Source organism: Microchirus variegatus, assembly GCF_963457635.1.
Source record: "Microchirus variegatus genome assembly, chromosome: 4".
Lineage (NCBI taxonomy): Eukaryota > Metazoa > Chordata > Actinopteri > Pleuronectiformes > Soleidae > Microchirus > Microchirus variegatus.
In genome coordinates, this window is record NC_139805.1 from 19,086,465 (window position 1) to 19,153,177 (window position 66,713).

The 66,713-nt window shown below is 41.3% G+C and overlaps 2 protein-coding genes across 3 annotated transcripts; one reads left to right on the forward strand and one right to left on the reverse strand.

The window, feature by feature from the left end:
* Window positions 1-9,915: 9,915 nt before the first annotated feature.
* Window positions 9,916-40,054, reverse strand: plpp3 (phospholipid phosphatase 3). 2 transcript variants are annotated; one of them, XM_083888727.1, is made up of 7 exons: window positions 39,597-40,054; window positions 24,652-24,809; window positions 21,927-22,019; window positions 21,250-21,437; window positions 21,060-21,117; window positions 16,459-16,635; window positions 9,916-10,487 (listed from the first exon to the last, which is right to left on the reverse strand). In XM_083888727.1, exons 1-7 carry the CDS (start codon window positions 39,733-39,735, stop codon window positions 10,359-10,361), a joined length of 942 nt encoding a protein of 313 aa, XP_083744853.1. In that variant the 5' UTR covers window positions 39,736-40,054; the 3' UTR covers window positions 9,916-10,358. The 2 variants fall into 2 exon arrangements, with proteins under 2 accessions (XP_083744853.1, XP_083744854.1); XM_083888728.1 differs by lacking the exon at window positions 24,652-24,809 and adding an exon at window positions 25,213-25,367.
* A 7,452-nt stretch (window positions 40,055-47,506) lies between these two features.
* Window positions 47,507-60,591, forward strand: prkaa2 (protein kinase, AMP-activated, alpha 2 catalytic subunit). The gene is made up of 10 exons (XM_083887904.1): window positions 47,507-47,650; window positions 48,920-49,061; window positions 50,366-50,459; window positions 51,154-51,298; window positions 52,349-52,436; window positions 55,338-55,562; window positions 55,699-55,861; window positions 56,007-56,345; window positions 56,422-56,548; window positions 57,415-60,591. The coding sequence occupies exons 1-10, from the start codon at window positions 47,551-47,553 to the stop codon at window positions 57,663-57,665; spliced, it is 1,674 nt and encodes a 557-aa protein (XP_083744030.1). The 5' UTR covers window positions 47,507-47,550; the 3' UTR covers window positions 57,666-60,591.
* The last annotated feature ends 6,122 nt before the right edge of the window (window positions 60,592-66,713 follow it).

Here is a 66,713-nt window from a genome sequence, read left to right on the forward strand (position 1 = left end):
TGTTTAAATTTTGGCCTCTGGTGGATCAAATTTGACCAATACTAAAAAAGATACCTAAACATTCTCCTAAATGCCAACTAAAAATTGTCTCTCTTCAGCCGGTGTTTCCCTGGGACTGAAGATGACAACAATCACAATCAAGACCCAAAGAGCAAAAATGTGCATACTGCTAAATCACAGAAAGTAAGTAGATTTTGATATACAATAATGAAATACATTTAGAATCATTATCTATAATATATTACAGTAACTTATTGTGGAAGTAATGTATCTGGGACACAGTTCACTGTGAACATACATGCATGTATTGGCTGCAAAAGTAATGTAACCATTGTGTTATTATGGGCAGATTAAATGAACTGTATTACCCAGAATGCATTGGGCCTCACACTCAGTAGATGTTATGTATGTCTGTTGAAAGTTGCTCTAGTAAAGTTTGAGTAAAACCCACACTAGATGAGCGAGAGTATTGTTTAAAAGCCCACTCAAAAGGATTATTCATTTTTTCAACACCCATTTTATTGAATTGCGAAAAAATTACATTACGGTGAAATTCTGTAGCTTTAGCTGTGAGAGCTAAATATTTTTGATTTTCCAGAGGAAGATCAATACCCAGTCGATACCGCAAGAGTACTGAAGTTCGACACCCAACTCAATCTCCACCCAGTCTCTGAGAATCACTGAACACGGAGGAAGAGACACACGGAGACAAACTGACAGACAGCAGATAGTAGACAGAGACCAGAGAAGAAGAGCTGGGTCACAGCAGGGAGCTGAGACAGAAAGATGACCCCTGTCAGATGGAAGGACTGCCCTCTCTGTGTCCTCTGCAGCAGGAGCAGCAGCAGTCATAAACAACTTCTCTTCTTTTTAAACCTCTCTTCTCACAGAGCGCTGTGCTACCTGTTAATCTCTGACCTCCAACTCATGACCCCCAGCATCCTAACCTCTGACTTCTCACCTCTCTAAGTCACGGTCAGCCTTCTTCAGTTTTTCTCAGCGTTGTAGATAATTAATGTTTATGAGTCGGTTTTGATTTAGGAATTTCTGCTTTCTTTCTCAAACAAGACACTCCTGCGTGATTGCCTGGAAATGAACAACACAATTTAACAAGAAGAAAAGGGGTTGAGAGGGGGGGGGGCTATGCTGTTGACGCTTCCATCGGTAATCTCAGCCAAAGATTGAAACCAGATGTTGGAATGACGAGAAGAGGGACGCAAAAGGAAGAGGAGTTAAAGGAGTTACGTTAAAGGTAGATGAGGGGTGAGGGGGGGGAATAACAATGTGTAACCCCCGAGTGCCCTGGTTTAAGTCTTGAATGCCACTCAGGTCTTTCTGTGAAGGGAGCTGAGGGAGAATGATCTGTCACACCTCGTAAATCTGCACATTTTCCTGCCTTAATAACTCTGAAGTTCCAAAACATGAAACTTTAGATCCTTTGAAGAGGTGACACCACACAACCATCTGATGTTTGCCCTCCTTTTTTCAAAAGCTATTTTGTCCCACCTTTCCTTTTAACAGCCTTCATCCTTTTTAACTCTGCCCTTTCTTCCCCGCAGTCCTGCATCACCTCATAAATGCAGAAAGCCAACGCGTGAGCATCTGCCGCTCTGCTGTGGTGAGTATATCCTTGTGCTTGTAATTATATACGGATCGAGATACGTAGCGTGACGTTATACTGCGGGTGCTGAGGAAACACCGGCTGCAAGGTAGCGGCGATTTTCTGTCGCTCCAATCAACTGTCGTGGGTCTAGCTCTTCCTGTAACATACCATACACTCGGTGGTAACGCACCATAAGAGGTCTGCTTCTTCTGCCAGTTTGTTGAATGCAGAAGTTGACAAATGTTCAACTCTCCAAGCGTCCAACCACATCCTGTTATGCAAATATCCCAGCGCAGGTGCAAGCCAGTCAAATCATTAGCTCAGCAGAACACAGAGCTCAAATAGCTCTTGGACAAGCTTGTTTTCCTTGTCACCAATTGTTATTTGTCATACAATGGTGGACATGGTGGACATTGCATGCTCTTAGCAACATTAGCACCACTTGCTACATAGGTAACCATGACAGACACTGCTCTACTAACCTCTTAAGTACACCTGTTCATTGTCTTAATACACGTATCTTATTAGCCAATCACACGGCAGCAAGTCAATGCATTTAAGTAATAAGAATTCCAAACCGAGCTTCAAACTGACACAGAAAGGTTATTAACTTCTGCCAAGGAGGTATATGTTTTATTTGTCTGTTAGCAACATTACTCAAAAAGTCAAGCAAGACAGATTTGGATGAAATTTTCAGGAAATGTCCGCAATGGGACCAGGAACAAGTGATTACATTTTGGGGGTGATCCGTAGACGCTATCACTGGTTCGGAGTTGGGGGCTGAGATGCCTTTAGCATTCACAACAACAGATCTGAAAAGGAGAATACATCCAGTAAGAAAAGTACCCAGATTTGTACTTTTCTTGCCTTTTCCGTGTGTCCGTCTCTTCCTCTCTACTTGTATGATGGTCTACAGTTGTGCTTGTTTGTGGGTGTGTGTGTTTTGATGGTTCCTAAGAGCTGATTGGTCCTACACAGAAGCTTTCAGTACAAGAGGATTGTCCCAGTGGACTCTCCTTAAACCACTCACAGATAGATTGCCAGCAGACTATTGTTCCAGCACAAATGGAGCAATTAACAACATCCTGTTTGTCCCAGGAAGAAACAGTCTGTTCTTAGTTTAAACCATTTAAACTGTTTCAGTTATTATGGTCTCATTCATTTACAACAATAACCAGCACATTACAGTGTTAATCAGTTTGACAGTAATAACGTTATATGCTGTATTTTAAATCTTATTACTTGAACACAGAAGATGACAGAGCCAACTTTCACAAAGCACGTGTCCTTGAAAAGTGAATGAAACGTACTTGTTTTCGCAGATTGTCAGCGTGTCAGTGGTTTTGTTGTCAGGGGCAGCAGATTTTCCCTGTCATTTAGGAGTGAAGCTCGCTGGTATGTGAAGGCGATACAGACATCTCGGTGAAGCAATAAAACGTTAATTGACAGCTATTGTTCAGGCTTTCAACAGGGTCATTATCATTGTTGCTCTCCAGGCCTCAGAAAGACAACAAACAAGCATCTGGATGAGGGCAGTTTATAACGCTGTGCCACACCTCAGCTCCTTTAGCCGTGCATGCTCAGTGGAAATCTCCTACGGGGGGTTTGAACAAGTGTCTGACTCACTTTCTTTCAAAGTGTGTTGAATCTGCATAGATGAGGGGGAACAAATGTGTTGGAGGAGCAGTTAGAGATTAAAGAGTTGTGGTGGGAGACGTTTACTGGAACGCAAAGTGTGAGAATCGTTTTGTTGAATGCTTTGTTGCTGGGTCATAGACTGGAGTTTAACACGCATACATGTACAGTAAGTGTGTGGGAATGACACCACAAAAGCATTGAAATTTGGTACTCAACTGCCAATTCGCTGGTGATGACTGACAGCACTCTTAGAAATAAAAGTGCAAAGTAGAACCATATAAGGTTCTTCGGCTTGTCCTCATAGGAGAACCCTTTCTGGCTCCAGGTAGAACCCTTTTGGAGGGTTCCACCAAGAACCCTTTTAAAATCCTTTATTCAGGAAAGGGGTTTTAAAGGGTTCTCTGGATCAAAACGGTTACCAAGAACCCTTGAAAAACCTTTCTTCGGGAAAGGGTTTTTCAGAAGCAAATGGTTCCAGGTAGAACCTCAGCCCTTGTTGAAGGACCCTTTTGGAACCCTTATTTCTAAGCGTGTGCAAAAAGAACCACTGTATGAATGTGTGAGTGGGGGTTCAAAGTATTAAGCACTGTGAGTTGTCATATGGTCCAGAAAAGCACTGTATTGATACATAAGAAAACCCATATCTATCAATCTGTCCATCCATCCACCATGTCTGTAAGGTTTTATAGTAAAAAAAAAAACTATACTGTCATCATCATCAACCACACAGTCCTTAAATTACTCAGTTTGACTGCTAACGTGACCCCGGTGTGTACGTGTGCATGCACGTTACAGAAAAATACTTTTGGCCAGAGACACTGCAAGACCGTTTGAAGACGCTGTTAAGCAGATGAGGCTGAGCTTGAGTCCGACATGTGAGGCCATCCATCACAGAAATGTTTCCACAGAGATTTGAGGACGGCTGTTTGCTCAGGTCAGAATGGAGTCATGCACACACTGTACATAAACACGCATATATCTACTGTATGTACATAAACCTGGGCCTGATTTTAGACGATGATGGATGAGCTTCGTTTGATGCTAAATCACATTTCCTCATATCTCAACATAATTCTGAACTTACAAAAACCTGGCACAAGGCTACAGTTTCCCTGTATCGCTCCCAGGTCCCCCCCCCGCAGAGAGAGCAAAACCGATACCAGAACTGAGTCATGCACTTCATAATCAGTAATCCCTCCTTTACCGTGAACAGTCAAATTACAGCATTTGACCTGGAAACGCGTATATTCCAGTAAATTCCTCAGAGTGAACATCACTGCTTTACGAGCGCGATGGGCCAAACGTCTGGAACAGGTATTGGGCTCGCCGTCGGCGAAGCAGTTACATGGTCCCTGAGTGCTGAGCTCAGATTTGGCCTCCAGCAGGAGGACGTAATAGATTCATAAATGATGCGCACAGACACACAAACATGGACGGCCAGTAAATCAGGCAGTGAGCCCTGAACCACTACGTGATGGATTGAGCTGATTTCTGTCTCTGGTAATTATGTTGTGGCTGAGTGCTGTTGGATGATTTGCATGTATGTGTGTGTGTGTGTTTGTTTTGTTTTTCTGTGCATGTGGGCCCAATATGTGTTTAAAAGGGTTTAAATGCAGTGTTGCGTGAGCAGGTGGAGCATGTGGCCAATTTAAGCAGCTTTGGCTGTAAGACAGAAATTCTTCTCTAGAGGAAAAAGAAAAATAAGAAGAAAGAGCGAGAGATGCTTGCCTGATTCCATTTTGTCCACACAGAGGATCACAGAGGCCCGCGTCTCAGTCGTCTAACCCCATTTCCTCCTCACGTCTCACTGCCCTCCTTCATCCTCTGCACCCTTTCTTCTTCTTCTTCTTCTTCTCCTCTGCCAGGCTTCTTCTGCTCTAAAGGAAGCAGACGACTGAATCCCAGGAGAAATCCTCTCCCTGTACTCAGTTTACTTGTCTGAATGCATCAGTGAAGACGATGAGTGTAGGTGCAAGTGTGTGTTTGTGCGTTCAGCTCTTCCTCTCGGGGTTTCTGTATTAACCGTGACATTTGCCGCAATGATTTCCATCTCAGTGCAAAAAATGAAAATAAACCCATAAAACCTTCCTTTTTTTTTTTGCATGTCCAGTAAAAAGTTCAGAGCAACCAAATCCCTTTGCTCCTTTTCTGACCTGTCCATTTCTCCACATGACGGAGAGGAGGTCGACAGAAGGAGGAGATGCATTTTCCATGCAGTCACTGTATGAGTGAGACTTTCTATCAAAGCCTATCAAAGTGGAAGAGAAATATTTCCAATAAGTTTGCAAATGAAGCTAAAGCCTTAAGCAAAAAAACCTAATTCAGAGAAATTGGTAAAGAAATTGTAAACATTTTAGGACCTGCTGGGGAAATATAAGGATGAAAGGGAAAAACATGGTAGGTGGACACAGGGACCATTTAATGTGAAGATGACATAATCACCTGTTGCCCCCACATAAAGCCAACATCTGCGAAATGTATTAAATGTCTATCCCTCACTCACGCCAACCACTTTTTATTTTTTCTTCCCCATCCAGCTCACCACCCGTGAGCAGACACTATGTCACTCATGGATGTAAAGTGTGCGTTTTATTGCGATATCAATAAAGTTACATTCAAAAGACCAAAGGTTGTCAAACCAGGCGTCACGCAGGTCTATTTTAGATTAATTAATGTGCATCAGGACACTTCTTATCACGTTTTATAAAAATTGAAACACTAAACTATCATACTAAAGTGTAGAGACATGCTTCAAGTCTTACATCTAACATGAGAATCACTAATACAAATGAATACTAGAGGTTTTATCATAACTCTCAGGATTTGTACAATTTCCTGTTGCAATTCAAATCATAGATGTTGAGATATACTTCGGTCTGAATGTCTGTCCTCTGAAATAAAACTAAACATTTGCCATTTTAATTGATCACTTTTATTAAACCTGCTACATATTCAACACAAACATGTTCATTTCTTATGATCTTTAATTCAGATCTTAAGAAATAAGTTAATCAATTATCCTGCAATTCATTTCTGATAAATGATTAAACTGAAGAGCAGTAACATGACATTAATCCAACTTATTAATCCTCATCCTGCCCACACACATACGTATATGCATTCAAAATCTGTCCTAATAGATTTATTCAGTGTCTTCTTTTCATAAATTTAAAGGCTGTTCCATCATCCGTCCACTTCAATCAACCATCGGTCATTCACCCCTCCACATTTGCTATCTTTTGCTTGGAGAAAAAAAATGAAATCATAGATTACAATGGGGCATATATGTTTTTTTAAGCTCTCGTTCTTTACACACAGTGTCCTGTAGGAGGATCATATTATGTTGATACAGCTCTTATACGCGCCGAAAAAAAAACCCTTGCAAAACAGACACTGACGTACTGTAAACACTCGACTGCTGGGAATCTCAGCTCCCATTTCCCTCTCCATCCTCTGGCTCTCCTCTGTCCATGCAGCTCTCTTCTGTGCTTCTCTAAAGCTGCAGCTGCAGCTCCATTTCCTGGACGGTGCTGCGGAGAAAAAGGCCCTCAGAGCTCCTGGCCTCCTGACAGCTCTCATGGAGGTGCCACCCACACCTTAACCCACCTCCATCTCTCGCTCTCTCTCTCTCGCAAGCCAAACCTGAGCAAACCTACAGAAGCGGCCCTGTTATGCACTGATGCTTTTTATATCATGTGTGCCAGTCTGTTATTCAGCCTTGTTTTGGATCACCAGCTGAGAGCCACTCAAACCACTTTTACACATTCTACATCACGGCAACGGAGTTAAATATAAACTGAAAAATACTATTTTACACGGTCACATTCTGGCCTCTGCATTATTTACTATGACCACGTTATTGCATTCGACACGGCAGTTGTTTTCCCGAGTATGATATCCACCTATATTGTATGTCGTTGTGCAGAACATGGCATGCAGACATGTGTTATCAATCTGTGAAGCCCTCTTCTCTGAGAGGCCAAGTTTTCCACAGCAATTATACTGGAATCTCTAACAAAGTCCAGCAGAGCAGAACAGGGTTAGCTTACCAGCTGACAAATGACTTTGTTTCCCACATTTAACAGCATCAAAAAAATCGCTTAATAGGCCTTATTACTCAATAATTTTCTGTTGTTATATTTGTTAAATACATCAGCGTGTCTCCTGAAAATACAAACAGTTTCAAACACCAAGAAAAGCAGACCTTTGTAACATGACCACCATGTTCGCGTTTATCCAAGGGGGGGTTTTCGAATAGAATTTATAGGACCAATTTCTGAGCCGTAGCAGGGTGATGTAATTTCCACCAACTTGTATTAAAATGTCATCATCAGCATCACACTTACAAGGTTTTCTGAAGTGCCAGTGATGCTTTTTAATCTTTTGCACATGTTTGGAAAGAAAAGATCAAAGGAAACTCGCGGTAATAATGTAGTGGACATGATGTGATGGTGAGGGACACTCACCCGGCCCACTCAAAGAAAGGTACAGTAGTATATAATATAATGTGCCTTGGCCTCCTCGTGACGGCCTGGTGCCAGCTCTGCTCTGCTCCGCTGCCAAACAAGACCACAACATGGGCCTCTCTCTCTCTCTGCCTCAGCAGCAGGCGCTTTACTATTACAGCTATGCATGGCTGACCCCAGGCCTACCAGCTGTTCACAGGCACCGTAAATCTCTGCTTAGTGCAGCTGACCTCAGACCAGCTTTACTGTCACTGTCAATAAAAGACTGTACTTTACAGGACACTTAGGGGGTAACATGTATGCTACTTAAGCGATAACATCAGTCAAATCATTCCCTTCAATGATTGCCTCTTACTCATTTTGTTCGTCCTAGTGAAACGAGGGAGTTTCTTTCTTTCTAATAGCTGCTGTTTTGGTTGTTTTTTGTAGTCAGTCTCTCTGAAATGTAGTGGTCAGTAGTAAATAGTCAACCAATGACTTTTATTTACTGTAACAGGGAGCAAAAAAGGATAAAACATGAAAGCTGTGTTCATAATGAGCTTTTTTATTTAAAAGCACATGTATTACAGCTTAGTAAAACTTTGCAGAAAAGAAAAACAGCATTGCTACTGTTTCTTTTTGCACAAAAGCACAGGACAATACAAAAATACTAATATTGAATTTTAATACACAATTGTGGATGTACTTTATTTGTTTTTTTTGAATGCATATTACGAATGTAACTATAACACTCTACAATAGTTTAGTTACCTAGATACAAAAATCTGTCAATCGATGCTTTTTAAGCAGCATTTTCATAGAGAACACAGGTCTGTAATCATAGTGGATATATCTAAACATGTTAAACAAAATATTTTACAAGTTAATTTTAGTAATCTATACATTATTTATATATTTATAAAAAAAAAAATAGAGGAGAGAGAGTCAAAAAACGGCTTTGTGAAATGATAGGACGGACTATACGGCGAGAAAGATGTGCAACATGGCGGAGTGTCGTTTTGGAGGAGGATTTTTGAGAAGCCTGAAAGTAAACAAGGGCTTGTGGTTGTGGTTCTGTACAACTGATAGTGATTATACACGACATGGCTATAAACATACAAGGTTAAAGATGTCTTTTGTTTTTGTTTTTTTTCAGTTTTTCTTTTTCGCAGAGAATAAAAATATTAATTCCACAGTTTTTTTAACACATTCACCTGCTCTCTCACTCTCTGACACACACACACACACACAAGTACACACACACGGCACAGCTGACAGTGTGTGCGCTTCATTTGACACAGTTCTTTTCACAGGGCGCAGCGCTCATACATATTTAAACACACAATGTCCATGCACAAGTGTAACAGGTTACACACACACACACACACACACACACAAATAAACATCTATTGCCAATGAGTGATTGGGTGAGTGAGAAGCCTCTCCCCGCCTGCAGAAAGAGGCCCAATCATCCCGAAACAATGTGCCAGCTTAGCTGTAAATCATCACCCTCTGCCAAGGCAACAGACCACACCCCCCTTTCACTCTGCCCCATCCATTCTCTAACCCGTGAAGGAAGATAAACAGACAGGCCCCAGCACCAGAGACTGGCATGGCACAGCCACGCCTCCTACACAGGTGCTGAGAGGGTTGTGGGATCTGTCTCCCTCCCTGCTTTACTACATCTAACCCTCAAGAAATGCAACAATCCCGGGTTTCAGCTGCACTGACCGTCCTCTACAAAGAAAAAAAACCTGACGTGCTGAATCTGGAGAGAGAAGACACCCAAAGACCTGCTCTGAAATATGTTAAAAAAGGCCTTAAAACACAAGTGTATGACGCTTGCAGTGGCCTAAAGGACGAGTGTGTACTGTTATTGAAGCCACGCTGTGCTAACTTTATCTGGATATGAATTGTGAGATGATCGATCCAAGCTCAGGTTCTAGGGGTCAGTGTGTCTGTCTCTCGTGGACATCAGCATCATCAAACTCTCTTTCAGTCGGACATCACAGGCAGCGAGTGGTGATAATGGACAACAGACGTTAAAACAGTGCTATAAGTTATACTTCTCTATAATGTAAATATGTCTATGCTGCTAATTATTGCAGTAATATTCCTTCCCGTAGCTAAGGAAGTTGTTGTCCTATGTCGTGATCCAAGGCCACAGAGAGTTCAGAGAGGAGGCATCACTGAGACTCCCTCCCTCCCTATAGGCAGGGGTTTGTCTTGTTTTTTTTTTTCTTCTTCATTTTTACTATTTTCTTCACAAGGGTTTTTTTTTTTATTTCCCTTTGTGTGGTTCCATCTCTGTCAAACCTCCACACCCTCAACTCTGCCTGTCAAGTAATCAAATCATGGATTCATTTTGTCGTCTACCTTCCAATTGGTTTATGTTTGTGCTCAAAACGATGGGCTCAAATGTTGATTAGTAGTTAACATAATAGTCAATTTAAAAAAAAAAAAAAAAAAGTGAGAGTGGTCTCTGCTGTGCAATTCTCAAATCTGACACCCTAAGCCCACAAAGGCGACTGGCAAAAGGGAGGAGGGGGGAGAGGAGGAGGATGCCATTTGAGAAGCTACAGTCTCTCGTCGCTACATTCTACTGTCCGATGGGAGGATGAGCAGCACTGTGATCGGCTCCTCGGTTCGCAGGGGAAGAGACGTGGCTTCTCTCACACCATGTTGTGGTGGTTGTTCCTCTCGATGATGTCGGACGAAGGCAGCAGCTCCTTCTTGATCGGGGAGGGTGGGGGCGTGGCCGGCTTCACCTGGGGCGTGAACAGATCTGACACGTAGAAGACCTGACGCGGAAAAAAACAGAGGGGGAGAGCGCGGTCAGGAAACAGTCACAGTGTAGTATAACATGTTTGTGGATGCAGAACTTCACCACAGCGGGGGGGGGGGGGGGGGGCAAACAGTCTGAACAAATGTGATCAGACGCTGTTATGTTCTCTCTGTTTATGGCAGATATAACAGTGCACATGTGTGAAATCTAATCACAATTGGACTATAAATGTATACTAAGTGCTCGTCGCGCCATCATTGGAGAACCACCAAAAAAAGTCTGAATTGTGGTTGTCTAGTGTGCCAGAAAGAGTTCCTTGGAAAACCAGAGTGGCAAAAAAAGGAGCTCAAGCCCATATGGTAAAGGTCAAGCAGGTGGTTGCTCACTCTGCAGACGAGCTTTAGTTACTTTAATTTAATTTCAAAGCGAAGCGAAGGTCGACGTGCAGCAGAGTGACATGTGGCCTTTTCCTGGCAGATTGAAAACCATACGCGCCGCCATATTCTAGACCATCTGTAAGTGTTCCAGCGTTCATGAATTGAGGCCCAGCAGGAGGGCGGCGCAGTAGCTCTTATGTGAGCAGGGTTGAATTACTTTGCAAGTCTGTCATGTGACACTTTTTATAATCTCCAATTTGTGGTCTTAGTGCAGCGTACACGTTTGTGGTGTGCCCATCTAATCGTGTTTTAAACAACGCCAAAGTGTGAATTCCCCTTTGACGTCACGATGAGGTCAGTCTGCCAGTCTTTGTAATGAATGAAGGAAAGTGAGGGAAGGGGGGGAAAGCAGAAAGGCAAATCTTTTCCTGAGATCTTGATGACATCATCAAACAGGAAAACGAGCAGGGATTGATAGGAAGTGGGACCATAGTGGGAAACTACTGTACACTGTAATAATGGATTACACTTAAAAAGGATCTGGGCTGTGTCGAAGGGAAGATTTTCAAGATTTGTCCTCCCATATACTGCGAGACAGTTTCGTGTCCATCTTCGTTAGTTTGGCGTATAATCACTGAGCTATTTGTAAAACAAAGGTTGTCTCATTGTCTCCTGTTATAGCTTGACATTTACTGACAATAAAATGACCTTCACTGGTTCACCGATGACACAGATGACATCACGCAGACAACTCCGTGACATACAGCTGCTTTCATGCTGCGTATAAAGAGAGCCTTTGTCAGTGCAGTTATCACTGTGTCATGTGTTCAGAGCGTCATGCATGTACAATATGTGATGTAATTATGGAAGTGTAGAGAGATATGAGGTCATATGTCTGAGAATCTATGGAGTTATGTGAGGAGCCCAGGGTCGCAGCGGGACTCGGGGCAGACATTAAGTGGTCATGGTTAAGGGTGACCCTTTGTTTAAGATGTCCAAATGAATGGAAGCCAATGCACTGTCCAAAAAAAGAATAGCTGCGCAAACCTGTGTGTGTGGGGGGTGTGTGTGTGTGTGTGCTGTTAAAATGCCATGCCTGACTCACAAAGACACACTGACTCGCACAGGAAGTGGGTGTTTTGCAGGAAATGTAAATGTCTCGAGACAAAAACCCCCACATTATTCACAAAACCCCCCTTTATGTATATCAAAGAATCTAAATCGATTCGCGTGCATGCATACGAAACCCCCCCCCCCCGGCCTCACCAGTCAATATATCGCCAACTGCTTTTATATCAAAGTAGGTTAAAATATGCTGCTCTTTATTGACTTTATTTGCATGTTTGCTTTAGTTGTGGGAAAATATTGGGATTTTTCATTACTTTATCATCACATAACGTGTGTTAAAATCATGCCTTTGGTTGTACATGTGCACAAGCTGTGAAAACAACTGTGTGTATGCTGTGCAAACATGTGCTGTGCAATATGAAAAGCCTTGACTTGTGTCGTCTGTTCACTGACACCAGTTGACTTCCTGCTTCTACAAGTTCACTGACCACACAGACAATGCTTAAGTATGTGAGACCCCCCACTGGGTGCAGTAAGTCCTCATGTGCTTAACCAAGAGGGGGTGGGGGGGGGTGAGAGATAGCATCTTCTCGCCCTCCTCGTCCTCCTTTTATCGCCTGACCTCACTCTCCTCTCCATTGTGACAATGAACCTCAAAAAACAAAATGAGCAGCGCTGCCTGCTGCCGCCGCTTTCTCTCTCTGTCTCTGACAGCTGCTTCCTGCAGGCTTCTGGTCCTCTTGACCTTTTATTACGACACATGTTGAAAACTAGGTCACTGTGTCTGATAGGAAGTATCAGGTAGGACAGACAGACAACTTTCTGCTGCGGTTCCCTCGATTCTCTGGATCACATTTTTTTTTTTTTTTTTTTTAAATCAAATCTGCATTGAACTGACCATTGATTATCACACGTGTGAACGTGTGAAGTGGATCAAATGCAGTTTAACAATACACTAGTACATATGTATGCGTCTGTACTTGTATGGTTCATTTAATGGCACTCAGAGGGGAAACACTAAAGGCCACATTATACTTCTCCGACTGCGTATGCGTTATCCGTCTGCGTCACCACGGAGACGCCTCGAGCATTTATACTTCTGCGTCGTGGTGACGGACACTCGCTGCAATTTCCCGCCCGATCAGTAGGGGTCGCTGCGCAAGGTTGTTGTGCTTCTGGCTACAGTGAGCAATGGCGCCCGAGAAAGAAAGAGAGAGAAAGACTGTTGTTGTTGAAACAGTGGCCGTTTCTCACTTTTCTGTGTGACGGAACGCAGTTTTAAGATAACTTGAGGCGAGAAATTGGCCATTTAGAGTCTAAACATGTGCTGTGTGTATATAGATATGACGTATTTATAGTTTGGCAGCGGCGTTATCGGCGGGGATCAGCTCCACCTCTGTCAGGACGCCCGGAGCGCACTGAGAGCCGGCACAGAGCAGCTTAGCTCGGCCTGTCCTGAGGACCAATCGCAGCTCTTGCCGTCTCCGTAGTCCCTTGACGGAGTGACGGACACTTAAAAAATATTCCGTGCACCCGGAGACGACGCAGAGGCTCTTCGACAGGTTCTGCGTCGACGCAGAGGACTCTGCGTAGCTACGCAGAGCACTTTACGCAGGAGTATAAAGGCCACATTATACTTCTCCGACTGCGTATGCGTTATCCGTCTGCGTCACCACGGAGACGCCTCGAGCATTTATACTTCTGCGTCGTGGTGACGGACACTCGCTGCAATTTCCCGCCCGATCAGTAGGGGTCGCTGCCCAAGGTTGTTGTGCTTCTGGCTACAGTGACGTTGGCGTCCGAGAAAGAAAGAGAGAGAAAGACTGTTGTTGTTGAAAAAGTGGCCGTTTCTCACTTTTCTGTGTCACGGAACGCAGTTTTAAGATAATTTGAGGCGAGAAATTGGCCATTTAGAGTCTAAACATGTGCTGTGTGTGTTAAGATATGACGTATTTATAGTTCGGCAGCGACGTTATCGGCGGGGATCAGCTCCGCCTCTGTCAGGACGCCCGGAGCGCACTGAGAGCCGGCACAGAGCAGCTTCGCTCGGCCTGTCCTGAGGACCAATCGCAGCTCTTGCCGTCTCCGTTGTCCCTTGACGGAGTGACGGACACTTAAAAAATATTCCGTGCACCCGGAGACGACGCAGAGGCTCTTCGACAGGTTCTGCGTCGACGTAGAGGACTCTGCGTAGCTACGCAGAGCACTTTACGCAGGAGTATAAATTGGGCTTAAATTGGGCTTAAGATTAAAGCAGTAACAGTAGCCTCATGGAACAACACACTTCTCTGCAGACAAATGTGTTTGGTAGAGGAAGAACTTTTTTCCACAAGACCACATCACTAACCATGTGATATTTAGGGGCTATTGTTCACTTGCTGCACACTTGGGACTAATGTGCCAATCGACAAATTCCTCTAAAGTGTCCTTTTGTTCTTCAAATCAGACTTTGTGCATCTATTAAAAGATCAGGATGTCAGCATTTGGAGACTTTTGCCATTCTTGCTTTGTACTGTAGCTCAAGTAGGAAGAATGAACTGCATAACCCAGACTGCAATGGGGCACTTAAAATTATACTACTGGTTCATAAAACGATTTATGAGAATTATTATTGCGGATTAATTTCACAAGCTCTGACAATGGGAGAACAAAATAGGGGCACACAACACAACAGACGTGTGTGTGTGGTGTAGAGGATCGGCCTTTTCTGCCCATGTTAACACTGTGGTTACAGCGAGTTCACCCTCCTCTTTATCTCTTTCTCATCCACTCAAGAATTCACCTCTAATGTTGTTTTCCATCTGTTGTGAATAATGTGTCGTGTTCTACTGTTGTGACACAGTGTTATGATTGCCTGTGATGTTCTTACATTTGTTGTGAAATAACGTGTTGTTTTGTGCACGTGTTTCTATTCAACACGGATGTTCTCCGCTTCCAGCCCAAGGACAACAGACGAACACTAGCATATACAGTATAATAACTCTGGTTTAAATGTGAAGCTGCACGATATCCCTGACAATTAAAACAATATATAGATAAATGAATAATAGCGGAAAAGCTTATCTAAACCTATTAAACCTGACATGACTTGAAGTGTGAGCTCATGCTTTCAATTTTACGTTTCAAACATCCCAAACGACTGACCCTGTCCTCTTGTTATGATCTAAAGATGTTCGCACTTTCTTTTTTTCATAACTTACAGTTGGTAGTAAGTACAAAGAGACGCTAAGTCTTCTTTAACTCCTCTATCCTTCTTCCACTCATCCTCTGTCAGGTCCTCTTTCGGCTCCACTGCTCCTTGAGAGGTTGAAACAGTCGTGCTAAAGTACTCACAGATGTGCACATTTCCACTGAGACTGGGCAAATCAGAAAACGTGTCAGGGATTGTAAAACTACCCTCATTGCCTGATTGGCAGCGGATCCGACTGTGCACACACACACACACACACACACAGACGTGAACAGTGCGACTATGTGGATTAAACCCCACACACTTGTCTCGAGCCAAGATGCAGAAAAAGGCTCCTCTCTTTCTGTCACTTCCCTCCCTTCTCTCCTCTTGGCAGATTTGCCCATTTGAGCTCATACACGGAGCACATTTCTGAAAACATATATTTAATTTTTCAGAGCTGATGTCGTCCAGGAGTTACACCCAGTGAGAGGGGCTCTGATTTTTGCCACAGCTCTGCTGTCTTTTGTTACTGATTACAGCTCGTAGGTTCGTGTTGCACGCTTTGGTGAGCCTGGCATTCAAGGACCCTGCTGTGTCGTGCGCGAACGTGTGCGTGAGTGTGTGCATGTGTGTGTTTCGGCCGTGCCAAGAGCTGCTGAGGGGCGCCGCTACTACGGTAATTTTATGAAATTTTATGAATCTAATCCTTTCCACATTCATGATTTGGACCCTGTAAAAAGGTAAAGGTTTCTATGTGTGTGTGTGTGTGTGTGTGTCCTCTCCAGGGTGCGTTTAAGTGTGTATTAGTGTGTCTTTCCATACTTTTCCCAGAGGCAGCAGAGTTTAGCCCTAGCCTGCTGTGCTGTTAGAACAAGCGCCGCCAAATAAAAAACCCAAAATAATTAACAGCTTCATTCCTGCTTCAAAGGATTATAACCCACCCGACCCCCGCCCCCCTTTTTTACACTCCTGCTATTTTTCCTCTCAGCCCAAAATTCAATTTTCCTTGGCTCCATCAAGCTTAGTGTAATGATGAGGGTTACGAAAAATCACTGGCAACTGCTGTGACGATATGTCACAAGAGCGGGGAGAAGAAGGTTGGATTCACACTGATGCACAGAAACACAAAAACACCAGCAATGTGTTCCTCATTAGAGGGAATCAGATTCTGCTCACTTCACTGCCTGCTTTGTTTTTTCTTTTCAGTAAAGGCAGAAAATAGAGGGAAAAAAGAGCTCAGAATGTGGAGGCTTTTTGAAATTAACCCGTGTCAGGTGCAACAAAAGTTTACATTAAGATTTTGTGTCATACGTTTACACGGGACGCTGTATTGTTGTGTGCGTTTTTGAGCATGCGTTGTGTGCACTCACTATGCAGTAGGCCACCAGGGCTCCCTGCACAAAGCCTGCAAGGACGTCAGTGGGGTGATGCTTGTGGTCAGAGACGCGTGATAGGCCGGTGTAAAACGCCATCATCAACATGGTGAACTGGAGCAGCGGGCGGAGGAGGCGAGCGCCGCGCCATGTGAACCTGGACTGAAGGTAGAACTGAGGAGAAGGAGGGAGGGAGAGGAGAGGAGAGGAGAACAGGAAGATGGTGTTATTCATTTTGTTCATATACGCCATAGTAACGTGCATATTTGCTGTGTGAATGCTATGAAGATTTCATGAAGTGCAAGTGCAGAAATGCATTCTTTCATGAAAGTAATGAAGTTTTACACAGGTTGCACCTGCAGTGTGTGTGTGTGAGGGAGATAGAGTGTGTGTGTTATTACTGTATAAGAGGTCTAGACTGAATCAAAAAAGGTCAGGCTTTGCCAGACTTAAAACACATCTCTTCCACTAACAGAAACACACACACTCGACTGCCTGAGACCCGGACGTGACTGATTCACGGTTCAACATCCCAGCTGTGAAAACAGCCTCGGCCACAGAGAGCCACTGGAATACATTCACACACACACGCGCGCGCCGTTCACAAATATACATGTAATCTGCTGCGCACGTTTGAACACTTTGTTGGGATGAACTCTCTCCTCTGCATTAGAGTAAACAGAAGACATAGCGGAGGCTCTGCCTGCAGACAAAACTGTGTTCTGGGTCATAATGAAGACGGGGGAGAATGAAAACAGGAACAACCAAGACCAAGGCCACTTCAAGTCACTAGTACAAGTGCAAATACATGCACATTCTTTTTTTTTTTTCTTTTTTTTTTATCCACACGGAGTGGTGAGGTCAGCCCAGGTTTCTCAGACATCCTGTGTTGCTGGACCACTCATACCCTTCACTTCCTGTCTCTCACACCCAAAGACAGAGAACCTGGGAGGGCCTGCCGTCAGTCAAGGTCTGTCCAGCCCAAACCTCCAGACTCGTGTCTTATAATCAGCTCGAGCTAACAATACATACAGACGGCCACGTTTCAGCCAGTGTAGGTATGGCTGGAAAAAACTCCCTGACACTTCCTTTATGAAACTCTATCATTGTTCTTCTCCGTACGGAAGCAAAGGAAGCAATCCCTCCCATCCCTTCCAGTCCTGTTCTCTCCCCCCTGGCTGGGATGTTTAGATTTCAAACTTCCTCTGCAGTAGTTCTCAGGTGGTGGATAAGAATTTCAGATAAGTGCTTTTTTAAGTCTGATGCACGACAGCCATTAACGCAACATCCTAAACCTCTCAATTTTTTCCGAAAGCTTTGTTAGTGGACGCAGTCATGAAAGTATGCACTTGAATGTAGTCTAAACATGCAGCTACAGCAATGCACCGAGCGACTGTGTAACTGAAGGGCAGTGTGTAAACCCAGATAACTGGTTTAAAACAAATGCCTTACTCAGCAAAAGCAAAGACAAAGACACGACAAGCAGTTTGAGAAAACCTTCTAAAATGTCAAAATTGCACCGTGTCCCCTCTTTATAGTCAGATTGAGGCATTTGCCTTTCTGACCTGGAGCCATATTTCCACACATTTGCATATTATGTGTCTTAAATAGTTCGCTTGGAGAAAAACAACAATAAAACCAAACAACAAAAGGAGTCCCAGTAGATTCCCATGACAGCGGAAAGACAAGCGCGACACAGAGTCTGGTGGTTTCTGAAGGAATCCAGCTCATTTCATAAAGATCATCTCATCTCTCTGTGTCTCTCGCTCCCCGAGTCAGAGTCAGTGTTTTAAATGAAAGAAAAACACGACACAACAAAGTGCAAGGGAGTGAGACAAAAGCATAGCTGTGGTTGAGTATTTATATCACAAACATGTTGGTTTTTTATTTATTCATCGACGCGCTGTCTGCCAAAGTGATAGCAGGGCCGTGCAGAACGATTAACACGCAGCATTTCTGCACATTAAACAAATTAGGAGGAAGCTGAGGGTGACACATTAAAGCAACACATACATTTGTGGCTGCGGTGTCGCTGTATAGCATGCCATGAGGTCTGTGCCATATATCTATGTGCCATCTCCGATGGCTGTGTTATGTCTCAGCTCTAACCACATCAGGCACGATCACTGCGCTCTGACATGATCTGCAGGAAACTAAGCACAGCGTGCCACTCAGCCGACGTCTGAAGTCTGTGGGAGAGAGGACAAGGTGACGGCCACACTGTGAAAGTGGTGAGCGACAAGAGAACAGACACACGCGCCTGGGCTGTTGCATCACCTTTGAGTTTGCTTTCATTGACTAATGTCATAATCTAATTGGGATTTTTCGAGCAGATACTGCATATTGATGCACTCTTTCAACTCACGCTTTAATTCAGTTTTGCTGTGCTGAGCATTCCTGCAAAAAATATTCACTTTGGTAACAATTTAGATTAGGGAACACATATTCACCATTAACTAGGTGCTTACTAACATATATAAGTAGCATACTCGCCCTTTATTAGTAATCATTAGCAGAATTTCAAAATAAAAGTGTTGATATCGAACTACATTTATAAGCCAAAAATAAAAATGTGACGTTAAATTTAAAATGAACCTTAATAACCTTATAATGAATTAAACCTCGATATTAACCCTTTAACACTGAGTGTATCGCGGATGACACGTTGTGACTCAAGCGCACTTTACATAACCGTAGTTACGCATTAGTTTGTGCTATTTATAAAGTTTATTACAGTAATTTCACTCGCACTTTTGTCATTATTTTAACTAACAAATGTTATTTTAACAAGTCTTATTTAAACAAATGTTCTTTTAAATTTAGAACTATTAAGGCTTTGTTTTTCTTTATTTCAAACTGTTAATACGCTATCTTAACATGCAGTAAACTGTAAATAACTGCCAGATATTTAAAGTTATTCTGGAAAAATGGGTAAAAGCACTTAGTCACAGGACATTTTCTGGCCACTTTTCTGGTTAAAATAAGTCCAGACAGACATTTCGAGGTGTTAAAGGGTTAAGCACATAGTAACACCTTTTTCTACATAACCATATTCTACCTCTATTATTACACGAGTTAAGATTCTACCTAGATAAGGTGTTAATACATGCTTAATATTTACTAATAAAGGGCTAGTATGTTAATTATATGCATGTTAGTAAGCACCTAGTTAATGGTGAATATATATTCCCTACTCTTAAGTGTTACCTTAACTTTTATAATGTAACGCAAGGATGAGGATTTTAAAATATGAACTGTTTCCAATTATAAATTTCTTTTAAAATGACATAAAACATAGAACAATGAAATGTGATTTACTCATTGCATTGTTTCTAACTAAATAACTAAATACGCAATTTAGGAGTGAGGAATCTGAGCAACAAGAAGAAAAAAAAGAAACCTCAATAACAAGAAACATAAGAATCCTTCATAATGTGTAGGGAGGTTCTGTTAGTCAAAACATCACATGACTGGTTTTCAGCTGGTAAAAAACAAAACATGCCACAGATTCCCTTTTCCACTAGGAATGCTGCCACTGTGGGCAGTGGCACTTTGTTTCAGGCTGGTTTTATATTCCAAAACATTGAGTAGTAACTGCTCGCTCCTCTCCTTCAATCGCCCCACGCTCTCTTCACTCCAGCGTCCTCTGGCTACGGTCTGGAGCTTGCCACAGCTGGAACACTGGTCTCTGACTAGTGTGTGTGTCACTCTGCGGTCTGGACGCAGAGCATCTATGTTCCCTCTCCACTTTTTCCCCTGCTTTGACTTCATCGCTTTTCTTCGGTCTGTCCAGAGTTCAACCCGAGGCTAGGGAACACCCAAAAACACTTTCACTGCATAACAATATATTATAATATAGCAGGACTAACTGTCAGCCAAGTGTCAGATCTGAGACCGCACCGAAGCTAAACCTGGACCGACCGAAACCTAAATATTAGACTCATTTTTGCAGTCTGTGTAAAGCCTAAAGTCTTTCACACCAAATTAGTGGGTAAACCTGGGCTTTGTGGTGTTTTTTTTCCCACCAGTACGTGAATTATGATGACATGAATGTGCCAGAAACAAACTATGTGAGAGAAGGGCTGTAATCCCTCTTTCCACTGATGTTTCAAAGTATTAATCACTGTCTCAAGTTTTGAAAAGTATGGTTCCTGTAGATACACAGGTTCAAATAGTTGTAGGAGTGTAGGATAGGAAATGTGTGGTATATAAACCCGGGGAGGAGGGGTTAGAGATGGCAGGGGGACCCTTAATCTAACAATTGTCTCTGTGTGTTAAACGGCCTGAAGCTTCAAATGTCTCTGCAGTGCATAGTCCCACCAGACAACCCACAACAGGTGGAGAGAGATGGAGCAAACGGGAGAGGACAGGAAGTGCTCGAGCAGCTGCTCTGAAGAACTCTTAGGAGTAAAAAGGAGAATAGCACGCTTCATAAAATGAGGGAGCAGATGACAAGGCAGTGAATCTCCAATTAGAGCCAAGCCTTGTTTCCATGGCGCCCTCTGCACAATCTGTAAACCATTGTTTTGTTTTGGCTCTCAGCATGTTTGTGTGTGTTTGTTTTGATGTGTGCGAGCCGGGTTTTCGTGGTTACTTACAGCCAGATAGAGCATGGTGAACATTGAAAACGATGCGTGTCCCGAGAAGAAGGATTTCCTGTGGAGAGAAGTAATTATATTTGGTCACTTTGTCAATTTAAGCAGTGTTTGTCTGTCTGTCTGTCTGTCTGTCTGTCTGTCTGTCTGTCTGTCTGTCTGTCTGTCTGTTTGCGTGTTCGTTCGCACAAACCTGGCCTCCTGAACATCGCTCTCATCGCCGGTGCAGGTGTAGTTAGTGATGTACCCCAGGGAGCAGTTGATGGTGGAGAAATCCGGTCTGCACACGTCTATGAAGTGGGGTCTCAGACGACCCACTGACACCTTAGCGATGTCTGTGAAAGACTGGCTGACGGCACAACCAAAGAGAAACACTCCCATCTGCAACAAGACAACACACGCTCACGATTAAGACACTAAGGGCCTGATTTACTAAAGCTTTGCGCACGCAAAAATGTGTGCAAACTGGATTGCACACGCAAATTTGCGTTGATGCTGATCTACTAACAGGACGCAACGAGGATTGCGTCTCTCAGACAGGCAAAATAGCACTCGCAATCCATTTAGCGGTCTTGCCTTAATGAATATGCAATGTGGGGTGTTTACACGCAATTCAGCGCTCTCTATTTGGGATCCTAGTAAATTAGGCCCTAATAGTAATTATGTTTTAGCTTCATGAGATACTTCCATTGATTATGCAATCATTGATAATCAAACAAGTTAAATTAGCTCAGCATCCTAACCAGTACAACACACAAGCACATCTTAAACATGTGGAGAAATCTACAACCAGACTGGGTTGATTTGACAATCGCCAATCGAGACATTAACGTGCTAATAATGCCATAAAAACACCACTGGGTATCTGACCTGTTTATAGAGAGCTGCAACATAGGGATTCCCAACGAAGGACTTGGTTCCTTCATGTAGCTGGTGAATCCTGTAGCATTCTCCAATCACAATCTACAAGAGAAAATGTGTTATCGAGATAAACATACAGTAGATATATATATAGATAGGTAGATAAGACGTTTAGATGCAGGTAACCATGCAGTACAAAAGTAACGTTTGAGTGAGAATCATGCAGGAAATCTAATTTAATTCCAGGCTGAAGTAAAAAAAAGATGATGTGTGAAGGCCAAGACAGGAGGGACAGAATTAGTAAGACGGACTGACAGACACATAGAATGAGCATGGCCTGCCTTTCCGTCAGGCAGTGTGGATGTCGTGTGGGATTACTGAGAAGTGATGTGAGGTTCTGCTCAAAGATATGTTACAGTTTTGTATTAAGGACATGAAGGATGATGAGATGGGAAAAGGGAAAAAACAATGGAAATAGTCTAAAATGGGCTGATAACTGAATCATGGTGGGATTTGACTTTGGTATGAGGAGGATTTGCATCAGGGTAACGGGGCTCAAATGGAGAGGACTAACCCTGACTCCTCTGGAATTCCACACAGGTGGTTTTGAGTAACGTTTGGGCCCCATGAAAAGATCTCATGAGGAGGCTTCTACCAAGCCAGGGAGATGTCAATCATATTTCTACCACCTGGGGTATTTGACTGACAGACTGGCTGCTCTCCACCACCACACCTCGCCTTCCTCCCTCTGTCCACACAAGGCTTCACTCTTAAATCTCCCTTCTCACCCAATCTCACAGGAAAATACCAGCACATTTATGAGCCGGCAAAAACCGTGGGAGCGATGTGCAACACACCAAGACTCTAAATGTATGTAAGTATGAAGGTTTGGTGTTTCCCAGACATCGCGTTCATGCAGAAATTCACTGTTTGCATATGTGCATGAATTGTGTGTATTATTTGGCTTGATCAACACTGCGTATCCTGCCTGTTGGGTGGTCAGCTGGTAGGCTCACAGCCAGAACAAACAAACACTGCGGTTTGTGTTAGTTTGTGTGTGCTATTGTCTGTGAATTGTTCTGAACTAAGCAAGAGATAAAAAACCGCATGAGGCTGATGCAGCTCAGAGGTTTATTTGGGTTGTCAGAATCTGCATTTAATACCTCTCCTCCCCTTCTTTATCTCCCAGTCTTAAATGTGGACGAGCTTCTGTACTATTGTCCCTGAGAAGATCCTTTGATGTGATGGATTTTCTTAGTTACACTGAAGCAAACTAAGCCGGCATAGTTCCACCGCGTGCATTTGATTTTAGCTGGCACGCCATCAGCATCTGCCCAGGAACACTGGCTGTCCCTTTTACTCTGTCAACTCAACTCTGTTACTATTGTAACTAAGCCATTTTAAATGTGGCACAACAATATCCCCTATTCTGTTCTCAGTGGAAAACAGAAACAGAGCAACATTCCCGCCTTGAAAAGTCTGCATACCAACAAATCTCGGATTGAACCACAGGGGCTAAATAGCTGTCTGATGGGATTATTTGGATCATCTGTATGCATGCTTACAGAACTCTATTTTGATGTTGCTAACTTTGATTTCCCACAGTGGAAAACACGGGCATGCAGAGTCTGAGCAGTGGGTGCTGCTGGGATTTCCCTTGCACTGGAGATAAACACGAGACCCGACTGGAATCTGCTACCAGTGCATGGAACTGTATATTTGTGCGTCATGTACATGTGTATGCGTATGTGTGTGTGTGTGTGTGTGTGTGCCTTCCATGAGTGCATGTGTGTGCTTTAAAGGAATGGTGCCGACATGGCAGTAGACGCCGCTAATGGAACACAGCTGTGTGAGACACGCCAGCTTTGCCCACACGTGAATATGTGAGGATAATAACTAAGGCAAGCTGGTTTCAATAAGCAGAGGAGCTGAGCTGTTACAGTGTGTGTGTGTGTGTGTGTTTACACGCAATGTGTGTGCGTGAGTGAGTGTGCCCACTGAAACGATGTCTCAGTCTGGGAAGTTACGAGGGGGTTGCGCCACCGTAAAGATCATCTAGAATTGACCACGTGGCACTAATCGACATGACCACATACCCCCACAAAATATTATCACACGTTTTTTTCCTCTGACCCAATCTAATCTCCTAGCACGATACGTGAGCTATTCTCTTTCTGGAACAAGAATCAAGTCATGGGAATGGGGCCGTCACCTCAGGCCATCAGCGCTGCAGGCATGGGAGAGCGCGATGACACATTCACCCAAAGTAATGTTGGGGGCAAAGAGGGCACGGAGTCAGAGTGGAGGGACGTGTGAATTGAGTAAGACGTTGTAAAATCTCTTTGGTCTATGACAACGTGCGTCAGCAACCATTCACACACACACACATATTTTCTAATGTTGCTTGGGAGCCTTTCACTGCCCTAGACTTTTATTACTGTGAGGTGATTAAAAAGAAAATGGGCTATTAAGTAGATCGGGGTGACTCAAAGTAGATATTGAAGAATAAAGTATGACGTAGAGAACATTTTAGAATGGAGGGGAAGACATGTAGAGCACATTCAGAGCAAAGGCCTGGAGTTATTCAGAAAATCCTGCATGATAACTCAAACTTTTTTTTAAGGGTTTGTGTTAGCTACTGTGTTGTCTTTAGTAAAGAGGTGTTGTTGTTGTTGTTGTTGTTTTTTAATTTGGAAAAAGCAGCAAACAAAGGGAGGTGTGAAGATCGACTTACAGAGAAGATGGCAATAAGAATGCCAACACCACAAAGCACAGCGTCACTTATGGTGTCTCCCTCTTTTCGGGGGAAGCGGATGGACTCGTCCGAACAGTAAAACCCGCGTTGGTACGACTTTATGGTGCTAGTCTCAATGATCAGGAAAGGCAGGCTAGCTACAAAAGACACAAAGAAAGGGGGGAGCAAAGAGAGGGAAAGGAGGGAAGAGGGAGAGAAGAAAGAAGGCAGAAAGGCACAAGGTCAGTGACAAAGACAAATAGGGAGAGAACAGGGGACGCACAAGGAGCATGCTGGCACCAGGGGAACATGGGACATAGCAGAAGTGGGCTGGCCTTGAGGATCTCATGTATGGGCAGCTCAGAGCAAAGGAGTGACACATTTTTAGAACTCAGATGCAACCATGATGCAAGAATACTGTTTTTAAATGTATTAGTTCTGTCATGTCATCACTCCCTTGCAGCTTCCTCCATAAAATCCCAGGCCCTCCCAATTTCTACCCTCAATATTCCCCTCGGTGGACACTCTTTGTGTTGGTGGGGGGGGGGGTTGGGGACTTACGGACACCACGGGCAGTGTCAACCCGACAGAAGTAAGCACTGAGGAGGAGACAGTGCTTTTCTTGTAGGGGTAATTCAGGCTGGAGTCACTGCAGTACAGACCCCTCTGGTAGGGACGAACAGAGGTGCGGTGCAGAACCAGGCTGGGCAGCATAGCTACATTCAAACACACACATGGATGGATGGATGAACCCTCGCACATACATAAGCCATACAACTACACACTTACCTGTGAGCTGAGGGGGGATAAATATGACATTAAAACACATTAACAGACATAATTTAGTCGTTGTGTGTCCGTGTGAGGTCGTTGTATTGACTCAGCAAACTCTCTCCTGCTGTCAGTGTTGACCAGGCTATTGAGAGATGACAATCTTCAGCATTAGCTTCCCACATCGCTCTTGAAAGAGCAAACACACACTGACGTTTAGGGCTAAGTGTCCATTATTGGAGGCAAAGAAGACACATCAACATGTCAGTCTATTAGTGAATGAGTTAAGTGATGTGGAATTGAAGGGATGGAAGTGCCATTCCAGGAATAAATATTGAAATCTTTTTCTGATATATATACTATTTTCACTCAGTGTTAAACCCATTAAAGGCGCCATATGTAAGAATGCGGCCAAAAACAGTTACTACACTCAAATACAAAATACCGAGGTCTTTTAGGTTTCGTTTTCTCCGCCATTGTAGCTCAGATGTAACTGGCAACCCGTGGTTGCTCGGCAGCTGAGACTCTACTGACTGCAATGATTGGTAGACGGCGGTAGGTGGCGCCACATGCCAAAACATGATTTCAAAACATACACACGATTTGCGTTCTGCAAAATATTTTCTTTAACGTGAATATTTTGGCTGTACTGTTGTTGTTGGTGAGTTCAGTTTGTTATATGAACATTATTCCTGAGTCTCTGTGACATATAATGCACCTTTAAATGTTTGGTTGAAATAATTCCGACATTACTGTGTACAACTCCTCCACGTACTCTCCAGAAAGGTTCAGGTTTGCAGCCTAGTTTACTAACAATAAGAACACTAATATATACCAAAATGTCAAAGTCCATTAACAAAAAAACAACAATGATGATGGAAATGTGTCAACACACATCAACAGCAAATGTGTTGCTCCAGTGCTGGATGTCAGTTGGTCATCAAACAGATTATATCCTTACCAAGTGAAAAAAAAACATAAATATCAAATCACAAAAACACAAATACAGGCGTCTAAACTTTGGCTGTGACTTCCAAAGTTTTTCCTTGAGGGATTTTGAGATGTGTCAGCACCCAGAAAAACAAAACTAAGCCCACCCATCTCTGGAACATTTCTCGTGAGAGTACGCATAGCATGTGTGTGTTTGTGTGTGTGTGTGTGTGTGTGCGTGCGACCATAGTGGTTCATAAATGGTAGGAGCTCAAGACATAGAGGTGTCCTTAAGACCCACACGCAGACAAAACCAACATATACATTCAATGTCAGACTGCATAAAAAGCATTACCACATGTGGCTCATGTGGTGAGCTCACATCACAGGGATTCTTGCCATTTGGGTCAAAGTCACAGATTTACCCATGAATGTTTCTAGTGCGGCTCAGAACCACGGCTGTCGTCTCACCAGTGATGGGAACGGGAGATCAGGTTACTCGCCAGTCTTGAAAAACATAACACTCACTCGTCAAATTCATTTGTACATTCTTAAAACCCTCAAAAGACGGTTTCTTATGCGTTCTTGTGAGGAACGTCTACTTTTTCACTTGAAAGGAAAAAGGGTTGTCTCCGGTGTCTACTGGATCAATGAGAAATGAAATTTGCCACCAAAACAGTCAACTACAAGGACCTTTGAAGCTTACAACTTGCATGAGCAAGTAAGGCTATGTCTGTGACAACTAGACAATCTCCATCTGTTGATGAAAATCATGCAACATCTTAAAGTCAAGAAACAAAGGGCTGTCAACTGCTGTTTCCAAGATCATGACTGGATTTGACTCCTGCTTCTTCTTTGAACATAACTTTACACTTCAAAACCAGCATAAAGCCACTCAAATCGCACTAACAGCTTGTAGCATGTTTCTTGTGTTTTGCTGTTTCCATGCACACAGTCTCCCTCCTCACCGCCTCTTTCTGGTCACTGAAGCAGACACCTGCACAAACAGGGTGCAGGGCCATGACTCGACAGGTTGTTGTTGGGCCCACACTGGGCTTGGCCAGACTATGATGGTGTCTGAAGACCACACTGTTCACTCACAACAGTCGGCTCAGGAGCTTTGGATCATGTCATCGCTGTGGGCAGGACTTCAGATAGGTCGATTATTGTGTTTCCTGTACTTGTGTGTCTTTTGGCTTAATGAACCTGGCTCCAGTTTAATATGTAAACGAGAGAAACCCCATGCATTAAGTTCATGCACTACTTGATTTCAATTGTGGAAACACTCCGCTTGGTTAAAAAAAAAAAAACTTTTTCAGACATGTTTTCTCTCACACCAGACTCAACTCTTTTTTTGTCTTTGCTCCTTCTTCACTCTCCCTCTTTTTACATTAGCCCACACTGGCCTACTTGAGGGGAGGAGGGGGGGATTCATATGCTAATGCGGAGAAGTGAAAGGAGGTCATTGGCTAAACAGACATGAGAAACATGCACAATCAGACCCACACATGCAAATCAGTGTGTACGGGCTAAACTGATCTGAGATCACCATGGGAAACCTTGGAAGTTGACCAGCTTAAAGACGGAAAGTGGAAGTGAGAGCAAGCAACTGAGCACCTAAACTGTCTGCTGAGAATTAATGAATGCCTCTCATTCTGCCCACTGCCCAGCCTTTAGATGCCAAGCTGTTCTGTGGGGCCCCCCCACACCCATGCCATCGCCCTGAAAAACAGCCTGGTATGTGGGCATTCTCCTCATACCACCGACAAGTCCATGAGCCTCTCAGAAACAAAATAAAACACACTCCAGTGCTTACCATACAGCCCATCTGAGCCCCATCTGCAAACAGCAGCCAGAAGAAATATGACCTCTTTTATGGCGCTGGGATAAAGAGAGTGTGACCTTCACAGGGCCTGCTGACCCACAGACAGAGGAAGAGAGAGATGGGGTCGTGTCACGGGAGGGAGCGATAAAAAATGAAAGGGGTCAAAAAAGAAAGCAGTGGGGAGAGGCTGATGGTCTGTCAGTGAATTAAAAAACAACTATTTACAAGCTCTGTCGTGAGGTCAGTGACATATAGTGATGTCCAGGATTCTCCCATCCTCACTGAAGAGGAGGGGAAACACCTTAGCCGCAGAACAGCGGGTTTGGTTACACTTTCACACTCTTGACCACACTGTACACGATAGTCCTCTGGGTAAACAGCGAGCAGAGAGTTTCCCAGCTGCAGTTTTTAACTGATGCTTAGAAAGTACACACTAATGAGAAACAACGGCGACAACTAGGCACAGGAATTCCCTTTTTTTACGAGCCCAACAACACGGTGAGACTGAAGGCAAGTGTTTGGCGGCAGTGACTTTTGTTTCACAGCTGATAGTCAAGTTGCAAGTTGTAATTTGTCAAAGGAAAACAGAGCGGATTTTAAATTGTTGGGTTAGTGCGGATGACAGGCATATCCAGAGAAGAAGTTGTGTTTTTAAACTAAAACTCAGCTAATGTGAATGCAGACTTACACTGGCATAGAGGTTTGTTTTGCCTTTTGCTAGAGAGAGAGAGAGAGAGAGTGTGTGTGTTCTGTGCTTTTAGAGCCAATGAGCCCCATTAGCTCTCAAACCACTGAGCAGCTTTTTAACAACACAATCAGGCGTCTGAGAATAACTGGAGCCTGAATCACAAAAGAGGAAGAGAACTAGAGGCTGCAAAATCATGGAAAATGTAGTAAAAAAAAAAAAAAACACACACACACACACATATCCTAAGAGGGTGGTTTTGTAAAGTTTGGGAAAAGTTCTATTTGTCTTATCAGATCATGTCATGCACTTCTCTCTTTCAAGCAAGGAGGAGAAACGAGGCAAATCACTAAAGACTTCTTACCACAACTCAGACAGATGCAGAGAGAGGGAGAGAGGCATTTCTATGGCTGGTTGAATCAGTGTTTATATGCAGAGGTCATGGCAAGGCCTTTAAATGTGTGTGTGCATGTGTGTGTGTGTGTCAGAATGTGTTCTTATTTTCCATCTGTAAATCCACTCACATGCTCCACTGCCTGCTAGAAAATACTGCACAAAATGATGTGCATGTGAATTAATATGTGGTGTGTGTGTGTGTGTGCATACAGTATGTTTGTACACTTCTAAGTGTAGGTATGCAGCTTGCTATGCACAGTATGTGTGTGTGAGTGTGTCTGTGTGTGTGTGTGCATGTATCTGTTTGTGTGTGACAGATTATCCAACCAGCACTGATTGGCTTTGGAGTTAAATTTGGTACTGCACAGCTAGTGCGCAATTAGATTAGCAGGGACTACCAGTTTTGCATTTTCTAATGACACATAAGAAAACATGTCCTTTTTCTTTAATCTGTTACACTTTGTTTTTGGGCGTATTTCAATAATGGGACAATAATATCCAATGCAAGGGCAAGGGTCAGCAATGGCCTATTGTTTCCACTCCACGCTGTACTAACCAGAAAGAGTAAACAATAGCTATTCTTATGCCAGCTAAAGCTCTGCATCACTCAGAAGGTTAATTCCTCTTGACATGGCACCACTTTCCCTGCAGAGCAGCACCTGCGTGTCTGCTGAGACTATGGTGGAAAGCTCGCCGTTCGGCCGCTCTCATGACTCTCGCAAATCCATTGACATTTTAATGGGTTCTCGTGGCTTTCAGGGGCAGAATTAGAATGATATCGTGATTATAGTGATTGAGCTGGAGTGTCAGCAGTGATCGAGCGAGGAGAATGGGAGGCGGAGCGGGGCAGAGGAAGAGGTATTGTGGGCCAGTCTAATGGAGGATTTCCTCCTCCTGTCTCGCAAAATGTGACCATGTGACCCATCCTGAGAAGGACCGGGACAGAGACAGAGGGCAATTCAGAGGAAGGTTAGAGGCTGCGGGGGTCATGACTTCGTAGACTTCTCTTGTTTCTCTCACTCGTCTGCGGCAGATCAGATGGCTGTTAAAAGAATTAGCTGCTCAAGCTTAGTCAAGAATAGGGCTGTATACCACACTTCAAAGGTTTTTGTGCAGCCAAAATCACAAAGAATCAAAGGCAAAGAATTCCGGTTGTAGGTTTGTAACGTTATTTGGACCATTATGCTTTAAAACATCAGGATGTATAGAGATCGAGGCTTAACGTGCTTGATAGTTTCCCACTTGTGAGGAATACTGAATAGTTTACTGAATATTATATCTAGACTGTGACTTATGTGGGACATTTCACAATTACAAAAGGATGTAATCGAATGTAGTAAATCATTTACGACCTATGACACGTTTCATCCATAACCCTGGAGTCAGTTCGTTCCATTTAAATTGTAATTATCTGCAGCTGTTTTTTGTGATATAAATCAAACATTTAATCATTTAATCCCATAAAGCAAACACACAAACCCTAAAACAACCTGCTCTTTCTCTCTGTGTGTGGATAAAACACAGACACATGGATACTGTGTGCAGATCCATTTCAGTCATTTGTCTAAAGCCAGTCCAGTTCCAGTCTGTTGGGGACAGACTATCATACTTCTATCACTCCGATCTTGACATCCACACACGCCCTGCAACACAATATGCATTGTTAATGGACACTCTAAAGTGGCCTACATCACTAAAAAGAAGTATGTGTACACAGTATTTTTGTGGTTATTTGATAAGTGTGTGACTCTGTGCGCCATAAGAGAAACGGAGAGAGAAGGATTTACTACAATTACTTCCTAATCTAGTCCATTCATTTAGATAAACACACTCCTTTCACAACTAGTCACAAGTCACAGCGCAATTTGTCAACAAAAGGGAAGTATGTGTTTTTTTTATGCGATTGTGTTACCCGCAAAGTGACAGCACCGGATCTCAGTGTATAATTGTATATGCATCATGCGACAAGTGAAATTGAAGTAAGTAATAAATGAAGTTACAGAGTAGTTACCTTTAGTTTACATTATATTTGGTTACTTTTAGTTACATTTATTCTGTATGACAGTTACATCTGGCCCTTTGAGGGTAACCATTATGCTGATGTGGCCCTCAGTGAAAATGAGTTTGACACCCCTGTTTTAAACTGTGTGTGTGTGTGTGCTTTTATTTACCTCTTTAGGTCCTTTTCCAGCATAATATCTAACCTAAGATGTTAATTGTGGTTAGATTAAGGTTAGGTTATGGTATTACCTGGTCATTGTTAAGTTTAGGGATAAGGTTTTGTTGAGATTAATGGAAGTCTATGTAGTGTCCTGACAAGAATAGCTAGGCATGTGCTCAGTCAGTGTATGGACATCCTCATCGTCACATCTAAATCAGTGTTGTGACCTCTGCGGTTTTAAATACAGCCCATGGCAGCCTTGCATGTAACTAAAATTGTCACATATCCAGCACTACAAAGAGCTGCAACCACAGCAGACTTTATCTTTAGGTCACTAAAGCCCCGAACATATGAGCATGCACGGCCTTCTAGACATGTAGAGTACAAAGGTTAGCCGAGGTTCATGACGGGCCTTGAAAGTAGCAACAAGGCCATTGGTCAAAGGTGACGGATGTGACATGGCTCTCGGATTATACTGTAGCAGGGCACAACTGTCACTGTTACACCACTGATTATATATTTGTGTGTGTGCCTGTGTGTGTGTGTGTGCGTGTGGCTATGTGGGTGTTAAAGTGGATTACTGTGGTTCCACTGGCAACTTCAGCAAAGCCTTCCCCAAACATTTTTTTTTAAGTTGTTGACCACAACGGGCTTTAAAAACGCTCTCCCAATCCAAATAAACAAACTCGGCTCCATAAAAAGCCACCCAGAATTTATCATTCACATAATCACTGTTTGGGAAACATACATTTATATGCACGTGCACACTGGTACAGATGTGTCACTTCTTTAGTTTGATAATTTCTTTGTTTCCATAAGCTGCTGATGTACACACACACACACACACACACACACACACACACACACACACACACACTCACACAGAGGAGTTGCTGAGGTCGGCAGAGCACTGTACAGAGTGAATCCCTGTCCTGTTTTTTCTCTCCTCTGTGTGAATGCTACAGTGACTAGGGGGGCCACTGGTTGAAGCATGTGCTTACTCAGGGAGATTTTATTCACCAGAATAAATGCCTTTAACACACAGACATGTGTTGGGACGCTCTCTCCAGGGGGAAAAGCAGGCATCTGCGAGGGCAGCCTCTGAATGACGCTTGCCAACCTTGTGTTGCTGTTGTTCTTCTCAGTGAAATGAAACCATTTCAGCTGTACAAGGTTGTTTTCAGCTCTACAATGTCATGAAGCAAGAGGATATCTATAGTCTGTGTTTTAAAAAACAAGGCGTTCGTGATGCTTGGCTGCACTGTCAGTTGAAAGACTAAAGAGTACCGACCGCACAGCTGCTCCAATGGAGGGAAACTTGAGCAGTGGCCAGGGGGCAAGATGCAGCCATTTGCCTGGTTGGTTGAGAAGCTGGAAGGGCGTTTCTCCGCTGTAGCCGTAATGGCATTATTACCTCCCTTTGGACAAAAGCCTAGTTTGTTGACAGGGACGACTCTGTCTTTGAAACTCGATTCCTCCATCCGTATAATGCTCTCCTCATCCCTCGCGACATTCCTCCTATTCTTACAACCCCCTCAATATTTGACTCATTTCTGTGCCATTGACTGTGATGTGACAATGGGTGTTAATTTGGAGCTACAGCGTGAAGGTTTTCTAGTACTGCAGAGAGCCTGTTTGGTTTTGCCTCTTCTCTGTATGTAAACAGGACAGGGCTCAGTGGACAGATAAGGCCTGCGTCAATAACGATGCTGAGCTGATTACTACACAGTGCTGGCCACATGTGAGCAGATAAGCACTACGGCCCATAATCCAGTCAACAATACAAGCTTGAAGCAGCGACAGCCATAAACCGCTGACAGATAATCAAGAAGGGGCCTTGAGAGTCGAGTGAGGAGGTTCTCTCATCTCTGCCTCATTCACTTTTTCCCCCCCCCTCCCTGCATTTCATCCTCCTTCTGTCTGACTGCGAGCAGCCTATTGGTCCTTGTTAACGACACAAAAGAGAGCTGAGATGCATCAAAAAGGGTATTGTTCTCGGCGAAACAGTGAAATCTCCATGACCCCTCCCCAAGCCCACCCCCCCCCCCATCTCTGGATGCACACAGGCACAAATACAGAGGATTGTGGCGGGTAATGTAGTAAGAGAAAGTGACAGACAGAGGAGCCTGTGTAACAGCAGGGAGGCCCAGTCGAGGACCATGTGGCGTAAGAGACATATAATGAGGGCGGCAGCTCTCAGACGGTTGTCCGTGATGAAGCAGAGCTGAATGCAGTTCATCTGCTGCAGGGCTGGGCATTAATAAATCACAAATAATAACAATGCAATATCATGTTCTTCAAAATCAGTATAACAATTGTTCAACACATATTAATTTAATGTGGAGACAAAGTTACTATGTATGTTGAGAAGTCACTCAGCACACTAATCTTATTATGTGAAACTGCAGAGATGATAAAAACATCATATATTATAAAACTACCATATAAAAACAGCTACAGAGCACATTCAGGTATTAAAATATAATATCAATATTCTCCACAAAGACGGAGTAATATGTGCAGATTTTAATGGCTGTAACAAGAAGCTGCCTACACACCGATACACACAAAATATTAATTTAGACACCAGGTGAAAACACAGGCTTCAACACAAGCACGTATTACTGCTAACAATTGTTTATGGTTGGGTCCGGCCCTGTAATCCAAAAATGATCTAAATAAGCAGGTTGGGGGGTGTTTATCTACAAGGGCTATAATCATGCAAGAGAATGCGAGAGACAGCAGCAAAGATAGAGGCTTTTACTTGGCTATTGTTGTCGCAGAACGAACCATTTGCTGCTGTTCGTTTGATAAAATTGTCCTATTTAGTTGTTTGCCAGGGACTGAGATGGTGATAGAAAAAAAAAAAAAAAAAAGTTAAAAGAGACGGGTGTCTGCCTGGTTCCGGGATCAGGAGACACGCTCACATTAGTGATCCTGATGCCTTCATCTTGCCCAAGGGAACCAAATGGGACACACATGCGAGCACACGTACCAAAAAAACGAGCCACAGATGCTTCGCACATGCGACACATCAACACACACACACACACTGCAGACTATTTCACCCTTCAGGCCGCAGAGTCCGTCTAATGACAGCTCTGGGCACTCCCTGTCCCTCATAAACCCCACAGGACACCGACATGCACACGCTCTCACACCTACACATCTTTAATCATAGCCCTCCACACACACACACACACACACAGAGCCTCATGCCAGAATGACAGGCTGAGAATGCCACACACACGCACACACATGCACACACACAGACACAGTCTGGCCACAGTCTCACCACTTCGCTCTGTCACGACATCTTTTCGTCTGCACACACATACATCAGCACAAAAATGCACACTTCAAGTTACTTTCAATCTTGAGGCAATGTTGGGCTTTCTGTCGTCATGACTGTTGTCATGGCTAGATCTGCTGATTTGTTTTATCTTAATCTTATTTGAAGGAAGACAAATGCTGTAACAGAAACATGCATCACAAACCACCACAGCCCCCTACACACCATCCCCTACAGCCACAGACGACATGTCACTTTTCTCTCACTCTTTCATGTTTTATTGACGCCACTGTCTTACAACTATCCATCAATATTATGCCTGCATTGAGCTGCAGTACAGAGAGCACGAATGTGCATGAATTTGTCCTACTTTTGACCCAACCTTTGACCTCATCTGCCAAACAGAACAGACTGACAAGGAGCATCAGCAGTGTGACACGTAGAAAAAAAAACACAAACAAATTCAATATCGCTCTTCAGTACGTACACGTGGTACCTTTGGGAGCTTGTGATATCCAAGTTAATGACTGCTGGTGGAAAGTGATTAACTTTGTTGACTGTTAGAAATGAGTATTGCTTAACACAGCAGACCGGGGAAGTAAGGGAGAAGGAAGCCAAAACAAATACAAAAAAAAGTATTTTTTCCAATCAGCAACATCTATCTTTTCCTTTGAAAATCTCGCCAAGAGGCAGGAATAATTCACTTCCCAGCAACTGCCCTTGTACAGACAGACTGGAGCAGAATCGTCCTGAGATAAAGTTCACTAGCTTTGGATGGAAGCCCGTGTTTGCGTCAGCGAGGGCTTCCCACTTACGCTTTGATTACAGTTTACTAGAAGACACGAGTGCTTATCATCTGGAGAGAGAAAGATGACCTCCTTGAATTTAACATTAACGTCATTTACTGTGTTAACCTTGATTTTGCAGCGTGCTTATCCATCACCACATATTCACATTCACTATCAATCAGTAGGTTTCCATGCACACTTACGTCAGGCTATTTAAACTTGTTAGTAAAAGCGTCTCGGCCTGTTTGGGTCCAGTTGAATTACAGTTAAATGCTGTAATAATTCAACCCCCGAGTGCATTACATACGTGTGTATGTTAGTCAGACTTTGAGATATTCGATTTATCCAGACTGACATGTTTACATGTACGTTAAAAAAAAAGTTTGTTAGTGTTATTTAATTTAGTGCAAACCCGGTTAAGAAGAGGAAAGACCTGCTCAAGTGGAGAAGGAGTAGGGAGGAAAGGAAGGGGGGGAAGTTGGAAATGGACTGTGAGTAAAAAAAAAAATAGGCAGGATTTTATTTCACAACCACACCTACCTCCGACCGACACTACCTTTCCGTTTCCCACCCTTTCCTGAGCACCACACTCCACACACACACACACACACACACTATATGCCCCCTAGTTCACTCCTGAAATTGCACCATATGTCACATCAAGAGTCTTTGACCGCGGTGCTGAAGCCAGATGAAGAATTTGAGAAATTCTGGAAAATATTTGTAGAGCGACTTAGGATTGAAGTGGCCGAGGACTGAAAAGGTAGAGGTTTAACCTCCAGCTTTAATGAGGGTATGACTGGTGTGACTGAGGGCTGTAATGCTATAGGAGCTCATTTTGGGAGGGTGGTGGCAGGAGCTGGGTAAAGTCATGTAGGGTTAATGCTCCAGGACCCATTATGGCGTTGATTCCCCAGGGCCAAAAGGTCACAATAACAATCTTCCTATCTGCGACCGATGGAAAATCACATTACTAAACACCTGACAGATCCTAGCAGATAGCAGACTTATAATAATATGCTGTATATGAGTGTCAGGTCATGATGGAAACACCCAAAAAGAACATGTACAGGTTTAAATGGTTCATTGTATAAGGTTTGATGGATTACTGGCACATTTTGAATATTCTATGTTATGTTGTTATTTGTGTACAATCTGAAACTGACAATGTGTTTGCTCTCTCTGAGACCCAAAAATTAACCGACAGGACTGACTGTCAGAGGAGCCTCTTGTTTATATTCTAGAAATGGCAACTGCAGCTGAAACTCTGACACACAACACTGAATGGACACAGGTCAACATGTGATACACAATCTCTATAGCATTGTGCAAAACTTAATCAGGGTTTAGGTGAGGCTACATTTAGCGACACGGTTTCCTAAGAGCTTAAGTGGTTGACTCTTCAAAAAAAGCGTTTTCACAATAAACCTCCACTTTCAGATGCCTGATAGCAGCCTTCCAGACAGCGTGTAGCCATGTTCACCAGCTTAAATGAGACGCAGTCGAGAAAGAAGAATGATATTTCGCAGTCTGTGGTGGCGTTTGTGTATTTATAGTGAGTGTACGGTGGTTTTTGCATGTGCTCCTTATAGCGTTGCTAAATCAACTCTGCTGCTCGGGCGAGAGTGGAACCCGAGCCAAAGTGGAATCAGCGGATGATGCATGTGCTCAGCTGCCAGAAATCGTAAGCTGTAGCTCGGTCTTTGCAGCCGAGTGTCGCGCATGTGCTTATTTAGTGTCTTTATCACCGTTGTGATCCAGCTGGCTTTATAACATCATAACCTTTAACTGCCAGAGGCAACATGAGGAAGGAGTCCTTCCTTACATTGAACGTCTGTATGTGTATGTGATTAAAGATGTCCTCAGATGTCCTCTGTGCAATCATTTGATGTGTCCTCTGGTGTATGAAAATTGGGATGCAGCCCCAGCTGGCAGACATTCAGAGCTAATGAAAGGCAACAATATATTTCTGTATTAACCAACTGCACTTCATCTGTGTCTAATACACAGATCAAAACCCTTCAGGACCTGAGTTTTGCCACACACACCCGCATTCCTCCTCTCTTCTGGTCGTTCACCTTTTCCCTTTAACCCCCCCTTTGTCCCTCCATCCACTACAAACCCCATATGCAACCCCTCCCAAAACCACTAAAGTGGGCCAAGTACTCATCAATGGGCAGCCTGATAGTGTTTAGCATGACAAAGGCGGAATCTATGTGGCCATTTGCGTCTGTCTGCCCATGTGTGTGTGTGTGTCTATGTGCTTACATGCATTGTGTGTGTTTATATGCATGTGTGTGTCTTCACATGGGACAGAAGAGGAGTCTGTAGGACCAGTGACGGAAGTTGTTTTTTTTTTAGCAGGAAATCCACTCCACATACGATCAAAGCTCATCTTTCATCTTTTTTTACGAGCGCAGATGAAACGCTGTATCTCTGTTGAGGTTATTTTATGTGCAAACCAATATAAACCCAACTGGGAAAAAGTGTGTGTCTGTCAGGCACATCTGCTTCTCCTACACACAGCTAAAAAGAATACGGAGCTAATCTACACCATTTGTAACATCCCGGGTAGTAAAAGCCCTGCTCCTGTGTAGCAGCGTCGCGATGTTTGTTGCTATCACTGATGTCTCAGTTTCTCTGTATGGTGACGCAGCTCCCACCTGCTCCTCTAACGCCTGGTCAGCCACGGGTCCTGCTTCTCGCTCTGTGTCAGATTGGAGAAACATTCCCCTGCTACAACACATGCTTAAGCAATTATTCCACGCATTCTCCTATACACACACACACAGAGGGAGAGAGAGAGAGAGAGAAAGTAATTTGAAGTGGAGTGATCGGGGGCAGCTGGCCAGGGATTTGCAGGGTTCTGAGAGAATGTGTAGAAGTTAAGCACAACTCCCATAATCCTTTTCTAAAAGAGAGAGAAAGGAGAGACAAGAGGGGGTTGAATAGAGAGAGAAGTGAAAGTAGGGGGCCGCTGGAGCTGGAAACTAAAAAGACTGGCCCGGAGAGTGACAACAGGCCAAATACAAACTGGTTATCAAAGCAACACACACACACAAACACACACACACAACAAACACAATGCATCTGGACTGGACGCTTGAAGAATAACAAGTTTCGGAGCAACACAAACACTTGAATATATACACAAGTTGTGTGCTGGATGAGATCAGAGCAGCAAAGACCAGTGACATCGTTTCATGACGAACGAATCAGCATCTTAGTGACGCTTCACTTTTTACTCCAGACATGTCTCACACACACAAACACACACACAATATCTCTCTCTCTGGAATGGCACTTCTGCAGGTTTGGGCTCGGATGAACTAGGATGTAGCGGAAGAGAGGACGGGGGTCTGACCGGCTTTTTAAAGGGCAGTCGAAGGGGCAGGTTATAACGTTTCTAAATATTTATGCCTCTGGCATAAACGTTGGCAGGAGACACACTCATCATCTGATAGGTCCCGGTGTGATGCTCTGTGGACATGTAACGACTGAGATGTGAAAATATGTTAGAGATTTGAAGGAAAACCTCAATTTCTCTTGATGTGCGGATTACAAACTGCAAACTATTCAACCTAAAACTCAAAGACAGCTTAGAAAATAAAGAAAACCCTGATCATTCTGTAACCTTTATACTGTTTAAGGTGTACATATTGAATAGCATATGTGTATTACATTGTATTGATCCTGTATTGTGCTGTCATGTAATTTCTGTTCATATTTGTTTTCTTTTATTACATTGTTCTGCTACCCTTTGTGTTTCTGTGTCTGAATGTTCCATATGTAGGATAATAAAAGTACATTATATATATATGAATGCATATATTATATTATATGACCAATATTCTGTCATATTGCATGTGTTCCTTGTTAAGTTTTGGCGCTTCCAAAGTGTAGCCTGATGTGTTGGAAGTGGATGATAAGCACATGCTGTGGATGAAGTTGCCTTGTGGTCACAGATAAGTGACAATTCTTAAAGGCGTTTATTTCCAACAATTCGAAAGAGTTGTCAAAGTATATGAACGTTCATCCTCATCATCTGACGAGCATTTAAAGAAAAAAAACAATGACAAACTTATCCATACACTTACCAAGTAGAAGGCAGAAGATGTCGAGCGCTATGAGCAGCTTCTTCTTGCTGTTGTCAACACCATTGTTGTTATTTAACGTCGAGGTTCCTCCGTTCCTTGTCTCTTGGGCCATAGCTTTCTCATACACGTACTTTTGCATTTGACAACGTCCCGTTTCAGCTCAGAATCCCCACACCACGCGGCTGGTGGGAAAAAAAAACACCCAAAAAACTCTTGAAAAGTCCTTGTAAGAAATGTCATGCAAAGTTGCAGGGGAAGCAAACTTCCCAACTCTGAGGTCTCGTGAAGCTGCAGATGTGTTGGTGTCTCGTTGTGTTTCAGATGTGAAGAAAGAAAGTGGAAAAAGAGAGAACTCTGAAGTGTCTGTTATGTGGTGAACGGACCCGCGCCACACATTCAAACAGAAAAGTTGCCTGCGCTGAACATGAATGGAAAGCCCGCTCCCCGTTATCGCTCTCGCCTCAGAGACTTGCAGTGCGTGAAGTATTACAAGAGGACAGCCGCTCTCGTTTTATCAATCCTTCTTCTCCTCCTCCTCCTCCCCCTCTCTCTTCGAGTTCCCCCTGCAGCTTGAAAGGCTCAGCCCTCTTCTCTTCACACAGAATCCATCCCTGCGTGGAAAACTTTCTCAGACTGGGATGAGTTTTTTGGGGGGGCACATTGTGCGGATAAACTGCGCCCCCAGCGATGCGCACGGGCACAACAGGCGCGCTGGAGTGACAGCGGCGTCCCTGTGCAGTGATGATGAAAGATTGTGTTTTTTTCCCTCTCACTTTGCTTACAAATTGTGGAGGACATAGTATAGTATGACGTTTCTGTCAAATTTTAGAGCAACATTTTTTTTCATAAAAATTGTGAAATTTGGGACGACATAGTATAGTATGACGTTTTTGTCAAATTTGGACCAACATTTTTTTCAAATTTTGGACGACATAGTATCGTATGACGTTTTTGTCAAATGGTGGACCAAGATATTTATTTCAGAAAAAATGTCACATTTTGGACGACATATTATCGTATGACGTTTTCTAACTCTTCTATATTATGACAGTTTCTGTTTAAGTCTGGGGAAAAAATAATGTTTGCCCATTTCATATACATATACATGTTCAGTACATGCATGTTTAATTCATCATACATCCCAAATATTGCCTATAGACGCTCTCCTGGTGCTGATGCAAAGTCATAATTAGTATATATAACAAAGTATAAGGAATTATTCATCGGGATGCTATACTGGGATTTGCTGAACAGGAAAACATGTTGTGTCACTTTTCAAATATATATATATATGCAAAAAAAATTGAGACAAAATTAAGCAAAATAGGAATACAGTAAGCAATACATATAAGACATAAATAAGAATATAAACAAAACAGATGGAAATACTATTATATTTACCTATAACACGTAATGTACACCTTTAAAAGTTAAAATCATAAGTCATAAAAAAGGCAAAAGTTGGGTGTATGTCTGTCTTTTCTGTCATTTCAAATATGATACGGTTCATGCGCCAGCTGCTCTTGTGTTTTCCTATTCTCAGGTGACCACTAGCACAAGAGCAGCAGAGAAAGACTGAGATCTAACATTGATCATTGCGTGTACACTGCCATCTAGTGGTTAAATGGGATCAACTCACCTCAATAATATTTCCATAAAATACCTGTTTGTTTTTCATCGCTACCCTGTCATGTGACCCTCCCTTTTTGATGGATTTTAGTGCTTTAGATGGATACTAACATTTTAGTAATCCATTTACTGTAGTGAATTCATTAGATACTGGATGTGGACTCACCGTTCTTCACCATTTGTGATTAGATTGCCCACAACAATATAGGGCTGCTTGATCTTTTTATTATTTGATTTTAGAGGATGGTGAAGAAATCCATCCCTACAGTATTCTGAATACTTTGTTTTAATTTTAGATGACATACAAAATATGACTTTTTCTTAAAGTTATGTTAAAAAAAAAAAACACCATTATTGGGTCAAATTTTGGACGACATATTAACCTATGATGTTTTTTGTCAAACTTTGACCATATTTATTATAACAAATTGCCTAATTTAGGACGACATAGTGTTTGACGTTTTTGTCAAATGTTGGACAACATAGTATAGTATGACGTTTTGGTCACATTTGGACTAAAAGATTTTTTTCAAAAAAATTGTCCGATTTTGGACGACATAGTAAAGTATGACGTTTTTGGCAAATTTTGGACCAAATTCTTTTTCAAAAAATGGTCACATTTTGGACGACATAGTATAGTATGACGTACTACATAATATAGTATGACGTTTTTGTCAAGTTTTGGACCAAAAAATGTTTTTCAAAAAAAGTGTCCAGTTTTGGACGACATAGTATAGTATGACGTTTTTGGCAAATTTTGGACCAAATTTTTTTTTCAAAAAATTGTCACATTTTGGACGACATAGTATAGTATGAAAAAATAATCAGATTTTGGATGACATAGTATAGTGTGGCGTTTTTGTTAAATTTTGGACCAAAATTCTTTTTTTCAAAAAATGGGTACATTTTGGATGACATAGTATAGTATGACGTACTACATAGTATAGTATGACATTTTTGTCAAGTTCTGGACAAAAAAAATGTTTTTCAAAAAAATTGTCCAATGTTGGAAGGCATAGTATAGTATGTTGTTTTTGTCAAATATTCGACTGGAAAAGTGCTACTAAAAAGACTATTCAATTTAACAAATTTTTAGCTCAGATGGTAGAGCACCCGACCTGCCCCATATATTGAAGCTTTTGTCACCTCTGCAGGTGGCCCTGGTTCGAATCCCGCATCGAGTGGCCGATCCGTTATGTTATTCTCCCCCTCTCTGCCTCCCATTAACGGAGATTTAGACATTTAGACATTGTATAGTATGAGGTTTTTGTCAGATTTTGGACAACATCGTAAAGTATCACGTTTTTGTCAAATTTTGGACGACATAGTATAGTATGATGTTTTTGTTACATTTTGAACGACATAGTATAGTATAAAGTTGTTGTCAAATTTTGGAGGACATAGTATAGTATGACCTTTTTGTCAAATTTTGGACCAAATTTTTTTTCAAAAAATTGTCACATTTTGGACGACATAGTATAGTGTGACGTACTACATGGTATAATATGACGTTTTTTTCAAGTTTTGGACCAAAAAGATGTTTTTTTTAAAAAATGGTCCGATTTTGGACGACATAGTATAGTATGGCGTTTTTGTAAAATTTTGGACAAAATGTTTTTTTTTCAAAAAATGGGTACATTTTGGATGACATAGTATAGTATGACGTACTACATAGTATAGTATGACGTTTTTGTCAAGTTTTGGACCAAAAAATGTTTTTCAAAAAAATTGTCCAGTTTTGGACGACATAGTATATATAGTATGACGTTTTTGGTAAATTTTGGACCAAATTTTTTTTTCAAAACTGGTCACATTTTGGACGACATAGTATAGTATGGCGTACTACATGGTAAAGTATGACGTTTTTGTCAAGTTTTGGACCAAAAAATGTTTTTCAAAAAAAATTGTCCCGTTTTGACGACATAGTATAGTGTGGCGTTTTTGTTAAATTTTGGACCAAAATTATTTTTTTCAAAAAATTGGTACATTTTGGATGACATAGTATAGTATGACGTACTACATAATATAGTTTGACGTTTTTGTCAAGTTTTGGACCAAAAAATGTTTTTCAAAAAAATTGTCAGATTTTGGACGACATTGTATAGTATGGACCAAATTTTTTTTTCACAAAATGGCCACATTTTGGACGACATAGTATAGTATGACGTACTACATGGTAAAGTATGACGTTTTTGTCAAGTTTTGGACCCAAAAATTTTCTTTAAATTTTTTTTCAGATTTTGGACGACATAGTATAGTGTGGCGTTTTTGTTAAATTTTGGACCAAAATTCTTTTTTTCAAAAAATTGGTACATTTTGGATGACATAGTATAGTATGACGTACTACATAGTATAGTTTGACGTTTTTGTCAAGTTTTGGACCAAAAAATGTTTTTCAAAAAAATTGTCAGATTTTGGACGACATTGTATAGCATGGACCAAATTTTTTTTTCACAAAATGGCCACATTTTGGACGACATAGTATAGTATGACGTACTACATGGTAAAGTATGACGTTTTTGTCAAGTTTTGGGCCCAAAAATTTTCTTTAAATTTTTTTTCAGATTTTGGATGACATAGTATAGTATGACATACTACATAGTATAGTATGACGTTTTTGTCAAGTTTTGGACCAAAAAATGTTTTTCAAAAAAATGGTTGGATTTTGGACGACATAGTATAGTATGACATACTACATAGTATAGTATGGCGTTTTTGTAAAATTTTGGACAAAATTTTTTTTTTCAAAAAATGGGTACATTTTGGATGACATAGTATAGTATGACGTACTACATAATATAGTATGACGTTTTTGGTAAATTTTGGACCAAATTTTTTTTTTCAAAAAATTGTCACATTTTGGACGACATAGTATAGTATGACGTACTACATAGTATAGTATGACGTTTTTGTCAAGTTATGGACCAAAAAATGTTTTTCAAAAAAATTGTCCAGTTTTGGACGACATAGTATATATAGTATGACGTTTTTGGTAAATTTTGGACCAAATGTCTTTTTCAAAACTGGTCACATTTTGGACGACATAGTATAGTATGACGTACTACATGGTAAAGTATGACGTTTTTGTCAAGTTTTGGACCAAAAAATGTTTTTCAAAAAAAATTGTCCCGTTTTGGACGACATAGTATATAGTATGACGTTTTTGGCAAATTTTGGACCAAATATTTTTCTTCACAAAATGGTCACATTTTGGACGACATAGTATAGTATGACGTACTACATGGTATAGTATGACGTTTTTGTCAAGTTTTGGACCCAAACATTTTTTAAATTTTTTTTTTTCAGATTTTGGACGACATAGTATAGTGTGGCGTTTTTGTTAATATTTGGACCAAAATTCTTTTTTTCAAAAAATTGGTACATTTTGGATGACATAGTATAGTATGACGTACTACATAGTATAGTATGACGTTTTTGTCAAGTTTTGGACCAAAAAATGTTTTTCAAAAATTTTTCAGATTTTGGAAGACATAGTATAGTATGACGTACTACATGGTATAGTATGACGTTTTTGTCAAGTTTTGGACCCAAAAATTTTTTAAATTTTTTTTTTTCAGATTTTGGACGACATAGTATAGTGTGGCGTTTTTGTTAATATTTGGACCAAAATTCTTTTTTTCAAAAAATTGGTACATTTTGGATGACATAGTATAGTATGACGTACTACATAGTATAGTATGACGTTTTTGTCAAGTTTTGGACCAAAAAATGTTTTTCAAAAATTTTTCAGATTTTAGAAGACATAGTATAGTATGACGTACTACATAGTATAGTATGACATTTTTGTCAAGTTTTGGACCAAAAAATGTTTTTCAAAAAAATGGTTGGATTTTGGACGACATAGTATAGTATGGCGTTTTTGTAAAATTTTGGACCAAATTTCTTTTTTTCAAAAAATTGTCCCGTTTTGGACGACATAGTATATAGTATGACGTTTTTGGCAAATTTTGGACCAAATTTTTTTTTCACAAAATGGTCACATTTTGGACGACATAGTATAGTAGGACGTACTATATGGTATAGTATGACGTTTTTGTCAAGTTTTGGACCCAAAAATGTTCTTTTAAATTTTTTTTCAGATTTTGGACGACATAGTATAGTGTGGCGTTTTTGTTAAATTTTGGACCAAAATTCTTTTTTTCAAAAAATTGGTACATTTTGGATGACATAGTATAGTATGACGTACTACATAGTATATTATGACGTTTTTGTCAAATTGTGGACCAAATTTCATTTTTTCAAAAAATTGGTACATTTTGGACGACATAGTATAGTATGACGTTTTTGTCAAGTGTTGGACCAAAAAAATGTTTTTCAAAAAAATTGTCCAGTTTTGAACGACATAGTATAGTATGACGTTTTTGTCAAATTTTGGACCAAATTTCTTTTTTTCAAAAAATATGTACATTTTGGACGACATAGTATAGTATGACGTACTACATAGTATAATATGACAGTTTTGTCAAGTTTTGGACCAAAAAATGTTTTTCCAAAAAATTGTCCGATTTTGGACGACATAGTATCGTATGGCGTTTTTGGCAAATTTTGGACCAAATTTATTTTTCAAAAAATGGTCTCATTTGGATGACATTGTATAGTATGAAGTACTACATAGTATAGTATGACGTTTTTGTCAAGTTTTGGACCAAAAAAAGGTTTTTCAAAAAAATTGTCCAGTTTTGGACGACATAGTATCGTATGGCGTTTTTTGGCAAATTTTGGACCAAATTCTTTTTTCAAAAAATTGTCACTTGTTGGACGACATAGTATAGTATGACGTACTTCATTGTATAGTATGACGTTTTTGTCAAGTTTTGAACCAAAAAAATTTTTTTTGAAAAAGAATTGGCAGATTTTGGACGACATAGTATAGTATGACGTACTACATGGTATAGTATGACGTTTTTGTCAAGTTTTGGACAAAAAAAATGTTTTTAAAAAAAATTGTCAGATTTTGGACGACATAGTATAGTGTGGCGTTTTTGTTAAATTTTGGACCAAAATTCTTTTTTCCCAAAAATGGGAACATTTTGGATGACATAGTATAGTATGACGTTTTTGTCAAGTTTTGGACCAAAAAATGTTTTTCAAAAAAATTGTCAGATTTTGGACAACATAGTTTAGTATGACGTTTTTGGCGAATTTTGGACCAACAATTTTTTTTTCACAGATAATATCAAATTTTGGACAACATAGTATAGTATGACATTTTTGTTAAAAAAAAAAAAAAAAATTATATCTTTTTATTTCTCAAAAGAAAATCATTCGAATAACATTTTTGTCAATTATTAGACCAAAATGTTTTATTTAAAAAATTTTTTTTAGACCAAAATCTTTTTTTCAAAAAAAAATTCAAATTTTGGACGACAGTATAGTAATGACATTTTTGTCAAATTTTGGACCAACATTTTTTTCCCCAAAAAATTGTCACATTTTGGACGGCATAGTATAGTATGACGTTTCTGTCAAATAAATTCTTATGACATACTGAAGTATGACACTCTATATTGCACATTCTTATAACCTTTGTTTATACTGTACATTTAAGCAGCTCAGTGCTCTGTGATGTTTGGATTATGGAGAGAAGTGAAGCTCACCTCGCAGCAGTATGGTTTCAAGACCAGAAGGAGAAGTGTGACTATATGTGTCGGGAGAAGACTTGAGAAGTACGTGAGGCTGGTGCAGGACATGTATGAGGACAGTGAGACAGTGGTGAGGTGGGCAGTTGGAGGAACAGATGGATATGAGGTGGAGGTGGGATTTGCAATTGTAATGGGCAGGTTGACAAATTAGGTCTGGCAGGAGTCTCTGTGGACTATGTTCTTTGCAGATGATATTTTAAGAGGTATGTACTGGGGAGAAGAGGAATGCAAGTTCGGAGGCGCAACATAGAATGTTTATCTGGTCAAAGGGCAAAAGTGCAGGTGCATGTCCATGCTCCGAAATATCCCAAACTGGACCTTTAATGTTGAAAAATAATAAAATAATAGTGGAAATGATGTATTAAAGTCAAATGGAACATACATATATGTATATATGTAGTATATGCACATTTTATTCCATGTTGGGAAGGTTTTTTACATTTTAAAATTATCCGGCCTTCAGAACAGTTATTAATGTTATTCTTTTCCACTATTCCCCGTCAACAGAGAGCATTATCACTTCGATGGCGGATCCCTCTCCTCCCTCTCTTCCCTCCACCTCCCGGCAGAGAAGCGATGTGCCCCGCCCCTCCGAGCGCTCACCAGCGGGCAGGCAACAAACGCACCTCAGCGAGCAAGCCCAGACGTCGGTCACGGAGAAGATGGCAGAGCGTCATCAACAGAAGCACGAAGGCAGGGTTAAGATCGGACATTACATCCTCGGCGACACACTAGGAGTGGGGACATTCGGGAAAGTGAAGAGTTAAGTCGTGTCATTGTCTCAGTGACCACATCTGATTTGAACGTATGTCCGTTTCAGCTGAAGTAAAGTCTCCCTCGCTCAGCAGAGGCTGTGTTGAACTTGCCGGCGGTCATTGCGCAGTTTGCGCAGCGAGATGCTCTAACGGAGGAAGTAGACGGGATTTAAAGCGTAAATGTGTTCCGGGAATACGGCCGCTTGAAAGTCAAATTCTTCTACCGAAACCTACAATTTTGCACTAGCGAGCAGCAAGTGTACACTCACACTGTTATTATTATTATTATTATCGTGTAACTTTATACCGTGAAGGGTTTAATGTTGCGACTGTTGTCTTTGCCCTGTGTTTATGGTAAAGGGCATATGTGAAGCACAGAGCTTCGTAGAATGCCAGCATGTGTCAATGTGTTTAACGTTAATTTAAACGTTTATAAACGTTGTAGCTAGCTAGTTATATTAGCCCACAGATAAACAGTGTATTAAGTGCCATCAATTCAGAGTCGTTAAGTTATATTAGAGCAGCATTTTCCAGGACATTAATCCAGTTTACTTAGCTAGTTTTCGTCCACTGTGCTTGACCTTGTGAGCTTTTAAGTCAATGTTCGCACTCCTCCGTTATTATGTTCGACAGAGAGAGATAATTCGTGTCTATTAAGGGCGTACATTTACATCTCTAAGTTCGAAAGAATAAATCCGTCTTAGACAAGCAGCTACTGTCAGTGGCCAACTCTAATTTATATGTTGGTATTTATTTAAACTTTATTTTACCAGGAAGTCACATTGAGATGAATATACCTTTTACAAGAGACAATAAGCCCAGACAGGGTCAGTTAGCAGCATTATGTTTACACTTAGACATCCACGTTGACAACAGCAAACATCAGGAAACAATAGTTTAAAATATAGATTCAAATAGATGAAGATGAAGAACAAAGTCCAGGTCAGCAATACCATTTATTCACTGCTAATGCTGAATTTTAATCTTTGAGATTATAGCTAATGTCGGAAATGAAGTGTGTTTCATGTGAGTGACTAGAAAAGACTGTGTTGCATGTAACATATAGTCCTAGTTATTTATTTTTTGAAGTTTTACAAGGTCTTTCCAGGACATAAGATTTTTGTATGTACATTTTACTTTAAAATATGTATTCTTAACATGTGACATGTTTTTTATAACGTGACAGTATTTTGAGATGCATACAAGCATGCATGTGTTGTTGTTTTGTGTGTGTGTGTGGTGTGTCTGCTTCATATCTGTGTTCCCATGTTTGCAGTTGGAGAGCACCAGCTGACAGGGCATAAAGTGGCTGTGAAGATCCTAAACAGACAGAAGATCCGTAGTCTCGATGTCGTGGGCAAGATCAAACGAGAGATCCAGAATCTCAAACTGTTCAGACACCCACACATCATCAAGCTGTGAGTGGACCTGCTATTCAATTTCGAGTTTTGGCAGACTGGTCAAACTGCATAGACAGATGATTCTTATATGAGGAGCTGTTGAATTGGCTATATGCATGGTCACGTCCTGGTTTTTAATAAGCCATCTCCCCTATTTCCGGCAAGGTGTAAGCCACTGGTGCAGAGATGTTCTACAGTCAGTGTCTGTAGAAGTTACCAATAGTATTTAAGTAGGGGTGTCACAATTCTCCAAATCCTGGATTAAATTAGAATTTTGATCTTTTCTTTCTGTCTTTTAACACAGCTGGTTCTGCCATTGTTATACTTGTCTTGTTTAGTCTAGTCCTTAGATTTTTAAAATTCCCATTTGTGTCCCATGAGTGATATAATGTCCACCATTTGTTTTCAATGCTTTTATTTTCATGGAAGTTGTAAGTGACAGTCCTTGCATACAGTCAGTCCACGGTTGGCCTTATGTGTTCCCTGTTGTGTTGTGGCATGTAGCAATGCACTCTAACACACTCTGCTTGAAACTAGATAAAGAAATCTCAGTAGATTAGGGAACACATATTCACCATTTACTAGGTGCTTACTAACATAATATGTTAGTAAGCACCTAGTAAATGGTGAATATGTGTTCCCTAATCTAAAGTGTTACCCAAATCTCTTCTCTCCAATACATTTATCCAGTTTACATGATAGAAGAAGCTGAAATTCCCACATGGTTAAATCTTGGCATTTCTTGTGTTTTTCTTTGACCCTTTCTTCCTTTTTATTTCTATCTCACAGGCCTATCTCTCTCCTATCTCTGTCCATGTATTTCCCCCTCAACAATCCTTGTGTTATTTTTAGGTCAGGGTAAATAGTAGTCCACCACCACACTGTTAAGTATGGCAGATATGTGAGCTCTCTGGTCCTGAGCTGCAGAGCTGTGGACTACCATGTCACAGACTTACATTCATAAAACATGGACATGGTGTTTACTTCAGCCATAAGGGCAGAACTGACAAATAGATAAAGTGTAGGACAATCTGTCCCTGTTTGTGTGGTGTTTATTTATGTGTCCCCCAGATCCAGTAATGTTGTGATAAACCAAGCTAGAGGAATGAACTAGACTGTGATGAAAAATTAATCTCCCATGAGCAAGCATTCATGAGATGACATCCCTGCATTTTTATGTAGCTAATCACTTTGACAGTGATGGCACTCTCAGCACCCATACGTCACCGAGCCTAACTTCACTGTGCATTTGTTTAATGTGAAAGCTGTGGAAATGGGCCTCAGTAAGTCCACTTCAATACAAACTTATTTTTGTGTTTTAGGTACCAGGTGATAAGTACACCCACAGATTTCTTCATGGTTATGGAGTATGTGTCAGGAGGTGAGCTGTTTGACTACATCTGCAAACATGGACGGGTAAGACCTATGTGATATATGAGACTGCCCATCTGTCACTCCCAGGTGCACTTATTTCCAGCAGGCTGTACACTGAGAGGTATACAGTTTGAAGTCTTTAAGCTTTTCATGACAGTTGTATCCTGAAATGAACAGAAAAGAGCTTTATACAACAAGTACTATCCTAAACAAAACATCCACATTTGAGATGAGAAAAAAAATCAGGGAGATAGCTTCCTGTAAATAATTAAAAATTAAAGTCAAGCTGTGTTTCACCAGTTAAATGTCTTTACTGTGAAGATGCAGCAGTAGGAGTTGAAAGGTTTGGTTGTTTACAATAGATACAGTACTTACCGTACTGTGCTTTGAGAGTGATTCACAATATAGTCCAGAGGCATCTAAATGATGTCTTCAAGCACAAGGTTTAATTTGTTTGATTTAATGAACATAAATACACAGATATTATATTAACGATCCTACTTAATTTATATCTAAGCCCTGGGTCATTGAAACCTCATAACCAACTCTAAACTGTATACATTTGTTTTGAACAGCACATTCATTTGCTGCTCTGTCCACATCTCTGCCGTAGATTAGGTTCTTTGTATTTTCTCTCTCACATATTCATATCATATTACACACTGTCATGTAAAAAAAAAAAAGCCTGGTTAATTTTACGTCCAGTCATATCTGTTGTTCATTTTGTATTTTTCAGGTGGAAGACACCGAAGCTCGCCGTCTTTTCCAGCAGATAATCTCAGCTGTAGACTACTGCCACAGGCACATGGTGGTCCACAGAGACCTCAAACCCGAGAACGTCCTGTTGGACGCCAGCAGGAATGCCAAGATTGCAGACTTTGGTAAGATTCCCAGCATCTGATAAAAAAAAAAGCAATGCACAATGGGGGTTGCAGTGAGGTACTGAACCATAAGGGACAATTATATTGCACACCAGAATCATATGCATTTCCGTTAAATTTGTTATGAAGTTCTGGGCCGTCTTCCAGCTCAAACAATCAACTGGCAAGACTCCCAGCAAGCACAGTTATTGTTAGGAGGGAGCTGATGATTGTTAAGGAATTTTAATCAGAGAAAAAGCAGAAGATAATGAAGATGTAGGGACAACAATAATCAGAGATAGAGTTTGTGGAAATTAAAGTAACTGGACTGTTTGTGTCACATCCCAATTATACACAGAAAGTGTTAAATTACCTTCAAGCACTTACTTTGATGAGAATGAATTTCCTTCCTTCCTATTGGTTTCTCATTCAAGCGCACTTGTTCAGAGCGTGTGCCTCATGGTGAAAGAGAAACACATTTTCAGGAACACACGAGGGTCCTTGCACTCAGCAGGGTATGTGGGGGGGAGAGACATCCCTTAGCAACGGCAAGGTCTCATATCAAGCCTGGCAGGAAACCTTGAGGCCCAGTGTCATCCGATAGGGAAGGAATCGTTGGGGTGCGGCAGGAGCGTACAGCGGGAGAAGTGTTTTGGCTGTGAGCAACAGATGCTGGTGAGCAGAGAGGGAGGGAGTGTTACAGGGAACAGGGATAAACAATAAAGAGAAGGTCAGCAAATCACACAGCATCTGGTGTTCAGCGTTTGGCTGTGGCTCTGGCAGACACACACACACACAGAGAGGGGCTCATTCAATTAGATGAGCTTTGTGTTCAGAGCTTAAGAGTCTTGGCATATATAGTAGGATAAACATATCAGCATTGTCCACTGTGTATTACTCTTAGCTTCCTCCCTGTGGTGGGATGTGCTCAGTTTAGCCTATGTTTACAAAAGGATCAATAACAAAAACATGATAATGGAGGATTGTTTCTTTAGTGCATATTACGGTCAGGGTGAAGACAAATGTGTTAATGTGTGTATTTGGCTAATATATCATGTGATTGGCCAACAGGTTTGTCAAACATGATGTCAGATGGGGAGTTTCTGAGGACAAGCTGTGGCTCACCAAACTATGCTGCTCCAGAGGTCATCTCAGGAAGGTGCGTGTGTGGGTGTAGTACATGTGTGTAATCACTAGGGCTGTCAATAGGTTACATTTTGAAATTGAAAGAGTAATCGTTCAATCGTGCTTTTAAAGGGACACTGCGTAGTATTTATTGGTTTATATAACCCAAAATCCACTTTTTTATACATATTATGTGCTCCTGCATTGTCTAGTGGCTGTATAATAGTTTTTGTTTCATTGACGTAGTGTTTCAAAAAGTCATGTAAAATAACATGGTCACGGGCCGCTGTTGCTTTGCCACCGTTAGCAGGGAGACGCCATGTTTCTAGTGGAGCCTGTATACACAAACCCGAGAGAGCAAATCAAGCGTCGCTTTACTTGTAGCAGAAGTCCCGCCTCCACTGACAGAGCAGATACGATATACAAAAGACACACTTATACATCTGAATAAATACTAGAACCTCATCTGCCTACACGGAGAAAGACGACGAGGACGACATTTGACCGGCTCAGGATACCGTGTCGCTCAGGGAAGGGAGGGGGTGAGCAGAGGAGCAGTTTGTTGTTGTAAATTTCAGCCTCTCATCTAAATGTCACTATAAACTACTTACTTCACCTTTAAGATCCACCTGAGAATGTCCTTAGAAACTCAGACATTCACATTTGTCATGATAAAGTGAGAGAGAGAAAAAGGCACTGTCAGCCGAGCAGGGCAGGTGTACAAATGGAAGCATGCAGGCAGCTGTATTTGTAAGCAGTTAATGTCTCTAGTAATCATTGAATAACCATTAAGTAACAGCAAACTAATGCATCTAGTAATCATTCACTATATGGTGATCATGTTATCTGAATGAGCATTAATAAACAATTAATTTAGATCTTAATTAATCGTTGATTACTGCTGTGCTGTGTATGTCATCAGATAGCCCTTACCTAACCTGATGAAAAGTATTACTTCACATTAGTAACCTGACCTAACCCTTAATAAGAGCCTCATAAGCATGAATTAACAATAGTTAACCATTACTGAATGCGCATTGGACCCTTATTGTAAAGTCTAAACATGTATCCCTTAAGAAACGCATAACGGTGGTAAATAAGCATTACTTAACCACTATTAGTTGAAGAAAATCACATAAAGCATTTTACACATTTTATTTAAAACAGATATTTACATCCCTTGCTCAGAGGGGAACTTTGAGCAAACATGAACATCTGATATCTTATTTAGTTAAGAACATGGAACAAAAATAATATGGTCAGGGGGCCTCCATCTACCCAATCTGTAAGTGAGGCCCCCCTTTATATGTAATGTCCTCAACAACATGTCCACCAATTGTGGTTAAGTAATGCTTATTTACCACCGTTATGCGTTTCTTAAGGGAAACATGTTTACACTTAAGTGTCCAAAAAGCATTCAGTTATGGTTAACTATTATTAATTGATGCTTATGAGGCACTTATTAAGGGTTAGGCCAGAAGGTAGAAACTAATATTACCAAAAAAAAAGGAAAGCTTGACAACACCACCCTGGGAATTATTCTCAGACACAAGGCACACAGGTTTGTGGTTACTTAGAGGGCATGAGACGTGGTTCCAAGGTCTGGTTAAAATACTTTTATTACATATTCATCAGTTCCAAAATATCAATAAAACTCATTCATACAAACATAAAAGGAAGAAAAAAAACTAATCAGTGCTGAGGCCAAAGTGGTTGGATGAAGGCTAGTGCAGGGGGAGTGATCCACCAAAGGAAAACAACAAAATCACTGTGCACAGAAGAAAACCACAGCAAGACAAGATGAGAGGATGCCACAACCAGGTCACCAGCACCACCGGCCTACAGCAACCGAAAAGGGAGAACAACAAATTAGTGGGGTTTGTACACACACGAAAAAAGAAAACTCAGGCTTAAAAAACTAGAATAATGGGCAGGTCACAGGTTTAAACAACCAACATAACAAAATAGGAAGTTAAAGAAAACAAAACTCATTATCTAGACCTAATTTACAAAATAAATCCCTGAATTAACTGGATTAACAAAATGGAAACATAAGAAAAATCCAGGTTCAACCCAGACAAAGCAGCAGCTGCCCAATGAGGTGGTAACAGTGACACCTAATCAAGAATAACATTAGCATCGGTACACTAAAAATTACACTAAAATTAATGCGGTTGCGTTTTACAATATATCTACATATCTTTTTAGCAGCAACCGACAGTCATGAGAGGGAGGGGGGGGGATAAGGGAGGAAGGGAAAGGGGGCTCCAGGCAGCCGCCAGCATTTACCTGTGACTACGTTAGCATTAGCCACCTATTAGCATAACACAGAGAGAGATGACACTTACCACCGCCAAAACAACCACAGCAGCGCACACAGGGAGCACAGAGCAGCACACAACCAGTCGCCCTACAAGACAACGCAAACGCATTGAGCACAATGACCAAACGAAACGACCAGCGAGGTGAAAGCAGCGTGCGGACATACCTGTCGGGAACGCGACCTCTGACCCGGAAGTGACAAAGGTCAGGTGACGACGGGAGCACAGAGGAAGAACTCGTACTGGGGCTACTTGCTTTTGTGCCGGCTCACCTCAATGATTAGCGCCGCTGGTGAAGAACGGAAACCATAGCAACCAATGTAAACAAAAAAGTGAGGGGGAAATAAGAAAAAAAAACAAAAAAAAACATTAAGACCTAAATGTATTATTTATTAATGCTCATAAATGTAACATGTTGACCATATAGTGAATGATTACTTTATGCATTAGTTTGCTATTACTTAATGCTTATCCAATCCAAATAAGCACCATTAGTAAATGAGTACTAGAGACATTATTAACGGCTTACTAATATATTAACTAATGTGAGTCAAAGAGCTACACATCATATTTAAGGGTTTGTTCCTTGTCTCATTCTCTCTTCTCTCTGTCAGGCTCTATGCAGGTCCAGAGGTGGACATCTGGAGCTGTGGTGTGATCCTGTACGCTCTGCTGTGTGGTACTCTGCCCTTTGACGATGAACACGTCCCTACGCTGTTTAAGAAGATCAGAGGAGGCGTCTTCTACATCCCGGAGTACCTGAACCGCTCTGTGGCTTCACTGCTGATGTTCATGCTACAGGTTGACCCCTTGAAGAGAGCCACCATCAGAGACATCCGGTATAGACTATTTTTGATCATTTGTACAGGTTTATTATTATGTGTTTGGTTCTTTTCATTTTTTTCATTACATAATAGCAAATAAAGGACAAAGCAGTTATATTTTGCATTGACTGATGTTACTGTCCTCTGTCAGAGAGCACGAGTGGTTTAAACAGGACCTTCCAGGCTACCTCTTCCCTGAAGACCCTTCATATGATGCCACAGTCCTGGATGAGGAGGCCGTTAGAGAAGTGTGTGAGAAGTTTGAATGCACCGAGTCGGAGGTCGTTTCCAGCCTTTACAGTGGGGATCCACAGGTATGTAACCACACATTCACAATCTCAAGGAACACAGCATTAGATTATTCTGAGTCATTGTAGGTTTCACAAATGTGATGGTTTGTCCCTAGCTTCAGTCATTTATCATTCTTCTGAAATTCCTCTCCTTCTCCTGCCCTTCCAGGATCAGCTAGCAGTGGCCTACCACCTTATCATTGACAACCGGCGCATCATGACCCAGGCCAATGAGTTCTACTTGGCCTCCAGTCCTCCCCAGGGTTCTTTCATAGAAGAAGGTATGGCACTTCCTCCTGGAGTCAAACCCCACCCAGAGAGGATGCCACCGCTCCTGGCTGATAGCCCCAAGTCTCGCTGTCCTCTGGATGCTCTGAACACCACCCGGCCCAAACCTCTGACTGTGAAGAAGGCCAAGTGGCACCTGGGTATCAGGAGTCAGAGTCGACCCTATGATATCATGGCTGAAGTGTACAGGGCCATGAGACAACTCAACTTTGACTGGAAGGTGAAAGGATTTGTCTTACACATGCATATTTTATTTTCTTCATATGAACTAGATCTCCTGGTATTTTACGTTGTAGGTCGTGAACCCATACCATCTGCGAGTGCGAAGGAAGAATCCAGTGACAGGAAACCTGGTGAAAATGAGCCTTCAGCTGTATCAGGTGGACAGCAGATCCTACCTCCTGGACTTCAAGAGCATTGATGGTTAGTGATGGACAAATGAATTATGACGTACAAAATCGATCTGAATATAGAACTTGTAGATGCTTGAAATCCTTGGGAATGCTTGACTTGTAATGTTGTGCTGTCCACGTTGAAAAGTGCTTGATTTTGGATAGTGCTCCAAAATGCTTGAAGGTATTTCTTTCACAACAAACGGCTCTCTGACTAAACAATTCGTTTATTAGATGGAGAAATAAAATAAGTTGGAGCGCATAAAATGTAAACTAAAGGATATAAACGCTCTCTACTCTCTGTGGCTTCCCCCCTTCTTATTTGTTTCTTTATACACTTTATGTACAAGCTGTTCACCGTCGTCAGTGTAGTAACCTCCTATCTAGTCAGTTCTGGCTGCTTCAGAAACATGTCAACTGAAAATGATGGCCTCAGTAAAGCAAGCCCCTTGTCGTGAGTCTTATTCCAGGACCATGTGAACCTAATAATCAAATGAGTTTATTTATTTTAAAGACACTATACACTTCTGCCAAATTAACCCACTTAAATATTGACCAGTAGCAGCCATTAAAAGAATTTAAAGAATTTTTTTCAAGATCAACGTTAGAGCTAAACAGAAAATGAGAATCCTCATAAACACGGCAAATTAAGTAACAGGGATAACAGGTGAAACAAAACTGAAACAGGCATAACAGTTTACATAACTACTAGGCTTAAATCTAAAAAAATTTAATCCACAGTCGACCTTGTTGCCACGCTTTACTGGTGCTAATATCCCACTAAACGTTTGTGTTATCCTCTTAACCTTTTGTTTATCTACCTTTGATCTTTGTCACCGTTTTGCTGAAAGAGCTCCAACATTGAATGCTGATTCAAATTTTCCTCCAAATCCCCAGATGACATTATGGAGGCCATGGGTTTTAAATCAGGTTCGTCCACTCCCCAGAGGTCAGGCTCCACAGCCGGTCTCCTCAGACCCAGACTGAGCATCGACTCTGTGAGTCCAGCCGTTGATCTGCCTCAGCTCAGCTCTTCTCTCCCAGGATCCCTGTCCGGTAGTGCACCTCTCCTCACCCCACGGCAGGGATCGCACACCATGGACTTTTTTGAAATGTGTGCCAGTCTGATCACCACACTGGCACGCTGAGGCCTGACGACCCCCCTCTGTTGCTGTAGTAATCTAGATGTCAGCTGGGTTTTTAGGCCGTTTAGGGAGTGTGGATTTTTGTGGTGACGTTCTTTATCTTCTTTTTTTTCTTCTCCATCTTTGCGAAAGAGAGAGAGAGAAGTAGTGTTCTGCTCAGCTGGAGAAGAGGGAAAGACAAGGGAGATGAATCAGTTTATTTCACGTTTCGACACAGTCCTCAGGTGATAGTCTCGCGTTGGGCCTGAACCTGGACGTCATCTCTGTGACAGAGTGATAGGTCAAAGTTCACAGCCACTCCTCCAACAAAAAAAACCTCAATCTGTTATCAACTGCTGCAAAATCATCATCACCACCATAACACCCAGCACAACGTGATTAGTTCAAGTTAACATCGTGTCAGTGGGAATATTTCATTTTAGGTTTTATATGATATGGTTTTTAAAGAAACAGTTTTTTGTTATAATGTATATTATATTTATATTGTATCATAGTACATAGAGGTTGACAGAGGTATACCAAAAAAAACTTTATACATCAAAAAGATTATTATTTAAATATTAGATCCATATTTATTTTTTAGAGATACTTTTTTTGCCACTCTACTTATACTGTATTATTTAAGCACTGCAAAACAAAGATATTTATCCTGATTTGGAGTAGATAGTAGATTATAAACCTCGAGAGACAGCAGGATAAGCTGCTAAATATGCTAAATGGTACTGACTGTGTGCTGCATTTAGTGCCGACGACAGATACACACCATCTCATAGAAGCCTTCATCATCTTAGTGTGTTTCAAATGTGGTTGTCCTTTCACAACTGGTAATTTGCCTCGCACTTATATATGAAAAGAATATAACGATAGAAAATAAGCAAGTAGACGTGTGACATCAGCATATTTCTGCCCTGTAGGAATAATAGCTTATGTTTTATCTGATCAACAAAATCCTTCCATATATTCATTTAATTTAAAAAAGAGCAGAAAGCAACCAAATCGAAAGCAAATGAAATGAATCTGTTTTTGTGATTTGCGGTGATAAACAAACGAGTTGGCTTGCTTTCTGTTTATTCTGTGTATGAATAAATATTGAGGTGGTGATAATACAGTGGGAGATATAGAGGACGATGATGATGAATCCACATGGATTGGTGTTTATCTGCTGCAGAACAATATAAGCCAGAGAAACTATTCTCTCGTTGCCTTAAAGAATGAAACAGTGTTTCTGTGCATATGTACCTGTATATGGAGAGTGTGTACATGACCCTGTGTTTGTGTTTGTGTGTGTTGAGAGATCAACAGTGTTGTTACTACAAAGTGTGGGAAAAACAGAGAGATAAGAATCAGAACTCGTAGTTTGGTGTCGTGCAGTTGTTGGAGCAGTTTTCTGTGTGTGCCACTATCTTCTTGTTTAGCTGTTGCACTTTCACGCTCGTTGCTGAGGTCAGCAGTTTGCAAATGTGTGGTTTATTGCATTGCACACCTTTGGCGTGGGTTCTCATACAGTACTGTACTGTACCTGTCGTTTGTGGTTATTCGTGCTGATGAAAGCCACGGTTTTATTTCTTTTATTAATGTCCTGCATTAGTCTTGTCAGTCATACCAAAGCAGTATTTTGTATTGCTGCCGTTACTGGATTCCCCCCCCCCCATAATCTTTTCTAAAGTGGAGCGCTGCTCATCTGTTTTTGTCGCAATTTCACTAAAACCTCATATCAGCTCCTAACCCACATAACAATACATAGCAAATTGTCTGTACATGTAATATAATACTTCTTATTACATTACATTACATTTCAGGGTTTACAGCCTGTGTGTCAACTCTAAATGCAGTTTCTTCATATATATTGTGCTGCAGAGTCTCAAGCATGAGGTTTATTTTGAGCACACACTTCCTCACTTTTATGGCTCCATCGACATGATTTTCATGCAGGTGATAAAAGAGGTTTTTTGTCAGGGACCAGTCAGCTGTTTAATTTGTTAAAGTAAGCTTTTCTGGTCCTTTTGTAACCAAACAATCTCCACGTGACCTTATTTTGAGATATTGTAGCTTGTTCTTTTTGTTTTGTCTGCTCCACTCCACATACACTTTAAATACACATGGGTTTTTCATGGTTTTGTTTGCATCATCACACAATATATACTGTCTATTGTCATATTGCACAGCACATCATAAAGGCTTTTGGTTGAAACTCTGAATGCCACAGTATTTGTTCATCTGCTGAAACCCTGTGTCACGTTGTCTTCTATCATCACTGATTACATTCTGATGTTAGAGGGAGAAAAACTCTGCTCCCTGCTGGAAGATACGTGCAACTGCACACACACAAACCATCTCTGAACACAAAGCCATGTTCCCTTGTTCAAGAGACTTCTATAATACACTCTGTTCCTGTGTCTTAATAACATTGTCCTCTGTTTAGTGAGCTGCTTTTGTCACATTGGGATCATTGTTCATTCACTGCTGTTATCAGTCAGTGAAGCGCAGCCATGGTTCTGATTTAAAAACTCCTCTGACATAACTATTCTACATGTACTGTCAGTGAAAACTACTGTAGCGCTTGAACCATTACAGCTGTATGCAACTATCAGTGGCACGCTCGTCATAGAAACTCTGTGTTAAGAGCTGTAAACACATGCCAGAGGCGCCTAATCAAAGTCATAATTTCTGTGTTGTACCAAAGTGAATATTTTCCTCTGTGCATCTGTGGTGGGTTCTAATGGTGAGTGTAGCCTTAAACACCATAGTGTACTGTATGTGTGTGGGTGCAAACCGGTTATTGCACATGTATGATGTGTGTGTGTGTGTAAGAGAGAGAGTGTGTGATTATGACCATATCTCACTGTCTGATTGAGGTTTGGATTTCTCTTGTAATGCACTGCATGATGTTGCTGTTATGAGTTGCACTTTAATGAGTATTTATTGAAGAAAAAAAACACAATAAACAAATCTATAAAGCAAGTTGTGTCTGTGTGTCTGTCTGTCTGTAACAGGCATATCTCGCTGACCGTCAGATCGCCCTAAGAATTTGGATATGGGTTGAGCATGGCCCGATGGTGTGCGTCCTTGATTTTCAAATTTTTGGGAGGAATTTTTGTTGATTTATCACGCTACACCAGGCAGGCAGCGGCTCATCAGCAGCAGCTGCGCTGTCTAGAGCGGGGAGGTGGGCGTGAAGAGGCTGTCCTCACTGTGGGTGAGACATTTTCACACGGTTCACCGCAGAACATGGTGTTATACTGAAACGACAAAGTCGGTGTTCATTCACCAATACGTAAGCATATATTTATTTTGTATTAGCATGCTACTATTTTGTGGCTAACTTGGTGAACCTGTTTCCAAAGGTAAGCTAGCGAGGCTACGATTAGCATTAGCTTAGGGCTAACATAATACAAACACTGCAAACTCATTAGGCACAACGCAAATGTTTTAATTTTCGATAGCATTAGCATAGCTAGATGTTGTGACTGTCGGCCAATCGTAGCCTCGCTAGCTTACCTTTGGAAACAGGTTCGCCAGGTTAGCCGCAAAATAGTAGCATGCTAATGCAAAATTAAATATGTGCTCGGGCCACTGGCATGGCTGACAGGCACAACATCTAGCTACGCTAATGCTATTGCGTTGTGCCTAATGAGGTTGCACAGTGTTTGTATTATGTTAGCCTTTACGTTCCTCCATCATGCATTACCATTACTGAAAAATTGCATTTTTTTTACTCTTAACATTAGTTCTATTTGTAAATTTTATACAGAAATAAGGACATTTATTGGTAACAAAGTGCACTGGCGATAAGCAGCGTTAACAGACACTGAGGTTTGTGCACTTTGTTCAATATTAAACCTCCGTACAATTTGTCATAAAGCAACAGAGGTGAGTTATTAAAGGTTAGTGTGGTTAGTGATTTCATACCCATGTCTGTCATGGAGAGTGTCCTGCTGTGGCTCCTGCAGAGGGAAAGAAAAGATGTCGATAAGAGACAAGATATTCGTCTCAAGAACACAAAAGCACAAAAAAAGATCACTACAGTCACTGCATGTCCATATCTAACTAGAATACTTTAAAATTTAAAAAGAATCATTTCCATCGCTGTGAATTCAGGCTGACGTCAACTTACACAGAGGAATATGGATCTGCAGTGTCAGCGATGGGGGAGAGATTTTCCTCATCATCAGCGGTTCACTCTTCACTGTCATCTGTGACTGAACACATCAACATCAAACTGCTGCTGCTGAATATATCAAATACTTGTAATTCACTGCATGATGCTTTCATGATTTGCAATTTAATGAATATTTATTGAAGAAAAAACACAATAAACAAACATGTAAAAAGGAAATTGCATTTTTTTTCCACTTAACATTAGTTCTATTTGTAAATTTTATACATCTTTTCACACACAGATAAACACACATCTGTCACAGACAATTGCGTTTGTCTTTTTCTGGCCAGATGTCAGCAAGAGTATTTTACCATGAACATGACCTCGGGTGATCATCACCGCTTTACTTCCTCCTCTCTTTGTAATACTTATTGTCCATTAACGTGAGGGAAAGTCCTAAAAAAACACAGCATAAAAGTCATAAAAGTGACACCTGCCACACATCGGCTCCATAAAAGGCAAGGAACAAAAGTGAAGTTGCAGATGATGTTTCCCTGTAGAGGTGCAGCTATGACCGGTCCTTAGCAACTGCTGCACAATATTATGCTCGCCTGTTTCAGCTTCCACTCCGTTTGTTTATTTGTACACCAATGCAATACTTTTTTATTTGAAGTAGTTACATAAACATTTCCATATACTCCACAGTGTTCACAAAGTGAGAAATTAGAATAACAAAGTTGAGAAAAGGTTCATGTAGACAATAATTAAAACATTTGACTCAAAAACAGACTTAATCTTAGATGCATATGCAGTTAATGGCTTTTACTGCTATTTACTTCACAATAAACTGGTAATATGTGAGCAGGATACTTCTCTATGAAGAGTACAATCTGTATTCACACATGTAACTCCAAGTCTAAACTGGATTATTATTTGACCCAGAGGAACAACCAGGTGGAAGAAGTACTACGAAAGTTGGATAAAAAAAAAATGTTATTTTACAAGCTTTTTTTATTACAGGAGACCTCTATTACATGCAACTAAATGTCCTTACATGAAAAAAAACACCAAATCTGACACAAAATACACTCCTATTAACACCACTTTGAAAAGGCTTTCTAGTATTTGCATATGTAACTTTTCCAAGAGGAGCCTCCCAGGTCACAGTTAGTCAGGATACCTGTGTGCATCTGCAAGAAGCTTGTACGTCCTTCTTCAGGATCCACGCTGATCCTTGCACCGATAATGTCAGACTGTCCCTCAGTGGCCTCACACTGAGAACCTCCATGATGAGAAACAACACAGAAATAGATCCCTCTCTTCCTGAGAGACCATTTTCTGAGAAAATCCAAATTTTCCTGTTCCTCTTGTAGCTCATCGTACTGATGCATAAACGTGGTTATCAGATAAATAAAGTCATAGTCGAGAGGATGAAGTTACTGTCACAGTTAAGAGTGTCCGACATGGGTCATGGCACGAAGACAAAGATGAATCCTGTGTCTTCTGTCCTGGCTGCTCTTTGTTGTCCTGAGACAAAAGAGATCAAGTCAACATGTGAATTCCACTGTGATTAATCGTTACTGCGTGTGCAAGTGATTCATCCTCACCTCGTTTTGTGATAATTACTCTGCGCCAAAGTCAGCGTACAGATCAGGAGGAGGTAAGATGATCATGTTAGGATTATCAAAATCCATGCTCTGTGTTTCACTAATGCCAGGCCTGTGGGAAACACACAAACAAAGTGAATATACCACCATCAGGACGTCCTTAAAGGGGTCATATTATACCCTATTTCTCCAAGTTAACCTAGCTCCCTGGTGTCCTAATGAACATGTCTGTGACATGCTTTGGTCAAAATACCATAAGGATGAAGCACCACAGCAGTTCAATCACCCTGTCAAAACAGCCCTGTTCACAACGCTCGGTTTAGTAGTATCTCTTTAGGTCCACCTTAAAACAAAGTACAAAACTTAAGGGACAGGAAATGACATCAGCCACAGAGGCTACTGGGAGCTAACAGCAGTTAGCATATGGAAAAGTGATCATTTGCAGGCTCTAGCAGGCACATTGCTGTCATATATAACATGTATCCACTGGACAGATAAATCCTCTGAGGCTGGAAGTTTGTGTAGAACTCTGTGCTGCACTGTGGAGCCAATAATAGTACTTTTTCGTGGACTTCTGGTTTTCGGACACTGTTGCCCTCACCAGCACTCTCGCATGTTTTACGCACAAAGCGGCGCTCCACAAGACAACAATTCCAGGAATTTAGCGCATTGTGACGTCCCAGTGAGTGGGGAAGTCAACATTGTGTGTTTTATCTCCTGTACTTAGACTGAGAAGGACCACAAAAACATGAGTGAGTCATCTTTTTTGACATCTCCAGAGTCCCAAATATAAAGATTTAAATGATTAAACAGTTGATTTTGCATAATATGGGACCTTTGAAACTGGTAATAAGAGGTCAGAAGTCATCGTCCAGTTTAACTTCCTGGTAGAACAGGAGTGGTATTTGTTTGTATTTCTTTGTCTGTTGTCTTACAACTACTTACAGGTGAGCTGTCTCCTCTTCCTTCACATGCACAGGACCTGGAATGGAACCACACAGTATTTTAAAAGTGATATGAATTCACACACACACACACACACACACACACACACACACACACACACACACACATATATATGTTTATAGTATATTTCTTTCAGGTTTTACTCACTCGTCTCCACGTCACTGTCACTGTGAAAGACAAAAGCACAACTTAAAAACCGCACATTTGAACATTTTGCATGTTTATATGAACACAACAATGCATATTCATGTTGTGTGCGAGGATGCTTACCTGGCAGAGGGCGCCACATGTTTGGGTGAGTGGAAAAACGTTGCTAATTTGTGAAGCGCTTCATGTCTTGTTCTGTAAAAGACAGATACACAGATAGTGAATATACAGACGTATATGTTTGTGTTTCTGTCCACAGAATATAAGCGTGAACTCACTGCGGTTGGGAGTTGTCTGCACTCAGGTCACTGTGGCTGTGCTGGTGATTTATGCTCAGATCTTTGTTTCCTAAGAGAAATAATAATAAAAGACACAGAATTCTTCAGGAGATTCTTTAAGACGCCCCCCCCCCCCCCGCCATTCAAACGATTGTCAAGAATTGTAGTCATTTGTATGTCATTCTGCTAAATTGACAAACAGGAAGACAAAAAACACAACATCCTTGGAGGAGATAATGAAACACAATCTTATGACACACACACACTTAAAGCATTAATCGCACCATAGTTACACCAATTGCTGGTGCTGCTGTCCTCAACACTGAGCTTACACAAACAGATTACTCATCGGTCACTGTTAACCTTAATGCTCGCTTCATTTTGCTCCATTTTGCTCCATTTTTAAAGCAGAGATAATTATCTCTTGTGAAATTAAGTCAGATCTGCTAAACAATTGAATTAATGTTGTTATTCTTTTCTGACCTCTAGACACCAAGAACAAGACTTTTTGTCAACAATAATATTCCTAATGGGATTTTATTTAACTCAACAAAAAGTTGTTTTAATGACTAGTGAAGGTTTTCCCACTGTGCCTTTGAAAGCAAATGCAGATAAATGGATAATGTGGATTCTTATCTGGTGTAATAAATCAAGCTGTTTGTAGTATCTGTTGTTGACTATATCTGTACACACTCATCAAGATAACATATATGGGAGATAAATAAAGGTTGGCTAAATAACTTATCAACTAACGAAGTGAAAATAATGTGACAAAAATGGCGATAAGCAGAGTTAACAGACTGTGGTTTGTTAAACAGGTGCACTTTGTTACCAAACGTCAATATTAAATCTCTGTACAATTAGTCGTAAAGTAACAGAGGTGAGTTATTAAAGGTTAGTGTGGTTTGTGATTTCATACCCATGTCTGGCATGGAGAGTGTCCTGCTGTGGATCCTGCAGAGGAAAAGACAAGATATTCGTCTCAAGAACACACACACACAAAAAAGAGCTCACTACAGTCACTGCATGTCCATATCTAACTAGAATAATTTAAAATTTAAAAAGAATCATTTCCTTTCACTGTGAATTCAGGCTGACGTCCACTTACACAGAGGAATATGGATCTGCAGTGTCAGCTGCTGGGGAGAGATTTTCCTCATCATCACCGGTCCACTCTTCACTGTCATCTGTGACTGAACACATCAACATCAAACTGCTGCTGCTGCTGCTGAATATATCAAATATTTAGAATAGAGAAGAATATAAAGACTTACAGCTTTCTGTTGATATTGGGAAGTGATTTGAGGCCCTGGAAAATGAGGAAAAACACATTTAAATCAGCTTTATTGTGAGTGTGAGAGGTTGATCTCTGTATATCTTACACTTTGGGATGATACTGATAACAATATAAGTCTGATACAGTTATTTATTCACTATGCCTGTGCAGAGTGAACCGTGTAGATATATATATATATATATATATATATATATATATATATATATATATATATATGCATAAATAGATAGATAGATGTAAGATTTTTGGATTGTATTGGATTCAACATTTTTTATCTGTTTTGACCAGTATCGGACCAATACTGATTCCCGTCCTTACCACTGAGCACACATTCATGTGTTTGCTACCTGGTCAGTCAGTAATAAGTAAGAGGTTTTTTTTGTGTCTGTACAATATTCTGTCAATTCTTCCCCAGAAGTTGCATGTGTACGCCTTTGCACACTTTCTCTTCTGTACCATTGTGCACACTGACCTACTGCCCGTGCTCGTGACCTCTCCCTCTCCCACGACGATGCTGCTGTTCTGGCGAGTGGTCGCAGCTTTCTTCCCCAGCTCTAACATCTCCTTGATGTCCAGCTCGACGTGATCCACTGCAACATAACCATCTGAAGACACACACACACACACACAGTTATTGATGGAATCCACATTCAAGGG

Coding starts and splice junctions, on each gene's coding strand:
- plpp3 (XM_083888727.1), bottom strand. CDS start 39,735: ATGCAAAAGTACGTGTATGAGAAAGCTATGGCCCAAGAGACAAGGAAC. Junction 22,020..24,651: donor TTCTTATTGCCATCTTCTCT/GTAAGTCGATCT, acceptor TTTCTCTTGTAG/ATTGTGATTGGAGAATGCTA. Junction 21,118..21,249: donor AGCGATGTTCAGGAGGCCAG/GTTTGTGCGAAC, acceptor TTCTCTCCACAG/GAAATCCTTCTTCTCGGGAC.
- prkaa2 (XM_083887904.1), top strand. CDS start 47,551: ATGGCAGAGCGTCATCAACAGAAGCACGAAGGCAGGGTTAAGATCGGA. Junction 52,437..55,337: donor CCAGAGGTCATCTCAGGAAG/GTGCGTGTGTGG, acceptor TCTCTCTGTCAG/GCTCTATGCAGGTCCAGAGG. Junction 55,563..55,698: donor GCCACCATCAGAGACATCCG/GTATAGACTATT, acceptor GTCCTCTGTCAG/AGAGCACGAGTGGTTTAAAC.